This window comes from Carex rostrata, chromosome 7, assembly GCF_964058835.1.
Source record: "Carex rostrata chromosome 7, lpCarRost1.2, whole genome shotgun sequence".
In the NCBI taxonomy this organism is placed as follows: domain Eukaryota; kingdom Viridiplantae; phylum Streptophyta; class Magnoliopsida; order Poales; family Cyperaceae; genus Carex; species Carex rostrata.
In genome coordinates this window covers 5,606,206-5,671,560 of record NC_135924.1, presented here as the reverse complement: position 1 = coordinate 5,671,560, position 65,355 = coordinate 5,606,206, and the positions used below count along the sequence as shown (strand labels likewise).

The following is a 65,355-nucleotide window of genomic DNA, read 5'->3' as shown; positions in this document are numbered from 1 at the left end:
GTGCTGAAGCAGATCACGGTCCGAATCCAAACTTAAAATTTGAGTTACTTTAGATGAGTTGAATTCCGCAAAGTGGATCGGACGGAGGTGGTTTTTACTTTGGGTTGGATCGAGTCCGATCGGGTTTCATGGAAGGGTGTTTGGTAGATGTTGACAGATCTTATTTCTCTTCATGCAGCGCAAGATTAATAGAGATAAGATGTGAAAGTAAATGACTGATACGCTGCTGAAGTAAAAATAACTCTGTCAATATATTCATCAAAGGGTGCTTATGGTTCTCTGTTTAGTAGCTCTTATCACTTCTTGCTATGGGCCATAACCAGAAATGGTGTATTTATCTTAATCTATGTTGCATTGATGCTTATCCGACGGTTTATTTTATGCTAATCATAATTTAGGGTGTACATGGCGAGGAATGAAAGGTAGAGGAGAAAAAAAAATGATGTTTATTTTATTTGGGAATTCTAAATTTAAAAAAGTGAAGAAAAATTAGTCAAGAATAATAACATTTTTTTTAAAGATTTGTTCTCCTTATTGGTTATTTATTTTATTTTTAGAGAAAAGGTTCTTATCCGTGGACCTTTGTCTGCGGCCTGTCCACAACATTATCCACTCCCAGTTCAACTATCTTCAACTACCTCCAGTCCCCACCTATTTAAACATGTCATTGCGCGACGGATGAACCTTTCTTTTTTGAATTTCATTTCCATTTCTGATCAGATTTGCTCTGCATTTGGTGATTTCCTTCCGCTTTCGCCGCGATGGTTCATTTTCAAAACTTTCCTTTCTGATCAGATTTGCTTCGCATCTGAGGCGATTTCCGTTTTCGTCCCGCTGAATGTTAAAAACTTAAAATTTATTTTTTTGTAAGATTTGTTATACAAGTTACAGTATTGAATTAGTAATTTTACAAAATTAATGCAAGTCAAATAACAGTTTTTCTGTGGATAAAAAACTGTGGACAATTAGACGCTTCCTTATTTTTATTTATTTTCTTCACAAATCGGGAGGACTCAAAACATAGCATACTCGGATTGTGATTGCATTGTAGATTCTATTCTATCATGCAATTATAAACTTGATTATTTTTTTATTGTATAAAAATAGTACTACATGTGGGGAAAAATATCTTTTTGAAAGATCTTGCTTTTCTTTTGAAACTAATGGAATCTTTTTAATAAAAAAAACTAACATTTGATATTGTTATTGGACCGAATGAATATTTATTAGAACTTAAAGTGCATGTATATTTATATACAGATACACTAATCTAGTCTAGGATTCTCCACTAGCTGTCATGTAAGTTTGAATAATTGACAATATTGACAGTTATTTTGAAGTTCATGTATTTTTAATAACATATACGATTGTGAATTTCCTATTTTATTAAGCAAATATATGATTGTGAATTTCACACTAAATTCATGTAAACACATAAACTATTTATGAAATCACATGAGTATTTTTTTATCATATTTAAAGTGTGGTGGTCCATTACTATTTGTGTGACCTATAACTTTATCAATAAGTACATATGGCATAATTACCGAGAACTTAAAATCCCGATAAGTATATTGATAAAAAGATCATGACAACCAAGTAATATAAAAATTATACTTAAATTTGAAAAAATAATTAATTAAAGTAATAAGCGATCTTATTAGTTGCTATGCAGAATGGTTATTACTGAGATAGTAGAGAAAATCAATTATAAGAAAGTAATTGTGAATTATAATTCTAAAGTTCTCTAAATATTATGAGTTATGATCATTATTTTATTTTGTATTTCAGTGCAATTCAAGTAATGTACAATTTAGGAAGTGTTGACTTAGATTATTTGAGACTTGAAATAATAAAATTAAAATAAAAAAGTAAAAAAAACCTTAAAATCAGTATAAAGGGAGAAGCTAGCCAAAGAAGGAGATACAGGCACTGCTTTTTTATATTTCACAATTTCTTTTATTTCAAATATGTTATTATCAATTGAATTTTTATTTGAACATTTTTTTTTCTAAAGTTCAAGTTTTGTGTAATTGCCCGGAAACCATATAATAAAAGTTATTAGACAGAAAAGAAATGTTTGGAGGATAGTTTCAAAATTGGTTAAACATTTGTGTATGTAAGTTCGAGGATAGTATTATTAGTCATTTGTGTTCCGATTCGGTAAATTATATATATATTTTTAACTTGATTTTTATAAAATTTATTTCATATTTTATTGATAGTTTTTTCATTGTCTAATATAATTTTGTTATCTTTTTAGTTAAGCTGTCAAATTTTGATTGAATAGTAGAGTCTATGCTTTCTTGCAAAAATTGCTATTATAAATCTTGACCGAATATTAAAAAAAAGGGATCGACTAACTATCTCCTAGTCAATTCCCCCCATTCATCTCCCAGTCAATAACTATTTGTGGAGACCATTAACTAACTGAACTTCATTAATTACTTAGGAGACCACTTAATATTTGATATATTTTATAACTGACGCATGCAAATATGGATACCTATGCGCGCAAGTGTTAATATATAATATATCAAGTATTCATATCTAAAATACCAAGTATTTCGAAAAAAAAACTGGACACATCACACACACATTTTTAGAGTTGAGTTTTTTTTCTCCGTTCAATCTCGTCAATATTTATAACAATCTGTGAGGAAATTTACAAATCTAAAATCATAGATGTTTTTTACGTAATTTTCTCTTTCAAATAAGATCCATAATGACGTACTTTCGGGTTGTCCGTCGTGCAAGTATTCATACCTCGTCGTGCAAATATTCATACATCACCATGAATACCTTGTCGTGTAAGTATTCATATCTTGTTGAGCAACCTCCTCGTTCAAGTATTCATATCCCCTAAATGCATGTGTATATAATTCAAGTCTAAAGTGTTTGTACCTGACATATTTTATCAATTTTTTTTCATATGACACAGGATAATGTCTGAAAATATTAATATTAAGTAGTGCAAGTATTTATACATCATCATGCAAATGTAAATAGTTCATATGTCAAGTGTTAGTAACTAACATAATCTATGAAATTTTTTATTTTTATTTCCATATGGTACGAGATGATGTATGAAAGTATTAATTTCAAATATTGCAAGTATTCATATCTTGTCATGCAAATATTAATAGTTTATGTATCAAGCGTTTTATCTAAAATATTTTATCAACAGTTTTTTCTTTTCTTTTGGCATCAGATGACGTTTGAAAGTACTAATATAAAGTATGCAAGCATTCATATCTCCTCATGTAAGTGTAAATAGTTCTTGTATCAAGTATATGTATCTAACAATTTTTTTTTTTTTTCAAATGGCATTGGATGATATCTGAAAGTATTACTATAAAATATTGCAAGGATTCATACATCACAATGCAAGTGTGAATAGTTCATGTATCAAGTATTTTTATCTAACAAATTTTATCAATTTTTTTCACATGACACGGATGATGTATGAAAGTATTAATATCAAGTATTGCAAATATTCATACATTGTCATGCAAGTGTGAATAGTTCGTGTATCAAGTGTTTGTATCTAACATATTCTCTATTATTTTTCCTTGCGGTATTAGATGACGTTTGAAAGTATTAATATCAAGTATTGTAAGTATTCATACCTCATAATGTAAGTATTCATACTTATAACTGAAGTATGAATTGTTACGTTGAAAAGTATCTTTTTTTTTTTTTTTTTTTTTACAAATTACTCTATTTGGTGCTTGATTGTATTAACACGTAATATGGAAAGTATTCATACCTGTGCATTTATTTACTAATATTTACATTGTAGACTATGTTGCATGGATACAGGTACGGATATCGTATCAGATACGATACAAATTCGACAATATGACAATTTTTAAAAATCTAGAATACAAGTATTTATACAACATCGAGCAAGTATTCATACCTCGTTATGGTACGGCACGACACGACGTGCATGTCAGATATATATCGTGACTCGCGTGTCCCGTGTCGTGACCATCTTTTGAAACTTTGGCACGGCACGACACGTGAAAGATCTAGTCACAACACGGCACGGCACGTAGTCACGTGTAATTAGAACCATTAGATATTAATTAAATGATAAATCTTGAATAAACTAACTTAAATTATGATTAAATGGTCAAGCGAGCCACACGAGACACGTTTGGTCACGGCACGTTTAGACACGACGTGACCATTCGCGTGCCGTGATCACCCTTTGATATTTTAGCCACGTCACGTACAAAATTAACTTGATCACAACACGGTACGGCACGGGATCAAAGTTATGGTGTGTTAGTCACAGCACGGCACGACGCGTTTTTTCCACTCTAAATAGTGGTCGGCCAGCGACTATTGCCTCGAGTTCTAATTATCTGTACAAAATTATGTGATGTTTTCGTGTTTTGAATTAATGTTTTCTGATATATGACTCGTTACATATTTTCAAGAACAAAGCAATTGGGCTTCCTATTCTAACAAGTTGTTAAAATACCACTAAAAAATTATGAAAGAAAATGGGCCCGTAAAAGTCCGCAAAATAGGAACAAAGCAAACGATGAATTTTGGGCTGAAAGCCTGGAATTTACTACCAATGAATGGTGATTTGGGCTTAGAGCCTCAAACAAATGGGGGCGGTCCGATACCCAGTCGGAGCCGTAAGATTAGCATTTATATTCGTGCGAATTTGATTCGCACGAATATTATTGTTTTCCGCGCGAATTTTAGTGAAAATTGGACGGTTAATATCGGACAACGGATCAAGTTGATTCGATTCCCATCGAACCGCCCTCGATTGCCAAATAGGAACTTCTCTCTCCACCACCAGTCGCAAAATCTTCGAAACGGGTAAAAGTGTTAACAGAACAGTGTTTGCTTCATGCAGCGCACGAGTCAATTGAAGCGCGGTTTTGGCTCTATTGTCCGTGTGCTGCAGGAAGCAAAGATTTTTCTGTTAATATCTTTACCCCTTCGAAACCCTCTTGCACAATGCCATGTCGGAAGAAAAAAATCTCAAGCAAACACAACCATCTCCATAAAAGAAGATGCACAATAGAGGAGATAAGAAAGCACGCTCTCTCTAACCTACATATTGCTTCAAAATGCCACTCCGTGCTCAATTCCTTTCCATCTCTCAGTTTTCACTTCCTCAGTCTTCTCATTTCAATTCCTATTTCTTCCCCAATTCATCCTTCAATGCCTCTTATAATCACCCCAAGAAAACGCTGAGTGGTAAGTTCCCTTTTGAGTTCTTTAGCTTTTGTGATTGTTAGTTGAGGCTTAATAAATAGCCCAATTGAGCATTGAATTGGCCAATGGTTGCAAAAAATGAATTTTGGATTATAGGAAAATGTTAAGCTCTTTTTGGTTTGCTGCAGTTACAGGATGGAGAAAATGTAAAAGGAACAGTTTTGTTACAAGCAATGCATCATCAAGCTCCACAAATGGTGTTCCAGAAAATGCGCACATCAAGAAAAGGTAAAAAAAATGTGCCATTTTGATACCGACTGTAGAGTGACAAGTGTGGTACCATCCACAGATTTATACCTTCGAATTGCAATACTAAACCTGTCATGCTGGTATTATACATGGAAAATATTATACACCAAATGCAGTGTAGTTTTGGGGTTTTGGAAAAAGAAAAAAAGAAAAAAAAAAGAACAGTATGAATGATTCATTTTTGGATAAGTACGGACCGTAGTATTGGCATTTTTCCTGAATTGTAGATATCACATATTTACACTTTAATGCTTAGATGAAAATTTTGAACAAAAGGGTGATTAATTTTCTAATACTCTGATAGAAAAATAATGGAGCATGTTTTCCTTCTGAAAGCAAAAGGGAATATAAGTGAGGCCGAAGAAAAAGACATGCTTGATTACCTATACACTTCTCAGTATCACATGAGCGGAATTTTAGCCATCTCATTAGGTGAGTGTATCTCATGCATTATTAATCTGTAAAATTATTAATAGAGTGAGGCTATGGTACTTTGCAAGCGTGGATCGCTCTGTGCTATGGATCCATATCTCCGTTTTGTAATCTAATAGTTGATCTGAACTGCTTAACATATCTCCATATGGAAATGTTCAAAGACCAAATTTTGCATTTTTTAGAATTTTTTTAAATAGGTAGAAAATCATTATTTTCGAATGGTTCAAAATCTTTAGATCGGGTGATTTCTTACCTATCTAAAAAAGAGTAAAAAGATTAATAAAAAATGTAATTTTTTTTCTCCAAGTAGATTTTTATACGGAGATCATTTTGAACAGTTCGGATGGATTGTTTGAACTTTTTAAATGGAGATATTGATCCATAGCACGGACCATTCTGCACTTTGCAAAGTACCACAGTCTCACTGTTATTAATATGTAGTTGGTACCACAAAAGGATTACTGTACTGCATACTGTTAATGTGTTATGTGTTAGCTACAGTGCTGATTACCTTTGTTGTGAATTGGCAAAATTGCAATTTTCTTTCTTTAATGTGCTAATCTAGATGTTCTTTTCTCTTGAACCTGAAGTTCAGAACTAATTAGTATATTATCTACTTATGCAAGACACATTGGTTCTAAATTAAATGTTTTTATCTTGAAGGGCGCATCGAAGGCCCAAATGAAGAGAACTTTACACATGGTGTTTATATGCGTTTCCAGAGAAAGGAAGACATTACAAAATTCTACAATAGTGCTTTCTATTCTAGAGTTCTTGAGGAGCACGTGAACCCAATTTCCTATGTATGGCCCTCGTTTTGCATGTAATCACCTTTACTTTACGTTTCTCTCTCTATGCTAATTTTTATTTCATTCATTTATCTACGAGCAGACCAACATAAGATATATATTGTTTTATTTTTATTTACTTGTAGGGTTCAGTTTGCATAGACTTTGAGTCCGAGGTAGAAGATGACATAATACCAATATTCCGAAGAGGAGAGGTATTTCGACTTTAATTTAATTCTAATTTTTGTACATAAATTATCCTCGTGCTATCTGTTTTTTTGTATTTAATTTTATTTGGTTGAATTAGGACTTCAACTACGGCGTGGAATGCATTATTCTAATATCTGCTTTGGAAATGGCACCAAGAGAAGCCATAGAAGATGCACTCGATTCTCTCCAGCATTTGATTTCGGAATACAAGTCCTTTATTGTTCAAGCCACTATAGGTACTTCAAATAGAAAAGGCGGTCTCAGTTCTTCTCTGGTTTCAGCTAAGTATACATTACATGATTTTTCGGTTTTATTATTTTCAGGTACCAATCTTAACTCCAAATGTAGTGAATACAGCCATGCTGCAGTAATACGTTTTCCATCTCGTAAGTTGGTTATCTTCTTTCTTACTTTGCTGTTTATGCTAATTTTGTATAATTTTTTTTTTCCATAATCTTTTCAACTTATCTTTTGAAGGAGAAGACTTTGTGTTTTTCAAAGAAAGCAAGGATTACAAGGATGTAAGTTTTCTTGTGTAATATATTTTGTTAAATCATTTTTCCATTTCAATTATTAATATGCATTGTGAACACAGATGTGGAGTTTGAAATTTCAACCCGTCACCAAAAAGTCGCTTTTGGTACATTACTCGGTCGATCCCGTCGGTACAGAATTGATGTGATGTTTGATTTATAGAAAAAGAAAGCATTGTAAAAAAGTTTCTATAACAGTATACAGTCTCAACTATTGTATACTGATATTGACAATTATCAAAGAAAAAAAAAGCATGCAGTTTCAACTATTGGATACAGTTGAATAACAATCATTGAAGAAATTTCATCTTTTATATTATTTAGTCTTCTTGTTGGGCATGCTCTTTTCTCTTCCTTTATTAATATTTTTATGGGGGCATTTCATGTATACCCTTCAAAAACTTATAAATTATGTATTTACCCCTCTAAAACACATGATATCATATTTATCCTTCTAAATTTTAAAACTTACAAATTTACGCAATTAGTTGCCTTTTCTATAAAAGCTCATTTTAAATTTATAAAGTATCCCCCAACCCATATTTCAAAAATTTATAAAGCATCATTTTATCATTTATTAAAACATTTAAAAAATATGTAGCATGTTTAAGAGAAATATGTAATTCGAAGTTTTTGAGGGGTATACATGAAATTCCCCCAATTTTACAGAGGCACTTGGTGAATGTGGGGACCTCTATGGGGCTGACTATGGCATGTGAAATGATCATAGTTCTCTCTTTTACATTTGGACTCATGTGAGCAATGTGCTGATTATATTAATTAATCATACCAGTAGGGTTTTAACAACTATATTAGAAAATTCATTGTATTGACATTAGGCAGTACTTTATTTTTTTTTGATGACTGTCTATACAGTACTTTGACTGGAATCTTTGAAAGCATTGGTTTGACTAATCTCTTTGGTAACATTACTATTTACAGTCCAAATCCTTTCTTATTTTATTCTACCCCAAACCAATGAAATCCCATTCTTTCTGTACGAATCTCAAAGCACAATATACTGGTACCTTAAATTCCGAATAGGCACTGAAAAGAATGTAACCTGACTTTAGATAAAATGAAATTTTATTTTCAGATATCTCATGAATACGAACTCCAGAGTCCAGACCAATGGAGCCTGTTACTGGTACAGTGATATGAAGCAGTTTGTTGTTACTATTTTTCAAATTTCAACATTGTTTAAAAAAAATGAAAACTGGAAATTACTTGAAGACATCATCATTAGTACTATTATGCTTTTACAGTTTTACTGATAAGATCTACAGAGAACTGTGGTAAAGATCTGGCATCACCTGACCTGATCAGAGGTCAGGTTTCAGGAAACAAAAATGACAAAATATCATTAGTAGAGAGGTTCAAATAGTCAGTATTTGTTTGTTTGTACAAAAGTTGTGGAGCCAACACATGGCTTCCTCACGTCCCATCCCGGATCAAATGGATCATGTGATTACGTAAACAGAGTCTGTATTCTCTGTGGCAATTATTATGTGGTAAAATACTGGAAGTAGGTTCAATGGACTACAAGATCGTCCGATCTGTTTTATGATCTGTGCATTTTACTTCAATATTCGTACTCGTCCGGTTTAATTTCCATGTGCACGGATTTTAAAGTGAATCAGATGGTCTTGAAACCCATCGAACCGATGCTCCGATCTGTTTTATGACATGTGCATTTTACTTCAATATTCGTACTCGTCCGGTTTAATTTTTATGTGCACGGATTTTAAAGTGAATCGGATGGTTTTGAAACCCATGAACTGATGCTCATTAGACCTACACTGCTCTAGTGGTAAAATGGGTACTGAATACTACTGATGTTTCAAGTAACGAGGGTTGTCAACAAGCAGAGTCAATTTGAGCTAGACAAAACTCAAACTAGGCTCATATCAGAACAATTCGAGTCTGATTCTAGACAAGACGAGTCTTTAGTTGCTCTTTAGTATTGTGAGTTGCGTATAGAGTAAAGATTTTTGTCAATTTGATATTGTGAGCCACATATAACTCACAAGTCGGAAAATAATTTCATTTCATCTTCCCACATAGTTGACACAAAAAGTGATAGTGAGCCACATATAAATCAAGCTTGAACTCATTAATAATAAACTGAGCCAGAATCAAACGAGCTATGAGCTAGCTAGTAGTTTATTTGCCAACCCTACTTCCAACTAAATCTGGATGAAACCCTGTTCCAGACTTGAGAATTGTTACGTCAAAGCATACAGAGAAACTGATTACAAGAACTGAACTCTACTAAAACAAAACAAAGTCTGGTGAGCATTTATTTCCAGATAAAGCTATAGTCAAATCATTGTCCTCTTTGATCTTCTTACGTACCACCGCAATTATTTAATACCAAGCTTTTAGTAACAAATTTGCTCAACGTTTCTTCAAACTAAATTAATGTATACTAATCGGAAGTAAATTAATGCATGTAAGAGTACAAATTCAGTAGAAAAAAAATGATAGAAAGAGTTTTTCGGATCAAAATTGAGATTAAACAGGGAAGAATTCAACCAAGAGGGTCTAAAAATTACTTTAAACTTGGATTATCAACTTTTTAGAAAATAAACTTGAAAGTTAATAAAATGGAATATGCAAAAATTATCCATCATGTATATAATTAAAAGTAACAATGAAGATGTCTTTTAAGAGTTTGATTAATTTGTACGCCAATATGAACTTTTCTCTTTTGGCAATTTATGACAGTACCTTTAATTGATGGAGGACAGCTTAAAGACTTATAGTAGAAACTGTCTCTTTGCCACAAACAAATATACCCCACATATCATTTGGGTTGGTTGGTTTGAGGTGTTTATGTGCAAAATTTAGAAATTTAAAAATGAAATGAAAAATAAGGAAGAATTAGATTTGAGAACACTGAATTAATAACCCAAAAATTCATTTCTGATAGAAAAAGAAAAAAGAAAAAAGAAAAATGATACTTCATCTGGTAACTTATTACTGTATATATATAATGCTCCACCGATCTACCTGACAAACACAAAATCGGCCCTATATATAATTTCCCTATACAACATAAAATTAAGAGAAAAAACAAAAATATTAATTCCTAATTACACTTTTTATAATCTCAATTGTGTAGAGGGTTTGGACCTTGAGGCACCATTCTCTTGGACTCTCCAACTGTGGCACTAAATTCTCCTCCTTTGTGTGTTTTTGATGAAGAAACCTCTTTATCAGTACCAGTATCAAAGCTTTGTTTCATGAGATCTTTTTCAAGTGTTCTCCTGCCATGGCGAAAGCTGGTTACTGCTGACACTAGTAGGAGTGTGGAGAGAAGCACTAGTGGTAAATGGAAACTCTTGAAATTCATGCTAATGAAAGAGAAGATAGAAAGAGGTTATAGAGGAAGAGAGAGAAGAGAGAGAAGAGAGGAGAGAGGAAGACAGCAAAATGAGATATGGTTGAATTTTGTCTGTATACTCAGGAGGCAAGTTATTTAAATTCATTATAAATGTTGGGGTTCCCACCTTTGGCCAAAAAGAAATAGTTGTGATGTTAAAGTCGGTAATACATTTTTTTGAAATTTGTATTATTCATTATGTCATGTCATGACAATCATTTGAGAAATGATAACGGGCGCCGAAAATAAACATCCTTTATTGCCTTCAACTAAAGCTATATCTGGTTGAGTAAAATAGACAGAGTAAGAAGTCAGCTAATATGCAATAAGTTACTTTTTTTTCTATGCAGATTAATTAAGTTATTCTATATTTACTTTATGTGCATGATTTACTGTTATATGCAAATAAAATATTTATTTCGTAACATATTACTCTTCCAAACAGATTAATTTAAGCCATAGTTTAAACCATAAGATGTAAAAAATGAGTAAGATAAAATAAGAAATCTAACTCATTAACTTTACTCCACAATCAAATATTATTATATCTGCTGTCATCTGTAAATCATTTTCTTGAACCGGAAGTATCTTAGTTTAATTTTTAAAATCTTTGACTAAAATTTGATTGTTTGTATACCTTTTAATTTTTTTTAGTAAGCTATACGTTCTAAAATTGATGTTAAAAAAGAAAGAAAGAAAGAAGTTATCAAAAAAACTAAATAATGAATTACACATATAGCATATTTTGTATTCTACACATATCATTCAAATTGTTGGATGTTGTTTGCACAAAAAAAAATATCTCCCATAAATGAATTAATAAACTATCAGGTTCAGGAGGGCAGCCTCCTTTGAATTTTGAGTTCTAGTGTAGATCTATCGGTTCCGATTGATTCTGCCTCTCTTGAATTTTTTTTTGCTCCTCTCTAAATGTTTGATTTGTAATTTGGATTAAAATTTGAGTTAAAATTAAAATAAATTTATTGAATTATGATTGATCATTGGAATATAAGTTAGAGCATCAGAAATTATAAGTCTGGACATTAAAAAGTATAAGTCAAACCATTATTTTTTTTTATCGAATATTCAATTAGTTAATATGTTTAAACTCGATTTGATATGCTATTTTTGCCCCTCTACGAATATTCTAAATACGCCCCTGCAAACTAATATTTCAATGTGTGTCTGACCATAATTTAATTATATATAGATTTCATCCGTGTAGCCTCTAGGGAGGAGGATATCAAAAAGCCTAAATATCATTAACACCTTGGCATCTTTATTTGTTTCTCGTCAAATCTACCAATCAATCTTTCGTCGCCTATATATTAATTTAATTAATTGATCTACAGCATTTTTCTCCCTTAATAATTAATGTGAAAAGACCTACAATAAAAAAGCCTCGTCATGGTTTCGTGGCATTGACTCCTGCAACTTCTTTTTCATTAGCATTAATTATTGAAAACAAATAACAAGCCGACTTATTAGGTTTATATTTAGACAAACAAAACAAAGGACTTATTGTTGGAGCCGAATCTGCTGCAATTCGAAAAAAACGAAAACAGTAATTCTGAAATATCTGTAATCCGAATTCAGTTGTTAAGCTGTTTTGAGATGTGTATACGAAAAAACCAGTTATTTCAAGATGCATTATCAAAAAAAGTTCGATGGCCAGATTTGAATTACATAAATTTAGAGTTATTGTTCACTAATTTCAGATTGCAGCAGATTTATTTCCCTTATTGTTAGATGATGTAAATCAGACAAACAGTACATGTAAATGTCATAATCCTTATAGGAACTTTTAGAAAAAACATCTAACTCGGCTTTCAAATTTCTAGCGTAAAATTTAGAAAATTAGGCGAGATTTGTTGACCAATGATTTTGGGGGCAAATTCCTCTTAATTACCAATAAAATTAGTACATGCTTAAAATTTTAATAAAGGAATCATAAATTAGTTCCCAGTGACCATAATTTTTTCTTCTTCTTCTTCTTCTTTATATATGTATATAGAATAGGGTTAAAATGCACTATTAATTTTGTGCGTCAATTATACTCCACATCTTTATCTTCATTTTTAAAGTTCAAACAATTGATATGAATCGCTGAACATAATATCCATATTAAAATGTATTTAGAGACCAAATTTTATACTTTTTTAAAGAATTTTTTACTACTTTTTAGATATATACAAAAGTCACTGTTTTTTGGATGGTTCACAAGCAATAATTTTGTATATATCTAAAAAATAGTAAAAAGAAGTTCCAAAAAATATAAAATTTTTGTATGAATATTATGTTGAGCAGTGATTAACTGTTTGAACTTCGAGAACGAAAATAAAGATATAGGGTACGATTGGAGCACAAAACCAATGATGTATTTTAACCTCACTCATGTATATATATGTTCCTCATCAATCATTTACATTTGTCATGCATCTTTTGAGTAAACAATTTTAGTTGTCTTGTATGGATATATATTTGAAAAATCTTACATGAAAAAATTGCAGAGCATTTGTATTAACTATTAACCATTAACTTTAGGTAAGCTAAATTATTTGTAATTTGTTGGAGATGAAAATTACATTAGATGGCAAAAAAATGTGATAGAAGTATTTAAGTCTTTACTAAAATAAAATATATTTTATTCATAATTTTTTTTTTTTTACCGAATAAGTGTTTCTTAGCAAAAATTAAATTTATCATTCACTTCCAAGGAGTTGCTGAAGGGACACTATTTTATTCCGAAGAAAGTATATTATTACAAAAATTATTTATTCTAAAGTATCGGAGCTCTAGTTTTGGGCCGAGAATTGAAGTATTAATTTTGGGCCGAGGACTGCTTGCATAGCCCGGGAAGATGCGGGCCGTATCACACCTTGACCTGACCACTGACACGACTTGTATACGATGCTGAAACTTCAGGACCTAAACTTAAAACAATCATAACTTTTAACTTGTAACTCCATTTTAAGTGTATGACTACTTTTCAGAAAACTTACGAGAAATAATTGAGACAGCACTAAAAGGCCTTAATTTTGCCAGATCCTTCATAAAGAAAGAGTCCTCTGGTCCTGTTCGAACCAACTGTGCCACGCTCGTGATGCCTCTCAATGACCGCATCGTTTTAGGCCATAAACCTCCCTGATCACTCTTGATGGCCCATATCCATCTAACCAATAGTGCATCATTTTGACACGACAAATTGATTATGCCCAAGCCCTGATTTGCTTTTAGTGTACAAACTCTTTCTCAGTTCACCAGGCAATTGATGTCTTTACAAGACTCATTCCCTTTTCACAGGAAATTCCGCCTCATTTTGTCAACATGCTTGATGACTCCTACCGCAGCTTAAAAGCCTGCATGTAATGAAGTGGCATTGCCGACAATACCGCCTTTACCAATAGCTTTCCTTGTTGCTGTAAAGGCTTTGTTCTAATATACATATATGCTTATGATACCTCAAGGAGGTGGTTTTATGTACACAGATCAAAACGCCTGTTGTCTTTGATTGAAACTATTGACCTGTAGGAGCATAATTATAATTAACAGCAACCATAATAAATTAATAATAACATAATTATTCTCACATTTCATTTTTTATTAAGATTTATAATTTTTGATAAATTTTGATTTAAAAATAATGATAATAGTGATTAGTTCTGTTACTTGTATATAAAATTTTAAGAAATAACTTGACTAGTAGCTGCAAATTTAGCAGTCTACTAGAGAAGAAATTAAAGTTAATAAACACACTCTTTTGTGGGCTGCACATGTAGGCCTAGAACACACCATTATTACGTCGTATTTTTTGGTGGGCTGATAGCATTATAACTTTGGGCCTCATGGAAACATAAAATTGTTTAACATTATTATTAAAAAAAAATAACGGGTTTAGTTGACGGGCTCTAGGTTTTTTTTCTTTAAAGAGAAATGTAGAAGTTTAGCTTCCAGATTCCATAAAAAAAGTAATGGAAGCAATCATTAAAAAAGATAACATGGATTAAGTTTCAGGCTATTATTCTCAACAAAATAAGCAACCAAATAATTGATTACTTAAATCAGTTTTAGATACTTATATAACTTGGATGTAATGATTTAAACATGATCTATATAAAGAGAATAGAGGAAAGACGGTGCAGCCGAGATCAAACAGAAAGCAAAGGAATGATTTTGCTTAGCAAGTGTTTAACACGCCTCACAAATTATTGCACCTGTTTAGTTTACATGAGGTGAAGGAGAAGAGAGGTGAAACATAAAAGAGAATATAAAAGAGCAAAAAAGAAAATTTATATATTTCTATAATTTTGTTTAATTATTTTCTAACGTCACACATGAAGTAAGCGGGTGACATATAGTTTAAAACATTGTGTAAAGTCCTTTCCACTTAATGAAAAAAAATAAAAAATTCAATTGCCAAACTTACCTAAAAAATATTAAAAAGTAAATAAAAATCGATTGTGAGTCTTATTTTAGGTAAATCATAAAACATGGTTACCCACTAATTAAGTTTGTTTAAAAGTTTTCTAACGAAAGTGCCTTCCAACATATGTAATAAATATTAAAAAGGAGCAATGACATAGGCAAAAAAAAAGTGTACAAATTTCTCAAATCAAAACGCATATTTTGTTAATTATCTCACTTTCTTCCCCTATTGCCTTTGCAATCGATATCATGTTAATTTATATTCTTAATTAGCGCTGTGTTTGATAGTTGCTATATAAATTATCAGGTTAATTTAATGGATGCTTGAGCGTTAATCCAGTGTTATAGTACTGGATTAAATTATGTGCACATGCAGGATGTAGCACATGGATACCAGAATATCAGGTACTGTTTTCTAAGTATTTCTCACCAAATTCAGAGTAGGTTCGATGCCAATCGGATCTATTTTGGTTTAATGGACTCAATCACCGTCCGATCTGCATTAAGATGTGTGCACTCCGCTTTAAAATCCATGTGTCTGCTTCTATTTCTGTGCGCACAGATCTGAATGCAGATCGGATGGTGTTGGAGCTCATTAGATCCAAAAGTAGGTCTGATTCCCATTGGACCTACTCCGTACTCTTTCTCACCAACACTTGAGTGAAGAAACAGAAACCATTGGCAGCATAACTAGGTTCATACAATTTGAAATTTAAGAAATTTCATGGGTAACTGTGGAAAAACAAATAGAGAAAAATATAAAATAGTTATATAATATCAATCACAACAAATATCAGAATTGACATCCATTAGCATATGAACTTACATTGCTCCTATTTTCTTCAAAGCAATCAAGCACCTTATTCAAACCAGCCGCAAGAGAATACATACATAGATTTAAAAAAGAAGAAATGTCAACCCAACTCAGGGGAAATGAGAAAATTGAATGCGTGTATACAATAGATACAAAAACATAAATGACTATGTAGTAGTGTTAATGAGTTATAGTTATTTCATGTTTGCGCCTTCTCCACCTTGGCCTTTATTTTGCGCTCCATGATATCCTTCTCTGTATCGAGACTAAACATCCGATTTAATGCATGCATGTTTTCAAGCGTCTCGTCAAGAGTTCGGCTGTCACTTCCATCACATCTCAAGTGTTGCAACGGGCCATGTAGAAGCTTGTTAACAATACCAGTACTTAACTCCTCGATCGACTTTCTCATTTTCTTTGTCAGAGAGTCTTCTCCGATCTTTTGCAAGCATTTTTCAAGTTCTGACCCGCGAATTCTATCAGCATATGATCTCAATTTCTTGATTGTCGGTACCGTCTCAAGCGAATCTCTCCATGCTTCGAATTTTATCAATTCTTGTGTAATTAACTCTTGTGCTTCCATTGCTTTTCTTAGCCTGTCTTCTTTGTTTGCCTCGACAACCTCCTTCAAATCATCGACATTGTAAACCCTCGCATTTTCGACACCTGACACGCATGACCCGACATTTCTCGGCACTGATATGTCAATGAAAAGCCTCGTTCCTATCTCCTCACTCGCTAAAGGCAGTGCCTCTACATGCTCCTTCAAAAACAAGGGGGTTTCAGAAGCAGTGCTGGTAAATATGACATCAGCCTCGGCCGCTGCTGACATCATCTCATCAAGCGGCCTGTAGATAATCTCGATATCCTTCATCTCCCCACGAATGGCATCGACTTTCTCAACTGAGCGGTTGACAACCACAACCTGTTTGCATCCCTTTGAGGCAAGGTGCTTAATGACCAATTTGCCCATCTTTCCGGCTCCTATAAGGAGCATCCGTGCAGAGAGGCAATGGGTCTTTGGTAATTTCATAAGGGCCAATTCGACAGCAGCCGAGCTGACAGAGACGGCCCCAGAGGAAATATTGGTCTCAGTTCTGACACGCTTTCCGGCAGTGATTGCGTCTTTGAACATGCGATCGATGTTCTTGCCAAGGCCACCGCTACCCTGGCCCACGCGCACCACTTGCTTCACCTGAGACAAGATCTGGCCCTCGCCTAATACGAGAGAGTCGAGACCAGCCGACACTTCAAACAGGTGCCGGGTCGCATCGCTGTCCCGTAGCATGAATAGGTGCTGACGGAGCTCTTCAGCTGGGATACCACTTGTCTGTATTGAGGAAAAATAATATTATATCACTAACAAACTAATAATTCAACCAATTACAGAATCAATTTATTAGTCAACAATCATATTAAAGTTAAGTTGGTATACAAGAATAATACAGTCAATGCCTGTGCTGGCATGAAAGTACTAGTTGATTGTAGGAATTAAAAACTCTTCCAGCTTTTTTTTTTTTTTTTACATCTTTTTTTGTTGTATTTCTCAAGAATTCCCTTGTAGAATTTGTCTATCAATATTTGTTCATCCCTTTTACCCTTGCAATTGGTTCATTTATAACTGGTTCATCAAATAGGTTTAGAATCAAATGGTATAAAAAAAAAAATACCTTGGCCATCCAATCAATGACCTCTTTGATTCCCCGGTTCCAGGACAGCGCAACTACGTATATCTCCATGCGATTGCACGTGCTGAGAACCGCTGCTTCCTCTATATGGTTCAGGCTACAGAGCTCTGAAATTGCATGAGGCCATTGTGCTTCAGGCACAGCAAGCTTCTCACGCATTTCGACCGGTGCAGTGTGTACACTAAGACCAATTACAGCAATGCTGCTCTGCTCCTTCATATATCCTGATAAAAAGTTCACACATTTTATATACCAATTGAAACAAATGTACAAATGTGCAATGAACACTTAATATTTGCTAATAAATGGAAATGAGCAGCGCAGAACTTACTATCAGCAGAGATCTTGAACTGTTCTAACGCTGCAACACTGGCAGCCTTCTTCTCCTCCAAATCTGTTCCTACATCGCACCTTATTTCTCCTCCTCTCTTCGCCAATCTGGGACCCACTTTGAAACCGAGCGGGTTTGTTCGGCCCAAAGTCCCCACCTTTACTCCGCCAAACGCCGTCGCGAATCCATTCACCGCCGCCATCTCGATAGTTATCCTCTATATCTCTCTTTTTGGATTTTTGGTGTTTTTATGGAACAACAATGGTGGTTTATTCCAGGAGATACAAATTGAGAGGCCTAGAGCGATAAATTGGTGGGTGGGGAGAGAAAGAGAGAGAAAGGAGTAGTTGTTAATTGCGAGGGAGGCGGAGAGTGGGCCCCACTAAGTGGGAAGGGAGTCGGGGAATTCAAATTACCTAAAGTAAATCAAAGTTTTAGGTTGTATTTTCACCGTTAGATCTTCTCTGGCACGAATATAAAGGCAAGAATTATGATCGAACGGTTAATATATATACTCAAAAATTTGAGGTACTTCAGAGAATACAGACTCGGGAAGGAGTTGGGGTGAGGTTAGAAGGGAAGAGGAGATTTGGAAAAGCGAGATTTAGAGAGATCTGATTGGTTGGAGCTACAACGCTTTATCCACACTGCTTCCATCTAATGTACTTGCCTCCTTATCTCTATCATATTTTTTTCATTCTTTTATTTCATCTCAACTTTTGGGATTTATTTGAAAAGAATTATGAGTTCATGCCTTGTGCTTGGTGTCCAGTGTCCACACTCCAAAGATTTGTTTCATTCTAGGAAGTTTTATTATTTTGTTGTTCTCTTTAAAAAATTATTATTTTAACCAGCAATTTATTTTGTAATTTTTTTCTCTATTAACATAGTTTTTTATTTTTTAAAACATGACATTTGAAATTTGATATGTAGAATATGTATATCATGATAAAATAAATTAAATACAAATTTTATCGTTTATCAAACAACTTGCGATTCAATTTTTTTTTTTAATGCCATATCAAATAGTTCTTAGTAATGCTGTTGTATATGACAGTGTTGTAAATAATAGTATGCGCTTGTCGGACGGACATGATACCGCAAGCGATTAATCGAGAATAATCGAGCGATTAGTTGAGAAAATTTGTGACGGTTTAATCTGCGCCAACGACTAATCAGTTGATTAATCGACTTAAACGGATGGTTTTTTACAACACTGGTATATAATTTACTGACTTTGCAAGGGCACCTTTGCAAAATAGTTTTCATCAAAAATATGTAAATGGCAAGAATGCAGCGTGGTATATGCAAATGCACAAGTTCATTGGTGTTATCTTGTTTGTGAACAGCATTCATTGTTTTATTTTGACGTAGATCGTGCTTGACACACAAGCGTGTAGGCGTGCCAGCCACACTCTCCAGCTGCTATCTATGCTTTTCTAAAAACAAAAACAAGGAAATCAAACCAACACTTTCAAATCGCCTCTTGTTTTTGTTTTTGTATGTGAGAAACAACAAAAAAAAACATTTAATGAAGAAAGAAAAGCTCCTGGGTGTTTATTGGGCTGGGCCCTTGGGCCGCCTGTTGCAATTTAAAATCAGACCAATTGAGTTGGCCCGGTCAATTAGTCATACATGATAAAAATGTGATCAAATGTGACCAATTACGTAAATCAGGTCACATCTACAGTGACAAATGAATTATTGGGGTTCGATTCGGCAGAATAAGAAATTTGTGATTCGGGAATAATTCATATATAATTCAGGAATTATTCGGTACTACAAGAAAGCCAAAAAAAATTAAAATTAAAAAAACTAAATTTTTTTTCCCGTTTTTTTCGTGAATAATTCATAATTCGTGTTTTATTCGCGAATAATTTGGTGATTTGTTTTATCGCCGTTCGGTTCGGGAACATCAGGAAAATGTTTTATTCGCAAATAAAACATGAGTCATGTTACTATGATTATATCGTGATTAACATGCATGTGAAAAAAAAATTGACTTGATCACGTCACAACATGTCACGGCATGAATTCATCCCTAGTTGGTTGTAAATAAACAATTCAAAGAACTTTATTTCTGTACTAAAAAAATAGTAAAAAATTTACCCGCTGCATAATAGGCAGTGCAGTTGTTGTTGCAGAATATCCTAGAAAGAAATCAGAAGAAAATAGTGAGAAAATTGAAGAAAGAGTATTGGTGGGCGACGGTTGATAAATAATATCTTCATTCTATTATTATGCACGTTGGGTGTCCGATCCGCCAACGGCTACGATTGAGATATGAAACTTCGGATTTGATCTCAGCTCTCCAATTACATAATTTGACTTCTTTTAATTAAATGCATCTCTTTTATGTATAGAAGTCTAAATTTAGTTAAAAACATACCTACCACATGTGCTGCCACACGATACGTTACAATTTAAAATTAACAAATTTTGAAATATAGCTATATATTTATTTGTTTCATTGATATATTTGTTTCTTATAATATGTCCCCGTTGCAACGCACGGTGGACAAAACCCAGTTGACATAAACCTTTTCTCTTTTTAATTTTGTTTAGATCTATTATATCTTTGTGAATAGATGAATAACAGATCTTGTGCTGATGGAAACAATCATATCCTTTTGATTTGGAGAGAGAATAAAGAATATATAGAAATTTCGTGTAGAGAAATGAAATATAGAGAAATTTTCATAGTTAAAATAATTTCTATCAAAAATAAATATGTAGGAAAAATTCTTATTTGAATCATTTAATCATATATTTTCCAAGTTTATTTCTTTACATATCATTTCTCCTCTAAATCGTTTAATGATTGTTTTGCTTGTGCAGAAAAATAGATATTAAATCGCAATAATACTTTAAGAATTTATTTCATGTTATATTTGATCTTTTTTTTTCCATTTGTTGTTGTTTATTTTATTCTTATTTATTATTTGAATTCTGTTTTTTTCATTTATCTCTTCTATTTTCATTTAAATTGTGTGAATGTCAAACAAAAATGGATCTTCATATTCTATTCAATCTTATAATATATTCCCGTTGCATCGCACGGGCACGATACTAGTAATAAAGTTATCAAATAAAAAAAAAGATTTTATTGAAAATAAATGAATAAAAGAAAGAAAGCTCATATTCATTAATTTGTGTATTTCTTTAATACCATCAACTTTCTGGTTTTTTATTTTCACAATAAGAAAACTTTGATATGCAAATTAAATAGTCTAGATGCATATATGTAAAGTAATAGAGTTTATCAAAGTATATGTCTTTCATCATGAAAGTAACCTAGTTTTGTATGAGATAATTTTTGGGTAAATTTTATTCAAATATATCATTATTATCCGAAATATTTATATTTATTATTAAAAAAAAAGAACAAACAAACTACGATTTTTTAAAAATTTCATTTTTAGTACTGACACAATGACAAATTGCGGCTCTCAAAAAGATAGCAACAGTGACAGGTTGCGGCCACCATATTGTGTTGCAGCAACATTAATTAGTGGCCGCAACATGTCGTGGCTGACACTTTTTTAGTGACCATAATTTGTTATTGCGTCCGTAATAATTTTGAAATTCTACAATATTCGTGGTTTATTTTTTATTTTTATTTTTTTAATGGTGTATTTAAATATTTTGGCATTATTATACCGTCATTGTCATAGAATTTCAAGTACTATAAGTCTATAACAATATGACACACATAGGCTAGGTGCCGAAATTTTTATAAATACCCAAAAAATATATAAAATTACGGAATCTACCCACTTTTTGAAGGGAATTCGAAAAATTCCCAATCTGGTTATCCAATAACCAGATTTGGGACAAATTTCCGGTCAACAGTTGCCCGGACTCAAAAACAACAAACCCGGTTAATGGTTAACCGGATTTGTGCATTTTGCTTCTTCTTTTTTATTTTTTTTTAAAACAGAATTTTTTTTAATTTTTTGTATTAAAATATTAGAAATGTTGAATATATTTCTTTGAAAATAGATGGAATGCAATATAATTTGATTTATTAGAAAGACTGCAACAAATAATCCGGATCAATATTTTTCAGACCGGATTTTTCGCGGCTGTAAAAAAAATTAATATATTTCTTTATGTGCTATTGGAAAAAAATAAAAATAATTAGATTCTGAGTTATTGATCCCGGTTCAAAAGTCACTTCTAGGTAATCCAGAAAATATTCTGATCCTTCTAGTACATTTAATTTATAAAAAGTTGTATCTATTTTTGAAAAAAAAATCAAAAACTTTAATTTATTTAATGATTGTTTTTCAAAAAGAATTCTCAAAATAGATACAACTTTTTATAAATTAAATGTACTAGAAAGGTCACAATATTTTCTGGATTACCTAGAAGTGACTTTTGAACCGGGATCAATAACTCAGAATCTAATTATTTTTATTTTTTTCCAATAGCACATAAAGAAATATATTAATTTTTCTTACAACCGCGAAAAATCCAGCCTGAAAAATATTGATCCGGATTATTTGTTGCAGTCTTTCTAATAAATCAAATTATATTGTATTCCATCTATCTTCAAAGAAATATATTCAACATTTCTAATATTTTAATACAAAAAATAAAAAAATTAGAAATTTCTGTTTTTTAAAAAAAAAAATCCACAAATTCGGTTAACCATTAACCTGACATCTATCCTACTTCCGGTACACCATTAACCAAACACCTTATTTCCGGTTAACCATCAACCGGTCCTATTCTCAATTTCTGGGAATTGGAGAACCGGAAAAGAATGGCCTATTCCGGTTAATGGTTAACCGGATAGGCTAGTTTTCGAATTCCATTGCAAAACAGGGTATATTCCGTAATTTGTTATTTGATTTGGATATTTATAAAAATTTCGGGGCTAGGTGTGCTAAAATATTAGTTCCCATTACCTAGTGTGAAGTTAATACCTAATTATACCTTTATTAATGATTGATAATTAGATAAATAATAAATGATACATTTTTTTATTATTACCATCTTAAACATTTTCATTAACTTTATCATATAGTTTACATTGTAAATCTCACCAAGAGTTTGATCGGTCAGCAACTTTTTTATTTTTATAAATAACAGGCGAAAGACCTGATATAATATTAAATTATCAATTAAAAAGGTTTAATTCATTTCAAATGAAATGTACACAAATGAAGAATTCCAAGACCTTTAATTTCGATGTAAAATTGGACTAATTAAATCTAACTCTACCAGATGTAACCTGTAAAACAATTCAAAATTTAAGAATATGGTTCGCAAAGATATTTATCAAATCTCTATACACATATTGCTTATTATTTAAATTATACAATTTAAACAGTGACCTGATCAGGATTTGAAAATTTTATTTTCACAAAACGGAGAAACAATCGTCACAACGAAAAAATAAAAAATAAAAGAGAAAAAGAAAAGAAAGAATCAATACAAAATGAATCAAAACACAGCAACCATGAACAGATCACTGGCAACTTTTAAAAATTGTAGACCTTAATTTTGATCATATTTTCTCTGGATTTTTTTGTTATCCAATTTGCAATTTCCAGCCTAGACGAGGGTCTCCTCGAACTCGACATAATCCGAGCTGATATTGTCGTCGCCATCTACCGTTGCGGGTACCTCCTCCGTCTCAACCGTCGTCTCAACCGCCACCTCCTCCTCCGTCTCAACCGTCGTCTCAACCGCCGCCGCCTCCTCCTTTGTTGGTGCCTCAATTTCCTCTTCTACGGGTGCCTCAACATCATCAACCGGCGCCACTTCCTCCTCCTTCTCCTCTTCCTTTGCTTCCTCAACAATTGGTGTTTCAAGAACAACCGGGATCACGACATCAACATCTCTCTGATTAGACGGGGTATACGGCATGATCTCTTCTTCAATGATTGCATCAAGTAACTTGTCATTCTTTTTTGGTGGTGTCAAAAGACATGACACAGCCGACACGGTCAAAGCTGTGCCGGCTGCTGCTAGTGCAACAACAGCGATGAACGCCGGTGGTGCGAGGCCGGTATGGGTCTTGATCAACTCTTTGAGGTGGCCGCTTTTGCGCATTTGCTCCTTTAACCAAGCGGCGAAATCGCTCATTTTAGTTATCCTTATTAAAATTTTACAAGAATTAATGGAGGTTTTATGGAATGAAGAAATTGATTAGATGAGATAGAGATGAGAGAAGAGAATGAGGAAATATATAGCCAAAAATGAGGTTAGAAGAGAATACCATTTATGCATGTCAGGATCTCAAATAGTATTCTGGTAAATTAATTAATATATATAATTAATTTATAAAAAAGAAAGAAACTCAATTCAAAGGATTCAATCAATAAAAGAGTTGGAAAGCATACATACATCTTATTTTTTGATAATTTTTCAACGCGTCAAATTAAGACGAGGCAAGCATACATGATAACATGCTCATCAAAATTATTAGCTACATTTATTCTAGATGAATATATATTAAATAAACTCTGTTTATTTGCGAGGTGCATAGATGTTTAAAAGTTTTATTAATTGTACTGTACCTATTAATAAATTAGAGAGATGAGATATTATTTATTATGGAAATCTGCATAAGCACTGGTAAATGTAGAAAGATGTAAAAATAGAATATCGTGACATAGACTAATAGCTAGCTGTTTTTCTTCCTTATTATAATTAATTTTTTTTAAATTAATTAATTCCTTTTTTTTAAGAATCTTGTAGAGTTTCATTTAGACTGTCCATTCAACTTAATTTCTCCAACTTGCAAAACAATTTCTCTATTATTGGTTGTTTTTTGAATAAAAAAGAAAACTGATTCATAGGTACTTACGGAAAATAAAAAATAGTTCTTTGTTTATCAGAAAAAAAATGTTATTTGTCATTAAAATATATCTGACATGTATCCCTGCACCTCAAACTTAATCTTATTACAAATATGACCTCATAGATGTCAAATTGAAACATGATTATAAATTTAAAATAAGTTTTAACATAAAAGTCAATAAATTGGATAAATATATGAGTGTTTTTTAAAAGAAGAAAAAATTGTGAATTTTTGAAATTTAGAAGAATAAATATGATATCAAAAACTTTAGAAGGAGAAATAAGTAATTTCAAGAATTTTGAGGGTATACATGAAATTCCCCCTTGTAATAAATCTAGCCTTGTCATGGCATAGCTGTTTTTGTTGAAAATTACGTTCAATCCACGGGCGCAGCAGAAATAATAAATGATCTGAACAATTCAAATCAGAAAAGAAAAGAAAAGAACATAATTTAATAAACAATGCTATTTTCTAATAAATAAATAAATAGCACTTTGCAAGGCATCTCTGAAAAAGCAGTGAAGCTCAATCTTATTTGGTTTTGCTATTTTTTATTTTAGGGATAAGTTCTATTGACCACAATTTTATTTGATTAAGCCACCTCCGTAATTTTGGAATTTTGAAATTTTGATCATATGTATTAGAGTTTAATTAATCTTTCATTTTGGGTTGTACTAGTTTCTTCTATATAATCATCACTAAAAGGACTTGAGAGTATATCCGATACTCATCAAACCTACTTCGGTTCGATGGGCTCAATTACCGTCTGATCTGCGTTAAGATACATGCATTATGTTTTAAAGTTCGTGCATATCTCCTTCAATTTTTGTGTGCACAGATCTTAAAACGGATCGGACGGTCTTGAAGCTCGTTGGACCCAAAAGTAAGTCTAATGGACATCAGACCTACTCCGTTCTCCACTAAAAGAATATGTTATATATGCTAAAAGTGCTTAGTAGTGTCATTATCTTCGCAGATATTCCATCGGTAACAGAGATATTCTCGAAAATAACAATATTATTGTAGTATAAACTAAATTTTTAAATGATGTTTAGTTTCTCATATTCAAATTAATTTTAGTTCCGTTACAGTTGCTGCATACATAGTTTTCTATATGACGCTCTCTGTGGTCACTTTTTTATTGATTTGCCCATAATATTTGGTTAATAAATCAAATTATAGTAAACTTATGAGGGGAAGTTAACCGTTTTAATGTTAGTAATTTTGAAATGTTCAAAAGAGAAGAAGTACTTGCAAGTAGCATAGTTTTATAATATTTAATAAAAAAATTCAAAGAAAAATAATCTCCTTGGATGTAATTATATGAAGGATTTAAAACTTGTGCTGGAAAACAATTAAATGTAACAAAACCAAGGCTGCAACTTAATTTAGCTGGATTTCTTTTTGTTGCTTTACCTTAACAACTTGAAAACCTGAACTAGCTCCTTCTATGCTGATTTAAGCAGATAAATTATATCAGTCAAATAGAGTCAGATTTGTTTAACTTTTTATCTACTGAAAAATTGAGTCAAAGGCTCAAAGAAGAAGCAAGAAATCGGGTTCGTCTCATGGAGAAAAAAGAAGAAGAAAATAACAGGTAAAAACTAAAACAGAATTGCCCGTTTTATTGATACCCTTTTTTTTTAAACCAAAATTTACAATTTTAGTTTGAATTCGAATCCCTGGTTTAAACTATATGAGAACTCATACCGATTTTTTTATTTATATCCAAAAAAATATATAAATTAAAAAACTAACCAAACCCCTTGTTTATTTCGAAAACTACCCAAACAGGAAATTTTTTTTCCGGAAATTGGATCCTAAAATCCGGAATATTTTTTTCCGGATTTAGGATTTTTTTCCTAAATCCGGAATAATTTTTTCTGGATTTAAGATTTTTTTTTTTTAGGAAATTTATTTTTTCCGAAATTTATTTTTCGGATTCGTTTGTTTTCATTTTTCAGTTTTTATAATTTATTTATTTTTTGTATTGAAGTATTACAAATATTTAATATATTTTTTTAAAAATAGATGGAATACTATATAATTTGATTTATTCGAAAGATTGCTACAAATAATCCGGATCAACATTTTTCATGCCGGATTTTTTATTGAAGTATTACAAAAATTCAAATTATATAGTATTCCATCTATTTTTAAAAAAATATATTAAATATTTGTAATACTTCAATAAAAAAAATTCCTAAATCCGGAAAAAATTATTTAGGATTTAGGATCCAATTTCCGGAAATTGGTATTGAAACCAGAAATTATTTTTCCAGTTTGGGTAGTTTTCGAAATAAAAAAGAGGTTTGGTTAATTTTTTAAATTTATATTTTTTTTTTGGATATAAATAAAAAAATCGGGAACTCATAGCTAGGGTTGTGCTTCTTTTTTTCTTTTCTTTTTTCTGTTTGTAACATTCCGAAAGGGTAATTCGCTATATATATAGCTTAAGTCCATATGTATGGTTGGATTTGAGGATTGTCCACTATTTACTATTGTGTTTTTAGTTATCAGATGCGCCGGGTTTTTAGGTTTATATATATGGAATATGGTAATGACGGAATTTATAATTTATTATAATGGAAATGAATTTGATAAAAAAATAATTTTCAGTCAAATATATATATATATATATGTTTGTTGTTCGTACAATAATCTTTTACGTCTATTTGACTAATTTGCAAAAACATACAATTATTGAATTTTACGATTTCTTCTATTTTGAGAATATGTAGGTCCAAGAAGAGTAAGAACTGCAGTATAATGTGCTTGGACTGAAGAAATCACGAAGACTTTTATCAAGAATACAAATTGTAAAATCAGAAACTTGGTAAAGTATGTATGAGGTTGATTAAAATGGGATAAAACGTTGGTGACGTTTTCAAAACGTTGTAACGTTTTACATTGGTTTGAAACAATAAACTGCTTAAAAAAAAACTATGTTACAGCGTTATAACGTTATACAAACGTTGTAACGTTTAACAACTACAGAACTCTGAAGCACAGCTGTTCAGTACCAACTAGAAACGTTGTAACGTTTTAAAGCTTCAAATAACTTCTATTTTGATCAAGTTTTTACAAGTTAAAACGTTGTAACGTTTGATAAAACGTTGGTAACATTTTACTAAGCTGTCAGAGAATTAAAATCCTAAAATCGCATTTGAATAAAACGTTGTAACGTTTCATAAAACGTTGGTAACGTTTCATAAAACGTTGGTAACGTTTTATGTCAAACAGCTCATTTTTGAGCTGACACTATAAATAGAGTGATGGGATCTCTTCCCAAACTATCTCAGCCGACCCTAATTAATTCAAAAGCGATTTTCTGAGAGCTTAGCCTACTCCATTGTTGTGAGAGCTTAAAACTTCAAAATCCCTCAAGCAACCTCAAGCCTACTTCACTAATCTTGATATAGATTAGGTTAGAGTGATCTATTGAGTGTTTCTCTTGTGTTTCTAGACAATCGAGACCTTGTTCTCATCTCTTTGAGTTGGCCGTTTGACTTCCCGCTTGGTGTGTAAGGGCTCAACGGTTCACAAGTTGTAATCCTTTCGTATTGGGTAATAGAAAGGCGCACCTCACAAGGTTGCGAAGCCCCGGAGACGTAGGCCTTTGTTTTGCCGAACTCCGTTATCACCCCGCGTGTCAAATTTCTCTAAACTCATCTCTTTACTTTCAATTGCAATTTAATTTCATTTTTTGAGCAATTAGAGGTGCCCCTAAGTGTAACAATGTTTACATAACTAGATATTTGTTGTTTTAATTAAACAAATGCTTCATTTATTGAGCATAAAACGAATAATATTTTTTTTCTCTACAAATAATATTGTCATTGTATAAATAAAACGAGTTTGCGGTTAAGTACGGGAAAACTATTTTTTTTATTACTCATTTTGCAAGAAAATGTATGTGATGTTGGGAAATTCTTTTAGAGTATATAATTATACATTATATTTTCCTTTAGTACCAGAACATTTTAATATAGATATTTTGATCACGAAAAGCTCTACAGTTTTTATGTTTTGATTTTAAAATCTGGATGTATCATGGTTAGATAATTTTCTGGGCATTATGCATTTCGGTTATACAAAAACTCAAAATATTAAAATTTGTAGTTTTTTCTTGAGCTTTTCAGAAACTTTTAGTTAATCTCGTTGGCATAAAAAATTATTGTCAAAATACTAATATATAGATGTCAAAATGCCTCTTTACATAAATTATCTAACCATGATACATTCAGATTCTGAACAAAATTAAAATATGAAAGTTGTAGAGCTTGTGCAAAAGCTTGTAAAAAATATTTATTGATGTCAACTGGAATGACATGACAAAGCTATATATGATTTTTTTTTATATCCTACACAAAAAAATAGTAATTGAGACTGAGTTTTAGGGTGATGAACAATTTACAATTTCCCTTCATCAGCGGAATATTAAATTAAGTATTATATATGTTGGTAAACGGATTTTGCTAGAAAATTTTCCTTGAATTATTAAATTAAACATAGATTTACTTTATAATGTTTCATTATTCAAACCGATTAATTGGTCCATTAGTCTTTGGCGGCAATCAAACTATCACGGATTTTTTCGATTAATCGGTTGATTATTTCGGATTATGACCGATTATTCTTGATTATTTTCGATTAATCACTTAGATCATATCCGTACGACAAGTTGTTATTTACAACACTGAGACAAACACCTCATGCAATAAAACACATATCAGCAATAAGAAATAAATAAAAAATTGAATAAGAGCAATTTTTCCATTAACAAATTAAAGAAGTTCAACAAGATATATATGATATATTACAGATATACATGAAACAATGCAATCCTAATTCCAAAGAAATGCTATCAACACAATATATATAAACCCCATTAATTACTAACACAAACAAATTAAAAAGATTATAATTAAGGACATGCAAGTACCATATTTCCAAAATAAGAACATAGTTAAACCATAATCTTTCAATTTTGTGCTTCACTTTCTACTGGTAAAACACCATTTGTACCTATGCAACAATCCTTTTCCTTTTTCGTTTCTTCTTCATCGGTCGCAACCTCTTTATCGACATCACCGTTTTGCGGTGGAGGCATAATTACAGAGGAGATTGCTGCTACGGTGGCAACACTAACCGCAGTTGCTACGGCAACAGCGGCGAAGAGTACGGGTGGCGATAAACCCGTGTGCGTTACAATCGCTTTCTTTAATTTCTCTCCATTAGGGATGTATTCTTTCAAGTAGTCGAAAACCTCGCCTTTCGGAGCATTTTCTTTCAAGAACGCAAAGAGATCACCTTTCAGAGCATTTTCCTTCAAGAACACAAAGAAATCCATCACAAAAATTAGTTGTTGCAGATGAAGAATTATTAAAATTACCAGAGATGCCAGGATCTGGCATGATATGACTTATGAGGGGTTCATATAGTTTGTATTTGCAAAGAAAATTTCAAGAGGAGACTTCTGTGAAGAAGAAATAGTCTTTGACAACTGCTGCATGTTAGAAAACATGGCACAGGATACATATTACTTAGCCTGATTTAACAAATTTATTTAGGCCGCTGATTGGTCTCTATTCCTTGTTTCTGTTAATAACTTCGACAAGGCTTTTTTATTTCTATATTACAATTTTATATTTTCAAGTTTGAACTTCAGATTTGCACTAAATGCAAAGTTAGATATGTGTATCTAGCAAGCAGTCTTGTAAATAACGATATGCGCTCGTTGGACGCACAGGATATCGTCAAGCGATTAATCGGAAATAATAAAAAATAATTGGTCATAATCAGAAATAGTCAGACGATTAATTGAAAACATCTGTCATAGTTTAGTTGCCGCCAACAACTAATCGACCGATTAATCAGCCTAAATAACCTTTTTTATAACACTGATATCTAGCATTTAACTTTGTTTTAACTTTTTGGGTAAATCCTGCTTCAAATATCTTTCATGACTAAAACTTAAATTTGACAGTTATGTTGATAATAATTTTCTTTTGAGAACGGTTCAAATGTCTTCATTTTTTGTGCTTTCATCATGCTTTTACATTTTACATTCTAATAACAAAAATTCAAAAAATTATATGTCAAAATAAAGTTGTTAGATGTGATCCATATTTTTTTGTACACAAAAAAATAATTGTTTTATTTTGTTTTTATATGAATTGATTAGTTGAAAAATCAATGTCCGTAAATTATTCACAACAACGTATTTTTTGCATAAAGAAAATGATAAAGATCATATCTAACAATTTTATTTTGACATTTAATTTTTAAATTTTAAGTTATTAAATTACTTAGAAATAAAAGCAGTCACAAAAACAAAGGCATTAGAACCCTCTTTTATTTCTACGTAAGAAAAATGTAATTTTATCATTTTTTTTTTTGAAGTAGCAGGCTTCATCTATTTTATTTCATTAGATTTTACAGTTAGAGAAAGAAAAAGAAAATGAGAGAAACACAAACAATGCCATAAAAAAAAAAAAAAAAAGTGTACATTAGAAGATATGTTTAGACTAATTAATTCAAATTGTACTATAGATAGTCTTATATAAAAGATACTCTTTGTTAGTATATTGAAAATGACTGTTCTACCCTTCAAGCATCAATGGTCAATTGGTCATTATAGAGTAGGTGTACATTAAAATTTAGATGTAACATAGAATTAAATTAATTTATCCACCTAATATAGAAAAGGCAATTTCACCACATCACGCACCTTTGCTGTTTCAATCAGGTGCTTGAATTTTTTTTTTAATTATATTTACTTTCCGCCATCTCTGAATGATCTTTGCGTTTCACATCACAAGACACAGTTTGTCAAATAATTAATTACAGAGTTGATTACCACTTTTATAGTTTTATTTGATTACCTGATCTGATCTGATCGATCGAATTCGACTCAGATGCTAAACCGGAACCTATCCGGATCTGATGAAATTAGATAGAGTATGGTTTAAAAACAAAATCTCATTTAATTGTGGCTATCATTAGAACTAAAATTTCTCTCTGATCTGGTTTTAAACAATATCTGATTTAATTGTGAGTATGATTATAGAACTAACAATATCTGATTTAAAATAAATTCTCTTAAATTAAAATTGCTCTATGATTATAGAACTAATTAAAGTACTAAACATAGTTCAACTCTTACGAAAAACATGTAAAAGATGCTGGAATGTACGAGAGCCCTTAATATTAAAAAAAAATGATGAATCTAAAGAAAACATTATCTTCCATTAAAAGAATAAGAACAGACATATACATTGAAAAAAAAATCACAAAAATGAAAAATAGAACATTTACTATCACAATGGTGCAGTATTAACATTGAATTATACAATGAAATTAAACCAAATCATGAATTTACTAGTTCTGATTTCTCAGAATTTCTGCAAAAACAGTATGACTGATCCCGATCGTGCAGCTTTCAATCCTTCAAAATTCTTTCGGAGTTTCTACCGGGGTAGCCATTTCATCGGCATCGACTTGCATGTAATCTGATGCCATTATGTCAGCAATAAGTTCCTGTGCCTGAACCTCCTCATCAAGTGAAAGGATGCTCACCTCTCCGTTCGCTTCTCTGTTTACTGTCTCCTTAGCTGCGCTACATTCGCAATTGCAACATGATGTTTGGTTTTCCTTAGAGCTGTCATAAAAATAAAAAAATAATATGAAAACATAATTGAGAGAAATCAGAGATAAACCCAGTATACTTAACTCTGAATTATGATTAACATCCTTTGTAAATATCAAGGAACAGTATTGTAATACTCAAATACTATCTAGAGATCATGGAAATGGTACTCAGCTTTTGTAACATAAACTACAAATTTTGCAAAATACAGAATTCTAAAATCCTGCCTCCACTCTTGAGGGGGGCAAAAAACATAATTTCACCTACCTTGTATCCTTGGTGTCATTTGCTTCAGTTAAAATGCCACATTCCATGGCAACACAAGACGGACAGTTGAAGAAACATGTGATAGCAGCAATAGTGGCAGCACCAGCAGCAACAGCTCCAACGAATACTGGTGGGGACAGCCCTGTGTGCGCAACAATCAACTGCTTCAGTTTATCTTTCTTCGGAACATTTTCTTTCAAGAATTCAAAGAGATCCATCTGAATTACTGATTTCTCGACTTCTTTTACGCAAAAGGGAATTCAAAGAAATATCTTTTGTGATGCTGTGTTTGATTTAAGGTATATATACATTAGAGGGGATCATGAGTTGGTTGCACATTGATCTTGTCAGCGCTCTGTCAGACGACAAGCAAATCTGTTTTAAAAATTGTAATGATTTCTTTTATAATAAGTCATCCTCTTATTTGTTTCTTCTTTTGATAAATATTGTTTTATTTTATCTACATGCAACTGCAGAGGCTGGTAAAATGAAATAAATAAAGCTAGAAGATACCTGCATTTAAATTAATTGTAAGAAAAATGAATGGATGAAAGTGATTTAATTATTATTTTCTTTTTTGCAAGAGTATCTTCTAAGTTATAAATTCAAAGTATTATACAGGGTTCCATTCATGTATCTGAATCCTGAAGCTAAGAAATTTGCATAAAATGATTATTTGTCAACTTAGAATTATGGAAAGTTATTTTTTAGAATAAGAACCAATATGCTTTTGATTGAAATAATCTGACCAATTAGAATTTTAATTGTTTTATTGGACATTGCTGGCAAAAGCTATGACAACACAAAGAAAAACTTAAACATCCTTCTTTTATTTTCTTTTGTTTTTATTTTATTCCTACAATGAGGTGGATATCTTTATTTTTTATAATTTATGATAGTTGAAAATTAGAAGACATATTTTCCAGGCTTGCAAGGTCTGTTTGCTAGTTTGCTGTATTGATAAAGTGGATTCACATCTCTTATCTTTCTTATATACACCTTAAAAACTTTATATTTGCATGCATGTCTTCATATGAGAAACTTGACCTGGCAATAGGAGACTCAACAAAGGTCAGGAGCTTTTATTGTCCAGAAATTACAGTGTTTTCTTTTAAATTATACAAAGCAAGTAATTTCAAAGTAGTAGGTTTAAATTTCTCTATTTTTGTGCTTTTATAGGGCCTCTATTTTTTTAATTTTTTAATAACAAAAATTCTAAAATTTATATGCCAACACAGAATAAAATTGTTAAATGTGATTTATATATTTTTTTTTACACTCACATAAAAGTTTATTACTTTTTATTTTATTTTTATATGATTTAATAAGTTAAAAATTCAGCGTTCAGAAATCATCCACATCAGTGTGGAACTGAAAATTTTGAACTGAACTTTTAAAGCTTATTAACGGTGAATTGCAAACGGTTATTATTGTAAGCTCTTAATACCAATCAAAATAAAATTGAACTGTCATAATCTTTTGCGTGTACATAGAGAAAATGACGTTTTATTTTGACATGTGAGTTTAAAAATGAAGGCATAATAGAGATACCAAAAGTGGAGATATTAATTTGACCTCTCTAAATACCAATTAACAGTGGATTGTATGCAAAAACATGACTTGCAATCCACAAAACATGCCAAGGTTTTAATACTGTTGAATGTTATACCCTGAATACCATAACTAACATGTAATATTTTCTGAATGTTATGTTGATTAATTTTTATATGTATTGAAAAGGTAATTGAGTCCCTTGAAAATAGTTGGAAGCCTTTAATTGCTAAGAATTTAACTACCATGCTCACATATCAACATTATTTCACCTATTATTTGTGAAATACATGTTGATGTGTTGTCTTAATTTGCAGCATATATAATAAATTTTTATTTGATTTTTTCCTTTTTTTTCAAGAATGTTTATTTGATCGAACAGCCTTGACCTTATCAAGATCTAATGACAGTATTTGAATTGTGACCTCCAGTTCCAGCTTTGTATTTTTTTTTTCCATTTATTACTTAATTTATAGGTATGAACCTTTTGTCAACACCATCCCTACAATGTCAACGCCTATGAAATTTGAAACACAGTTTTTGTAATAATTCTAGAGTGTTACGTTTACATCTTCAGCAAAAAAAAAAAATAATAATAATAATAATTGCATAGTTTTTTTTGAAGGTTAGTGGCTTAATAATTGCATAGTTAGCTCTCCAAGTCAGAACTATGGGGATTTTTTTTAAAAATAAAATAAAATATTATTTTTTAGCAGATTACTCTACCTGTATATATACATCAATGAACTTCCATTATATAATTCTATATATAAGCTTAAAAACTTGTTCTCTTTTCTGTTGTGGTTATCAAAATTGCATTTCGTCTTCCTCGCTATGTTACCACTTACCAGAATGCAATAACTAGCAACAATGTGTACACTGCACACCAAGTTTATCAGTATTACAGCTAAAGCACTAGTGGAAAAACAGGAATCAGGATCGGTTATATACACATATCAGTATCGGAATCCAACCGATCCTGATGAAGGCGATACTGATACTATCAGGATCGGTTTTATATTTTTCAAGAACCGATCCAAATAGAAACTATTAGGATCGGTTTTTTAATAAAACCGATCTTAATAGTTGTTATCTAGATCGGTTTTTGACTAAGAACCGATCCCGATACGTACTATCAAGATCGGTTTTTATATAAGAACCGATCTTGATAGTATTTTCGAATTATTTTTTTTAAATTACATAACAACCGATCCTGATACGTACTATCAAGATCGGTTTTATATTAAAACCGATCTTGATTGTATTTCAGATCATAATTCCAAAAAAATCATAATTCCAAAAAAAAAAAAAAAAAAATTTTAGGATCGGTTTTTATTTAAAAACCGATCCTAAAAGTTTTTTTTTTTTTTTTTTTAATTATGATCTGATAAAAAAAAAACTTTTAGGATCGGTTTTTATTTAAAAACCGATCCTAAAAGTTTTTTTTTTTTTTTTTAGAATTAGGATCGGTTATTTTAAACAACCGATCCTAATAGTAGTAATCTGGATCGGTTGTTTAAAATAACCGATCATGATGTTTTATTGAAGCTAAAAAAAATATTTTTATTTATTTGACCAGCTTCCATATATATTTTGCTGGCCAGCATCCTAAATTTTTTTTTGTTGCACAGTAAGAAGCAATAATCAATTAAATATCATATACACATTCTAAATTAATTATCATACACATCTTAAACTATTACAAAAAATTCATGTACTTCATAAAAAGTTTTGTGAAGCATTACATGTTATAACAAGAAATTTAAATCCAAAAAAAAATTAATTAACAAACATACAATTGACTAATTGGGTTATTTCTTCAATTAACACACATTTATACAATATACACATTTATGCAATTAATGTAAAGCACAACAATAAAAAAATCAATAATTACCTCTTTTGCAATCACATCACTTGAGATTAAAAAAGACCCTAAAAATAAAAACAAAGGTAACAATTAGATGGAAAAACATTTTCCAATAAAAAATACAAAAAAATGTGTTTTAAAAGTATAATAATGAGAAAATTAGATAAAGCTAATACCATGATAGTTGATCGGCCGGATGATTAAGTAACTTGAGAGAGATGTCCTCAAAACTGTAAAATAATATACAAACACCATTAATTAATTTTTGAAACAATAAAAAAAATTAAAAACTGGCACAATTGAGCCGGAGGTGCGAGAGGCTCGGATTTGAGAGGAAGAGACGGAGAGAAAGAGAGAGAGAGACACGGAGGAGAGGGAGAGACGGAGACAGAGAGAGAGAGAGACAGAGTACTGAGGATTTGAGAGGGAGATACGGAGACAGAGACGCTAAATTGAAAATGAGAGGCGCGAAATGAAAATAAGAAGAACCCTAGCTAAGCTGGTTATATAGGAAGTTATCATTAGGATCGGTTGTTTATAAAGAACCGATCCTAATAGTATCAGGATCGGTTTTTATAAAAAAACCGATCCTGATACTAATTTTTTTGAAAAAAAATAGTATCAGGATCGGTTTTATTGCTAAAAACCGATCCTGATAGTATCTGGATCGGTTTTTAGCAATAAAACCGATCCAGATAGTTTTTTTCTTTTATTTGGAAAATCTTTTCATATGGTTATGTTTAAATAAATATAAAAAATTACATATTAGAAATATAAGTTAATTATTTAATAGAAATTTTATTTAATTTTCAAATTCTACTTAAATAATATTAAACAGCAGATAGGTACTATTTGACATTGAAATTTTTACTGTTCATGCAATAAATTACTGAGATTTTTTATATTTCTGAATTTCCTACTTTTCATTTAAGAAATTATGATATTGTGCTATCTTTTTGGTATAACAGGTTTATAGTTTATACACAAGTCGATTCTGGTACCAAGACAGTAGCAGACATATTTCATAAATTCAAGTCAAAGCAATTAATCTTAGGCAAGATTCTATGTATTGTATACTCAGTTATGTAATCTTTTTGTATACGGATCATGTAACTTACAGATTTATTTTTAAGGTCAACCAAGGTTTTCAACATAATTATATGGTTTATGTTCCTAAGTTTTTTACTCTCTTTTCAAAATAATTATTCTCAGAAATACTAACTGAACTATTTTATCTTTACGAAAGCACAGTTTCTGATGAGGCCTTTGGGAGCAACTGACAGTATATATTATGCTCTGTGTGTATATATTATGCTGTGTGTGTACATATTTTTAATCAATTGGATTCCCATTTGTGATTCTAAAATTATGAAAAATTGCTAAATAACTTTTAATATTTATGCTTTAAATATGTAATAAATTTATATTGCAAAACTCTAACAAATACATGAAATATTATATTTTTTTTTTTCTAACATGAATTAAGAGCGCATTGAGTGTGTCTGTTGATATTATAATTAATTTGAATAATATTGGAAGAAATCAAACAATTATGATGATAATTTGAAACATAAAACAACTCTTTTATTCATCAGAAAACAAGACCGGTGCAACATACACTTTATTTTAGAGCTAAATAGCTCTGAACCGAAAAGCAAGCACCAAACCCGAGAAAAACAAAACGCAAAATAAACAAAACAAGATAAGGAAAACGACCATACAACTGCGCATGCAATTCACAGACACATAAACACCGTGTTGAAAGAGCAGCACCATATTTGTATTTTGTGTGGTTGCCTGACTTCCATTCTAGACCATTTCTGGTTTCCCTATTGCACGATAGAATACGTGGATAAAAAGCTCCAGTATACGTCTAGTACCATCTACGCTTAGATCTGTGCCAGATAGAATGCCTTGTGCACGATAGAATGCCTTTTTAGCAATAAAACCGATCCAGATAGTTTTTTTCTTTTATTTGGAAAATCTTTTCATATGGTTATGTTTAAATAAATATAAAAAATTACATATTAGAAATATAAGTTAATTATTTAATAGAAATTTTATTTAATTTTCAAATTCTACTTAAATAATATTAAACAGCAGATAGGTACTATTTGACATTGATATTTCATTAATGTAATTTTGATGAAAATTAATGTAATTTATATTATTAAAATTTATGTGATAATATAATTAATTATTTGACATTGATATTTCATTTTGAAGTCATTTTGACTATTGAATTTTTTTATACAATCATGCATGATGCATCAATGACTTGTGCCATATAATAATATACATAGGACTTGAACCCTTGTTGTGTGGGGTTGTAAAGGAACGAATACGAACATTAGCATTTGGTCGATCGGAACCGTTAAAATGAAAGAATGTCATATTAATTTCACCATTATAAAATTTGATACAATTCGGGATTCATTTACTAGTTCATCAAAGTAAAACAATATAGAAACATCGCACGGCCGTAAATAGTTTACGTTGGATCTTAATATTATTTAAGTAGAATTTGAAAATTAAATAAAATTTCTATTAAATAATTAACTTATATTTCTAATATGTATTTTTTTATATTTATTTAAACATAATCATATGAAAAGATTTTCCAAATAAAAGAAAAAAACTATCTGGATCGGTTTTATTGCTACAAACTGATCCAGATACTATCAGGATCGGTTTTATTGCTAAAAACCGATCCTGATACATTTTTTTTTTTCAAAATTGGTTCTGCAAAAAAAAAAAAAAAAAAAAAAAAAATCAGGGTCGGTTTTTTATAAAAAACCGACCCTGATTTTTTTTTTTTTTTTTTTTTTTGCAGAACCGATTTTGAAAAAAAAATTGTATCAGGATCGGTTTTTTTATAAAACCGATCCTGATAGTATCAGGATCAGTTGTTATAAAAAACCGATGCTAATAGTTTAACTATTAGGATCGGTTGTTTAGAACAACTGATCCTGATACTATCAGGATCGGTTTTTCTAAACAACCGATCCTAATAGTTAAACTATTAGGATCGGTTTTTTTATAACAACTGATTCTGATAGTTCACAAATTAGGATCGGTTGACTAAAAAACCCGATCTAACTAGTTTTTAGGATCGGTTTTGTTCAGAAAACCGATCCAGATAGGTATTAGTATCGGTTGTTTCATATAACCGATCCAGATAGGCCGATCCTGATTCATGTTTTTCCACTAGTGAGACTTCTTAAATTTTCATCAGAACTTATTAGCATTATAGGTGAAACAGATTCTAACTGATAGTATTTTCCCATTCTTTTGCTATTTTATTAACTGTTCAATGCCGGCTTGACAGTACGATTTCAGTACTAACCAACATAGCCCTTTTAAAGCTCATTCATACCATATCATGTATTGTGTGTAAAATTTTCTTTTTATTGGGCTTGATTGGTGTTTATCATTGAATTGGCATAGTTTCATTTTTTTTATCAGAATTTGGTTTTCAATTTTTATATGAATTTGAACCGCGGGCTTAGTGCAATGGGCGCAGGTTCAACTCATGTAAAAGGCATCTGATAAATACCAGGATTACCGGACACCCTTCGATTAAAAAAAAAAAAAATTGTACCAGAATTTAGTTTTCAATATTGAAGATTACTTAATATAATGTGAAATCCATATTGAAAATCGGGCAACATGTCACTCTTAGCTATGAATGATATTTCACATTTTATGAATCATATTGTATTAAAAGAATTCTTAATTATCTTCTTTGTTTTCAAATATTGAACCTCATTCACTCAAACAAACGTTAACGTAATAGAAAATGCCTTCAATGTCTGGAGACAACAAAAAAAGTTCCTTAATTCTCACCAAACAACCGGCATCCCGTAACCGCACTTGTCACAAACAAAAATCGAACAGTTGAATTCCATCATTGTGTTATTTTTCAACACAATTTACAATTATTACGGGTCGTGTAGATGCTGAGACCCAATAATTCCCATGTCTTCCTTGTCATGTAGCCCTTGCCATCCTTCGCTATCTGACTCAGAAGACGTGGATGAGATATCATCATGGTGACAGATCGAGCCTTCTGAACTCTTGACACTTTCCGTTACGGGTTTTTTGACAATGGTGCCGACCTTGGTGTACTTGCTCATGAACCTCACCTCCCAGTCGTCTAGGGATTCGAGTTCGTAGGGTTCAAGACCCGAAAGATCTCCTGTCACGTCGACAGGTTCAAACGACATCTTGGCCAGCGCTCTGCTGTGATCTTTACCGGCAAATAACTCATACGGTCCGCCGGGGCCATAAAACATGCTTAAACAAAAGAATCTTCAGTTAATAAGAAAGTATAACAGATAAAAAGAAATGATTGATGCATGTAATTGAGTCTCTGTATAATCATTACTGGCTAAGGTACACAAAATTGAAAAAATTAGATGAATCTTGAACAAAAATAAGGAGATATGTAGTTTAGAAACATAGAGAACAGAGAGGCCATGTATTGTTCAGGGGTAAAAAATAGCTTGAAAGATGAACAGAGTAAGCTCATAAAATGGTGATTTTCACTTAGAAGTGCGAGACAACTACTATCTAAGCACAGGTTTAGAATAAGGATGATTCAATTCCAATGAATCGACGTTTCGGTTAAATAGAATTCTCTAGAAGAAGTAATTATTGTAATTACAATTTTAATAAGAAAATTATAAAATATTTCAATAATGAAGATACATACATTAAAGCATTTTTTACAGAAGCCAAATTATGATTATCTACAATAGTGTATAAAGCAAACTGTAAAATTTGTTCTGTGCTTGCACATAAAAAATTGTCACAATATAATTCCTTATTTTAAAAAGGATCAAGATGTACAAATTGCCAATAAAGAAGAATTCATGTTGTTGATTTGTTTTAACTTAATAAGCATTTAAGGTTGTTAGGCTTTGTAACTCCAAACAGAGTATCAGGGAAGACTAATGTTAACTTAATATTTACTGATCCAAAACAACAAAATTTTATTCACCTAATTAACCAATCATAAAGGAACTAAACCTGTACAGTACAAATATATGACACTGTTACGATCTAATAGTTGGTTCTTCTTTGGTTTCTAATTGTATAGAACAATCAACTATTAATGCATCAAGAAATGGATTCTAACTTGGATTGTGTTCAAAATAAATAGGATCTCAATTCTCAGAGGATAGTCTCATCATTGATCAAGGATCAAGGGCCAAGATTAAATCAACCATAGCATCTGATATTGAAAGAAAACCAACGGTACATTGGTACACAGGTGCTACGATGAACTTTGACAAAACAAATAAGATACCGGGGATCAAGGTGCACAAACCTGCTTTTGCTAACATCATAAATCTGTCCCTTGATCGCTGTAAGGATTGGTTTCTGCGGGTCGGATCCATCATACATCCTCAACTCATCTTCACAGATTTCACCGACATGCACCACCTCAGGGAAAATCTCTGTGTCATCTGAGTCCCTATCACCGGGTTTCTTGTCAGGATCAACGTGTGTTGGTGGTGATATGAACGACGAAATAATGGCTATGGAGGCAGCGGCTGTGGTAGTCACAATTGTAACCACCGCAAAAAACATAGCTGGAGAGAGACCCGTTCGGGTTCTGATCATATGCTTCAACTTTTCATTTCCTTTGCAGATGTTATCCTTTACTAAATCATGCCATGCCATTGTTGTTTGATTTAGGTTAATTAAGGTTTTGAAATTGATGGAATAAAGGATGTGTGGAGAGAAAGGGGATGTAAAATTGTTGTTTGATTTAAAGCTTCCAAGAAATAAGAGAAGGTTGAGAGGAATGAAACACAATGTGATTTTTTGTGGCTGATCGATGATGCACATGTTTTGATATTTGATTAAACTATGGATACAAAAGATCAAGAGTTGAGAAACTCTTGCTTGTAATTGTTTTAAAAATAAGATTAAAAATTAGAAGAAATCAAATGCTAATAAAATAACATGGTTGTCTATATCATGGTTTGCATTTTGTCAGTGATTGACTTTAGTCTTTGGCACGTCCAGAAAATTGAGCCATACAACAATTTTTTTTTGCAATTAGCTCCTTACAAATTTAGAAAAAATGGCACATGATTGAAGAATTGAAGGATTCAAGTGACAATATGGTTAGTTTTGGATACAAATTAGTATTTTTATTAGGAATATTTTATGATTACAACATAGCAAAATTATTTGTTTCCAGTTGTATATGTCTGTAAAATATATTCTATTCAATAAGTAAGATATATATATTTTTTTTTTCTGAGATACGTCGTTGGTTCCTGAATGGGATATGATGTGCTTCATACAGTACTGGCATAAATTTATTTGTTTTGAAAAATCTAGGCATTGACAGAAAAGTACGCCTTCTCTAGGCTTGAAAACAAATGAAAAGAACCATTAATTTATATTTTATTTGAATCATCAAGAAAAAATTATTTTTATTTGTATAAATTGTGGAACATTTCTGCAGTTTTGGATGGTATGAAAATAAAGAACTTTCGCAATGAATCAAGGGAATTTTGAGGCAATAAATAAGAAACTTCTAAATACTCACAAAACAAAGAATTATGGGTAATTATAATTTCCCCCCAAGTCAAATCCCCCGAAAATCCCCGGACCGTTTTGGATAAGATTTCAACTGTTTTTTAACGGTTCAACTTCAAATTACTTTATTTAAAAATCCAATTTCTCTGATCTATTTTCCCGTTTTCTTTGCTCTCTCTTCAAAAATTTTGATCACATAGATCCGACCCGACCTCCCCTCCGACAGCCACCCCTCCGACGACCTCCGACAGCCTCTATCCCGATCTGACAGCCTCCTCTCCGACAACCTCCCCTCCGACGACCACTGCTTCGACAAGTCTCTGAACCTCCGACGGCCTCGATCCTGATCTGACGGCCTCCTCTCCGACGACCTCCCATCCGACGGCCACCGCTCCGACAAGTCTCTGAACCTGCAACGACCTCCGATGGCCTCCTTGCCGACAACCTCCCCTCCGACGGCCACTGCTCCGACAAGTCTCTGAACCTCCAACGGCCTCGATCCCGATCTGACGGCCTCCTCTCCGACAATTTCCCCTCCGACGGCCTCGATCTGTCTATGTCCATGATTCTCTCCGAGCTCACCACTTCAAGGTATCTGATGATGGATTTCTTTTGGATCGATTTAAATTGCTCGTGCTTTCTTTTTCACCCTCGATTTTCTCTGATAAGATCGTGGAACAGTTCAAATGCGAGAATTGTGGTGAAGGACGAGGAGACGCCAAGGCGATTGCCATGGTGACGGAGGCGACTGAGTATACCATTAAGCTTTCTTTTTGATTCCGTACTTCCATTTTTTAGTTCATTTACTGTGGAGCTTAGTTGCTAGGTAGGGCTTGTTTGAATTTGTGTGTTCATTTGAACTTTTCTTTCGTAAGCTGCTTTGAAGTAATTTGATTTGATTAGAAGTACAGTGAGAGGTGTTTGTGATGATTTTTTGGTATAGAAGAAATCTTTTCAGTCACATTCTAGAGAAGCTGAAAGCAAAGGATCATGATTGGAGAAAAGGAGATGCTCACATTACTGGTACCAAATCTTTGGAATAATATTAGTAACAACAATATTGTCAACGATAGCCATACCACATTATCTGTAATAGCAGTATATGTAATTTTAACAAAATTGACTAATTATCCTACACATTGGTGCCAAGCAGTATCTTGCAGATCATCCTTCTCCAGTTGACTGGCATTTGCAAAGCGCAAAGCCCGGTTTGACCCGCTCCACATTCTTGGACCAGGTCAAGTTACTATCATCTGTGCTGTTATTGTGCCAGGGTCACAGGCTGAAATGAGACTCGCCTGAGTGCTGAACTCATGAGTGAGTAGTGTTAGATTGATTCTAATTTGAGTTTACTGAAACTTTGGGTACCGGTTGATTTTAATGATTAGATAGTGAACTTTGAACTGTGTTTAATTTGCATTTTTTTTTACTTCATTTCCTTGTCAGACCTTTGCAGGTGTTTATTTTTTCAGTTTTGTGCTATGCGTACCAGCACACAATGACACAATTGGATCCAGATGTTTACAGCAGGCAAGGCTTTCAATGATACACCTTAATATGGATTTAATAGATTATACTTTGTTTTATTTCAATTGGCTTTTAGTAGTTATTTTAACTATATAGTGTATGAACTGTGTATGACTGTACTGGTATTAAGTACTAAGAAATTACAGGAAAAACAAATTTAAAAAAAAATAGAGGTGTGTGAACGAATATTTCAACGTGTATGAATGAATAGTTGATGTCTTAGGTATTAATAGTGAGTATGGCTAATATAACATCAATGTCGTTTCAGTCTATATAACACCAACTTCAAAACCTATCAAATCGGGTTCAAATGGTGAATCCAAACTGTTCAAACCAATTTACTTTATGAGTGATGCGTTTACATGCAAACTTTTTATATTTTCGAGTTATTTTAGTATCAAATCAAGCGGCAAAAAAATTAAAAAATGAATGTATTAAAATTAACTTAAAGTAGCAAGTTATTTCCAAAGAACAAAGCTTCATTAATGGTGAATTAGACTTCACTAAGAAATGACAAAAAAAATTTTTTAAAAAAAAATAGAGATATGAATACTTGATATCTTGGATATGAATTTTTCAACGTATATGTATGAATACTTGATATTTTATGAATGAATACTTCAATGTAAATAGATGAATACTCCATATTACACATTAATATCATCAATTTCCAAAAAAAAATTGTAACAAAATATATTTATCTAACAATATGTTGAAATAAAGTACTCTACAATGTAAATATTCACACATCAATGCACAAGTGTGAATACTTTCTATTAAATTTGTTTTTTTTCTTAATAATATTGTTATCATTACTTTAATAATTTTGTTTTGAAAAAAAAATAGAGGTATACGAATGAATACTTTAACGTGTATGAATGAATACTTGTACAACGGACAACTCGAAAATATATCATTATGGATCTCATTTAAAAGATAAAATTGTGTAGAAAACACTCGTAGTTTTAGATTTGTAAAATTCCTCACATATCGTCAGAAATATTGTTTAAATTGAATGGAGAAGAAAAAATCATCTCTAAAAACGTGTAAAAGATGGATGAGTGATGTGTCCAGTTTACATATTTATACTTGCACGACGAGGATGAATACTTTCTTGATGAGGTATGAATACTTCCATGACGAGAGATGAATACTTGTGCAACAGACAACTCGAAAGTATGTCATCATGGATCTTATTTGAAAGATAAAAATTGTGTAGAAAATATTCGTGGTTTTAGTTTTGCAAAATTCCTCACAGATCGTCAGAAATATTGGTTAGATTGAACGGAGAAACAAAACCACCTCTAAAAACGTGTAAAAGATGGATGAGTGATTTGTCCAGTTTTTAATTTGCACTTGCACGACGAGGATGAATACTTTCTCGATGAGAGATGAATACTTGTGCAACGGACAACTCAAAAGTATGTCATTATGGATCTCATTTGAAATATAAGATTATGTAGAAAATATTCGTGGTTTTAGATTTGCTAAATTTCTCACCGATCGTCAGAAATATTGATTAGATTGAACGGAGAAAAAAAACCCACCTCTAAAAACGTGTAAAAGATGGATGAGTGATGTGTCCAGTTTTTATATTTTCACTTACACGACAAGAATGAATATTTTCTTGATGATGATGAATACTTGTGCAACGAACAACTCGAAAGTATGTCATCATGGATCTCATTTGAAAGATAAAATTATGTAGAAAACATTCGTGGTTTTAGATTTACAAAATTCCTCACCGATCGTCAGAAATATTGATTAGATTGAACGGGAAAAAAAAACCACCTCTAAAAATGTGTCCATTTTTTTTTTTAAATACTTAATATATTAGTTATGAATACTTGATGTGTTATAGATGAATACTTGATACATTATACATAAATACTTGCGCGCGCCAGTTTTAAAATCTTTCAAATATTAGATGGTCCCCAAATAGTAAGTGGTCCCCCTAGGTAGTTAGTAGTTATCCAGGTAGTTAATAACTGGGGGATAAATGGGGAATTGTTACAGGGGATAGCTAGGTTCTCCCAAGAATTATATCCTTAATTCATTGTTGATTTAGAGAAGATTGGTTGACTAAAAGAGCGATATATCAGAAGTGGTTACAGTGCCCATAGCTTATATGATAATTAGCTGGCTGGTGTTTAGTTAATTTTCTCATTAATTAATTGATTATTTTCTTTTATAGACATAAAGAAAGACATGCTTTTTTCAGTTTTTTATGCTTTAGAAACTATTTAAAATTATTTGGCTTGTTTTTATATCAGCGTCGTCTCAATTCAACTGCACCTGTGCCGGAATTTTTATAAATATCCAAATCAAATAACAAATTACGGAATCTACCCTGTTTTGCAATGAAATTCGAAAAATACCCAATCCGGTTATCCAATAACCGGATTTAATACAAATGTCCGGTTACCCACTCCCCGGACTCAACAAAACAAATCCGGTTAATGGTTAACCGGATTTGTGCCTTTTGTGTTTTTTTTTTTTTTTGAAAACAGAAATTTTTTATTATTTTTTATTTTTTGTATTAAAATATTAGAAATGTTGAATATCTTTCTTTGAAAATAGATGGAATACAATATAATTTGATTTATTAGAAAAACTGCAACAAATAACTCGGATCAATATTTTTCAGATCGGATTTTTCGCGGCTGTAAGAAAAATTAATATATTTATTTATGTGTTATTGGAAAAAAATAAAAATAATTAGATTCTGAGTTATTGATCCCGGTTCAAAAGTCACTTCTAGGGAGTGTAGTAATATTAGGTTTCTATGCGGTATGCGGAAGGGCACCGCATACCGCATATACGGTATGCGGCCGCATATGCGGATTTCTATGCGGATTTATATATGCGGATTTTAAAATAAGAATTCATATATATTTGAAAATTGAAATACATAGTAATACAAATAGGAATAAGAATTTATGAGTACAAATAGAAATACATAGTAATGACAACATGCCAATATCATCAGTAATAGTAAATTAGTAATACAGAGTAATACATTTCCTTGAGAATTACAGTAACATGTTACTGTTATTCCGATTCCAACATCAATGAAGTCCAATGGTTGGGATCTAAATAACAGGTTCAAGGAATAACAGCTGATTTATTATCAGTTTGGTCAGGTAAAAACCAACAAGTTCTGTAACAGTACAAATACATAATAATACATAGTAATACAAATACAAATACAAATAATTAGAACAAAAAAACAGGTTCAAGGATTATATGCGGCCTGTTAAAACATATGCGGCCTAATATGCGGCCGCATATGCGGAACCGCATATTAAACCGCATATTGATTTTCTATGCGGTTCGGAACCGCATACGCATATTACCTAATATTACTACACTGCTTCTAGGTAATCCAGAAAATATTGTGATCCTTCTAGTACATTTAATTTATAAAAAGTTGTATCTATTTTTGAAAAAAATCAAAAACTTTAATTTATTTAATGATTGTTTTTCAAAAAGAATTCTCAAAATAGATACAACTTTTTATAAATTAAATGTACTAGAAAAGTCACAATATTTTCTGGATTACCTAGAAATGACTTTTGAACCGGGATCAATAACTCAGAATCTAATTATTTTTATTTTTTTCCAATAACACATAAATAAATATATTAATTTTTCTTACAGCCGCGAAAAATCCGATCTGAAAAATATTGATCCGGATTATTTGTTGCAGTCTTTCTAATAAATCAAATTATATTGTATTACATCTATTTTCAAAGAAATATATTCAACATTTCTAATATTTTAATACAAAAAAAAATTTCTGTTTTCAAAAAAAAAAAAAAAACACAAAAGGCACAAATCCAGTTAACCATTAACCGGATTTGTTTTGTTGAGTCCGGGGAGTGGGTAACCGGACATTTGTATTAAATCCGGTTATTGGATAACCGGATTGGGTATTTTTCGAATTTCATTGCAAAACATGGTAGATTCTGTAATTTGTTATTTGATTTGGATATTATAAAAATTTCGGGCACCTGTGTATGTTCAGTCTTTTATTATTTGTTAAATTTTAATACTTATCATGACCAAATCATGGCATAAAAGTCTCTATAAAATCCATTCCGTACTATGGATCAATATCTCCATTTTGAATAAATTCCAAAAAGTTAAACATTAACCTCTGTAACTACAATAATGTTGAATTTTGAGAAAAAAAATTACTTCTATTGATTTCTTTTCTATAGGCTATAGAATTTAAAGAGCCATTAAAATATTTTCTAATTACATAATTTTCTATATCTGCTAATAAATACTAACTGACCTCTAATTGATTCTTTATCTTCAACAAATAATGTTTGACAGGTTTCTCCACAAAGCAGCTACAATAACAGAAGCTGAAAATAATGTAACAGTGACACAGTCGAAGAGATAAAAATACTGGTACGAATGTTCCCTATCTGGGCCACAACTATAGTATTCTCCGCTGTGCATGCGCAGATGTAAACAATGTTTGTTGAGCAAGGCGCAGTTCTCGACACAACCGTCAGATCATTTAAAATACCTCCTGCTTCTCTCTCCACCTTTGATGCGGTGACTGTGATTGTATGGGTCCCGATTTATGACAGCATTCTAGTACCATTTGTGAGGAGGTTTACAGGGAAGGAGAGGGGGTTTTCAGAGCTCCAGAGAATGGGGATTGGGTTGTTTATTTCGATCTTGGCCATGGCAGCCGCAGCTTGCCTCGAGATTCGGAGGCTAGCAATTGCTAAACAGGATGGGTTGATTGATAAGCTGGTAGGCGCGGTGCCACTCAGTATTTTGTGGCAGTAAGTAATTACTACACCTTTATTTCTTATGATAGATAATTTGGAACCAGTAATTACTACACCTTGTTTTGACTATTTACTGTTAAATACAGTAACAAATATAAATCATCACGGCTACCATCAATTTCTGGAATTTATTGGGACAAATTTATTCCTAAAAACTAAGACTGGTAACTGGTAAGTGATAAAACAACAATTTTTAGAGGTTACTGTACAAATTGTAATTGCACATTTTCCAGACAATTTTTATATATTTAGAAAGTTAAAATTACAGTTTTTTCATAATACCAACAAAAACAGTAATGTTAAAAATAACGATTGCACATCTTGTCAAGTAATTTAATACCAGTGAGGCTATGGTACTATGCCTAACATGGATTGGTTCCTAATATAGATCAATATTTTCGTTTTTAAAATTTAAACAGTCAATTTGAACTATTCAACATGATCACCTTACGAAAATATACTTATAAATTAAATTTTACATTTTTTTTCAAATTTCTTTACTTTTTTTAGATAGGTAAAAAATTACTTGAGCTAAAGATTTTATGCTATTAATTGATTTTTTTTACATAGTTAAAAAAATAGTAAATTATTTGAAAAATAAATAAAAATTTAGTCTGCACAAGTATTTTTCATATGGAGACATGTTGAATGGTTCATATCGACTCTTTGACTTTAAAAACAAAAATATTGATCCATAATTCGGACCAAACCACGTTATGCATATTACCAACTTTTTACTGTTTTAGTGTAATTTTTTGTTTCAATATAATTTTTTTAATATATAACTTTGTACCAACTTTTTACTATTGTTTAGCACAAAAAACCTTATGCAATAAAAATACGAGTTTTCGATCCAATTCGGTCCATTCCGATCAAATCATCCGATTCCGATTTCATAATTAAGTGACTGATTCCGATTTTGCAAATCATGAATGTAACATTGCTCTTGCCAGCAATATTTATTTTGGTAACATTATCCTCAAAGGTTTAAATAGCGTTTATCGCGTCATAGTGGACTAGTTAAAAAAACAGCGCTATGCTCAAATAGTGCCGCTATAATAGCGCGCTATAGCACTGATAACGCCATAGCTTTTATGGTCCGAAAACATAGCACTGCTATAGCGCGCTATTTAGAACCTTAATTTATTCTTAAAAGCTGTTGAGGCCTTGAGGGCCATACAAAAGAAACAGAGAGTGGATTAGGTTAAATATATCTATTTTTTTAATTTGGAGTCCTAGCGAAATGTTACCTAATACAATGTTCTTTAGTCATTACTATTAAATTAAAGTATTGTTGTGCTACATATCAAAAAATCATTTTAAGAATAAAAATAGAGATCAACTTGCAAGCCTCATAAAAGACGCTTATTGGGTTACACATGGAGCTCCTTTTCTTTACAGTTGGTTCCTCATTAAAGCGGGCCCATGCTGCTTTTAGGAGAGACATATTTCTTCTACACCACGTTCATCCAAAAATTAATTAAGCTCTTTGTTGATGACACGTCTCTTGCCCATTTAAATATTAACCGATCAGATTTTAATCTTTCGCGCGAATCTTAATGGGCTTGTATCTTTTCGTATTGGATTTCCGCTAAAGTAACCCAAATTTTAATTTTAGATTAAAACCGTTCGATATGGCTCGGATTCTGATCAGACGGTCACAATCCAATTTTAAAATTAGAGATACTTTAGGGATCCTGACCATCTCGTTCACATTCCCAGTTTTTTCTTCCCTTCGCGCCCCCCCTCTCTCTCTCTCTCTGTACCTCGCCTGCTTGATCGTTCTATCTTGTTCGGGTGTCATACTGTGCTTCGTTTGAATTTATGGAAGACCTGGAGCAGCACCTGCTACTAGAGGTTACTGTTTTTCTAATTTCGATCTAATATTTAGCTTTTCAGAGATACTTTTGATAAGGTTATTAGCTTCTCTGATCTGTGACAATCTTTGTTCAACTAATTTCCAAGTAATTTAGTTAGTGTATTTTAGTCTAATTTAATTAATTTTGCTATTATTCATAGGATGTGAACAATGGAGAGTTTACTGGGGATGGATCTGTTGATATCAAAGGAAACCCTATCAAGAAACAAGGCACTGGCAACTGGAGAGCTTGCCCTTTTATTTTAGGTACTTGATAAAAACTGTGGTATAAATAATACTCCTATGCTATGGTACTATGCATAGCACATATTGGTTCGTACTATGGATCAATATGTTCATAATTAAAGTTCAAATAGTCGATCCGAACCGTTCAAAATGATCTTCATATGAAAATGTACATGTAGATCAAATTTTACCTTTTTTAGAATTTTTTTACTATTTTTTTAGATAGGTAGAAAATCACTTGATCTAAAGATTCTAGACTATTCAAAAGTAGTGATTTTCTACCTATCTAAAAAAATAGTAAAAAAATCCTAAAAAAGGTAAAATTTGATCTACATGTACACTTTCATATGAAGTCATTTTGAATGGATCATAGTACGGACCAATGTACGCTATGCATAGTACCATAGCCTCACTCCAAACTCTTTTTCTTGGTTTAATAGAAGTTTTAAGTAAGCAATGACCTACTTTCAAATAAAAAAACAGCAAAAATGCTAATAGTATAATTAACCATGAAAAAATAAAACAGGAAATGAGTGCTGTGAGCGTCTGGCATACTACGGCATATCAACAAATCTGGTAACTTATCTTACAAGAAAACTGCATCAAGGAAATGCATCGGCCGCAAGTAGTGTTACCACTTGGGCCGGGACTTGCTATCTGACCCCACTTATAGGCGCAATATTTGCCGATGCCTACTGGGGTAGGTACTGGACAATTGCTGTTTTCTCTATTATATACTTTGTTGTAAGTCATTCGCTTTCTTAATATGAATATTATTGTGAATCAGAGGATCTTAAATGTAAATTTACCTGACAATTAACTGTTATTGCATCTATGGTACAGGGAATGGGTACACTAACACTCTCTGCATCGGTACCGATATTAAAACCGCCACCATGTGATGGAGATATCTGCCCCGAGGCAAGCTTAACTCAATATGGTGTGTTCTTCCTCGGTTTGTACCTGATTGCACTTGGTACCGGTGGCATCAAACCGTGCGTCTCTTCCTTTGGTGCTGATCAATTTGATGATACTGACCCTGCCGAGCGGGTCCAGAAAGGATCCTTCTTCAACTGGTTTTATTTCTCGATTAATATCGGTGCTCTTATTTCTAGTACCTTGTTGGTTTGGATACAGGATAATAGGGGTTGGGGTTTAGGGTTTAGTATACCAACTGTTTTCATGGGTCTGGCAATTATAAGTTTTTTTGCTGGTACGCCATTGTACCGTTTTCAGAAACCAGGCGGGAGTCCAGTTATGAGAGTTTGCCAGGTGGCAGTGGCGTCAGTACGAAAATGGAGTGTTGAAGTACCAAGTGATAGTTCACAATTGTATGAGATGAAGAAGGGATCAGCAATTGAAGGGAGCCGGAAATTGGAGCACAGTGATGAGCTTAGGTATTACTTATAATCCCTATTATGGTTTCGTCTTTTGCAAACTGGTACAAGATTTTTTTGTCATATTTGCAGTAATCTAACCTTTTCGAAAATGGCAATACCTAACATTTTGAAAACCTTGCAAATATCATTGGATAATTGAAATTGCTGTCAAGGCCGAACTAAATTATCCAATATTTTTAAATGTTAGCATGACCAATTTGATTTGATAAATTAGCACAAAGTTGATTTCTGAATTTTCATATCTCAGAGGTTGAGGCAAAATTATGAACATTCAGTGCAATACATCTTTCCTTACTATTACTAAAACAAATTTGGTGATATTTGTAAATATGAAAAGATTTGGTCATTATATGCAAAGAGCCTTCCTTATTTTTTTTTTTTTAAAGTTAGTAGCTTTTAAGTGCCAACTAACAATTTCATTGATAAAAAAACGGACTTACAACGAGTCAAATGGCTCCAATACTAAATCTATTTTTTTATTCTCAAAAAATTCTCCAAACTACTCTAAATAACTCTAATCTTCTAATCTCACTTATATACACTCATAATTACTCTATTACCTTAATCACTATCGCTCTTTACGATCGGATCCGCTATTTCGACTGCCGTCGCGCTCTGACGCCCAGATCTACTCACCGGCACTTCAATCGAGATGGCATAGAGACTCAACGCTCCAAGCTCCGACAATACCGCACTCTCGGCTCCGATCGGCTCCAGTCCCTCCCCTCTCCCTCATTCTCCTCTCCGTTCGAGGAGGTAGAGCCGAGAGAGAGGGAAGGAGCTATGTCGGAGGTGAGATCTAGATGAGTGAGAGGAATGGACTAAGAGGGAAAGAAAGGGGGAGTGGGGAGGAGGAACCACTGTTGTGGCTAGAACTCGAACCTTCCTTATTGGATCATTTTTGTTTAAATCCCAAAAAGTTAAATTAACCTCTGAAACTACAATAATGATGTATTTCAAGAAGAAAAAAAAAATTATTGATTTATGATATTATTTCAATCTCTTATACTGTCCCTATTTAATTAAAGAGCCATTAAAATATTTTCTAATTCATATATTATTTGCTATATCTGCTAATTAATATAAAAAAATTGATTCTTTATCTTCAACAAATAATCTTTGACAGGTTTCTTGACAAAGCAGCTACAATAACCGAAGCTGAAAAGAAAGGCACAAACTCATACAACCCATGGAGACTTGTAACAGTGACACAAGTCGAAGAACTAAAGATACTGGTACGAATGTTCCCTATCTGGGCCACAACTATAGTATTCTCCGCTGTGCATGCACAGATGTCAACAATGTTTGTTGAGCAAGGCACAGTTCTCGACACAACCGTCGGATCATTTAAAATACCTCCTGCTTCTCTCTCCACCTTTGACGTTGTCACTGTGATTGTATGGGTCCCACTTTATGACAGCATACTAGTACCATTTGTGAGGAGGTTTACAGGGAAGGAGAGGGGGTTTTCAGAGCTCCAGAGAATGGGGATTGGGTTGTTTATTTCGATCTTGGCCATGGCAGCTGCAGCTTGCCTCGAGATTCGGAGGCTAGCGATTGCTAAACAGGATGGGTTGATTGATAAACCGGTAGCAGTACCGCTCAGTATTTTGTGGCAGGTAAGTAATTACTACATCTTGATTTCTTATGATAGATAATCTGGAACCAGCAAATGATCAATTTGCTTAGAAATGGAGTTAAAATTTGAGGTTTGGATCTCTTAATTTGTTTAGCAATTTTTTTTTATTTTTTCAATTTGCTTAGACTGTTAACAATTAAATACAGTAATAAATATAAATCATCATGGCCATCATCTATTTCTGGAACTTATTGAGAATCAATTTATTTGTACTGAAAAACTAAGACTGGTAAGTGATAAAACAACAATTTTTAGAGGTTACTGTACAAATTGTAATTGCACATTTTTCAGAAAATATTTATATATGTAGACAGTTAATATTGCAGTTTCTTCATAATACCAACAAAAACAGTAATGTTAAAAATAACAACTGCACTTCTTGTCAAGTAATTTAATACCAATGAGGCTATGGTACTATGCATAGCGTGGATTGGTTCGTACTTTAGATCAATGTCTTTATTTTCAAAGTTTAAACAATTGATCTTGAACCATTCAACATGATCACCTTATGAAAATATTTTTTTTTTTAAGTTTTGACTATTTTTTTAGATTGATAGAAAATCACTTGATCTAAAAAATTAAACCATTCAAAAGTAGTGATTTTCTACCTATCTAAAAAATAGTAAAAAAATTCTAAAAAATTAAGTGATCGTATCTTCTCACACAGATTCCTCAATACTTCCTGATTGGTGCAGCAGAGGTATTCACCTTCATTGGTAAGCTCGAATTTTTCTACGACCAATCACCCGATGCCATGCGGAGTCTCTGCAGTGCATTGTCTCTCCTAACCAATGCACTCGGAAACTATTTGAGTTCGTTTATTCTAACCCTAGTTACATATTATACTACCAAAGGTGGCAATCCTGGTTGGATCCCTGATAATCTGAATCAGGGACATCTTGATTATTTCTTTTGGTTACTGTCAGGATTAAGTTTTGTTAATCTTTTGGTTTATGTTGTTTGCGCATCAAGGTATATCAGTAAGAAGGCTCATTGATCAATGGAGGCGACCTTGGAACCTCAAATGAATAGTTTTATTGTCAATGTAGAAAAAGTGAAATAATTGTGTCCTACCAATTTTTATTCGTCTTCCTCTCTAATAAATTGTAATGATTCATTTCGGCTCATGAAAACTGAATTAAATTGGGTGATAAGCAATTTGTACATCTAAACAAAATTAAATTCATATCATAATCTTTAACTAAATATCTAGTAAACAAAATATAATAATCAATTGGATGCAAATCAGTTCAGAAATAATGGTACAAGATGATGTGATGTTAGGATTCTTGGCATTTAATATTCAACAGATGCTATGACTCATTAATCACGTTTCATTTTTGGGTGCAACAAATATTGAAATAAAAAGACTGACATGTCGTGACCGCCTCTCCAAATTTAATTGTGACACGTAAAAAGACACGTTTTTTTCTCATTAATTAATTGATTATTTTCTTTTATAGACATACAAGAAGACAGGTTTTTTTTTTCATTTTTTTATGCTTTATATACAACTTAAAATACCTTAGCTGTTTTTAAAATCAGCATCGTCTCAATTCAACTGCACCTCAGTATGTTCATTTTTTTATTATTTGTTAAATTTTAATACATAAATCATGACCAAATCATGGCATAAACGTCTCTATAAAATCCATTACTCTTTGCAAAGTGATTTTGGTATGGCTTCTCTTAGGCTTAGAAAATTAATACTCTCAAAGTGAGGCTATGATACTATGCATAGCGCATATTGGCCTGCGCTATGGATTCAAATTTTTGATTTATAAGTCTTAACAATTGATCCAAATCATTCAACATAGTATCCATATGAATATTCACTTGTAAACTAAATTTTACATTCTTTTAGATGCCAAAATTTTTATTCATATCCTCAAAAAAAAATTACAAACATACTCTCAAATTCCTGAAATTTTGAACTTTGTCCCTACCATTAACTTCTTTTTAAAAAAAAAAAACATGGCTCTACCACTAACTTTGCTAGCGGTAGAACATGATAATTACTGCTAGCAAAACTAGCGGTAACTGTTCTCCAAATATTTGACGTGGCTGCATATAAAATGTCTGTTAATTTTCTAAAATAGATGAAATATTTATTTTTCAGGCAGAACTTTTCGCAGCTGAAATTTTTTTTTTTTTTTTTTAGTTTGTTGCTGGAAAAAAAATAAAAATGTTTGGACTTGAATTATTGATTCCGGTTCTTTAGATCTAGGTACATTCAAATTAAGCTTGATTCCTCTTGCATCTAGTATCATTTCATCATGCTAAAGATGTTTGCAAGCTTAATTTGAGTTCTTGGTACAACAGAATCATAATTTTTCTATTTTCTTTTATTTTACTGTTTTTTACACCTTATTTACCAGTTTTGGTTTTTTCACTCACACATTGGGCCTGGTATAGGGTTAGGGGACTGGTACAGAGCTCTTGTACAAGCTAACAATAATTTCAGATGGTTGTGTACCCAACCGCTCAATATGATTTCTTAGTAAACAAATTGATGTGTGTATCATCACCACCATCTATTTGAGAGGGGATGTCAAGATGTGAATCAAAATTTGTGTTATCTTTGAGATTCTCATATGCATCTTAGTTTAAAATGTTTCTCTCTAGCATATCTTTGTTCAAAATGTAGGAATTGTATTATGGTAGTCAATATTCTTCTAAAAGAATAGGATGTAATTCATGTATATAAACCGAGGATATTGTCTTTGTGAGATAAACAAATATTCATTCAGAAAAAAAAATTTGTCAATCAAATCTATCATATATATGTTTAATTTCTTTCACATCTTCGTCTTTTGAACCCGAACTAGTATCCTTTGTATCACCCTCTGTCGTCGGGATTGTTTATGCCACATCACCATGGCTCTCCAGGGCACTCTCAGCATTACTAGGGCTGACATCAGCAGTCACTTCTGACATCACCTCAGGTTTCTTAAGGGCTCCCACCATAACATAATTGTTCATGAACTTGTTTTCCCAATCTTGTAGCGCATCAAGCTCAAATGGGTCGAGGCCAGAGATGTCACTTGTCAGATCAGATCCTCGGGTTCAAAAGACACCTTAGCCAGTGCTCGGCTCGAATCTCGACCCGCAAACAATGCATACGGCCCACCTGGTCCATAATACATCCTGCATTTACGACCCAAACCATTAAAACTTCAAAATATAACCTAACTTTGTAGTCAAAACATTAAAACTGCGGCAGAGCTAAATTCAAGCATCAGCTCTTAAATAAAACTTAATTAGTAAACATATTTAAAATTAAAAAAACAAAAGTTTGAAAACCAAACAGATGAAATGTGTCTGGTACGTACATGGAAGTCACTAAAATCCATTACAAATAAGTTAATACAAACAATATTATTAGGTTCTGATGATACAACAAACTTTTTCTCTCTATCGACTCGAACGGAGAGAAAATTGAGAGAGAGGAGTGAACAGAGTCGACCAAAGCTGATGTGAGCACGGTATCATCAGAACTCAAAGCATTGAGTCCCCCATCTCAATCAGAGCACGACAGTAAGTAGATCTGGTCATCAGAGTGCAGCGATTCAGGCGAGAACAGATCCGATCATGGAGAGAGATGGAGAATAAGATAATAGAGTGATTAAGAATGTAGATAAATAGGATTAGAGTAATAGAGTAGTATAGAGGGATTGATGAGAATAAATTAATAGATTTAGGAATTATAGTCATTTGATTCGTTGTAAATACATTTTTATCAATGAAATCGTTAGTAGACATTTAAAATCACTAAATTTTCAAAAAGAAAATATAAGTTATGATGGTGATAACTGATGAATAAATAATTGTACGAAAATTGAAGGGAAAACTAGTTATTTGCTACTCCAAAACCTTCAAATTAAAAAAATGTCATCCCGAACTTTGAAATTGTAAAAATGTCACTCTAAATTTGTTTAATTGTAATTTTGCCACCAATACTCAATTATTCTCCTCTTTCTCTCTCTCTCTCCTCTCTTCCTCTCTGAAAGGCAAGACCTTTCGTTTGGAGCCTTCTACAGAGGGGAATTAACGAAATTGGTGAAAGAGAGAAAATACTGTATACAGGTTAGCTTTCTCAGTATTTTCTTTTCTTTTTTGTTTTGTAAGGAATGGTTTATTGTTTCTTCTTTAAGGTATTTTAGTCATTATTTTTATTTTTATTTTTTTAACAAAACTAATACAGAATAAATGGTAAAATTAGGAATTAATGAAGTTTAGAGTGGCATTTTTACAATTTCAAAATTCGAGATGGCATTTTTCCAATTTGAAAGTTTTGGAGTGGCAAATAACCAATTTTCCCAAAATTAAAACATGACATATGAGGCAAAGGACCGATTTTTTTATTTATATCCAAAAAAAAATTGAATTTTAAAAACTAACTGAACCGGTTGTGAAATTTTAAATCTACCCAAACCGGTTCACGGTTAACCGGACCAAATTTCTGGTTAACGGTTAACCGGACCCTTTGAAATAGTCCGGTTAACCGGAAATTTGGTTTGGGTCCGGTTAACGGTTAACCGGATTTGTGCATTTTCCTCTTTTTTTTTTCTTTTTTTTTTCTTTTTTTTTTTGTGAAAACAGAAATTTTTTTTTGTTTTTATTTTTTGTATTAAAATATTAGAAATGTTGAATATATTTCTTTGAAAATAGATGGAATACAATATAATTTGTTTTATTAGAAAGACTGCAACAAATAACCCGGATCAATATTTTTCAGATCGGATTTTTCGCGACTGTAAGAAAAATTAATATATTTCTTTATGTGTTATTGGAAAAAAATAAAAATGGTTAGATTCCGAGTTATTGATCCCGGTTCAAAAGTCACTTCTAGGTAATCTAGAAAATATTATGATCTTTCTAGTACATTTAATTTATTAAAAGTTGTATCTATTTTGAGAATTATTTTTGAATAACAATCATTAAATAAATTAAAGTTTTTATTTTTTTTTTCAAAATAGATACAACTTTTAATAAATTAAATTTATTAGAAAGATCATAATATTTTCTAGATTACTTAGAAGTGACTTTTGAACCGGGATCAATAACTCGGAATCTAAGCATTTTTATTTTTTTCCAATAATACATAAAGAAATATATTAATTTTTCTTACAGCCGCGAAAAATCCGATCTGAAAAATATTGATCCGGGTTATTTGTTGCAGTCTTTCTAATAAAACAAATTATATTGTATTCCATCTATTTTCAAAGAAATATATTCAACATTTCTAATATTTTAATACAAAAAATAAAAAGGAAAATGCACAAATCCGGTTAACCGTTAACTGGACCCAAACCAAATTTCCGGTTAACGGTTAACCGGACTATTTCAAAGGGTCCGGTTAACCGTTAACCGGAAATTTGGTCCGGTTAACCGTTAACCGGAAATTTGGTCCGGTTAACCGTTAACCGGAAATTTGGTCCGGTTAACCGTGAACCGGTTTGGGTAGATTTAAAATTTCACAACCGGTTCAGTTAGTTTTTAAAATTCAATTTTTTTTTTGGATATAAATAAAAAAATCGGGGCAAAGGATGGCATAAAGAAAAATTATTTTGAAGAAAGTTGGTGGTAAAACCTTCATCTCTGAGAATGAGATGGAGATTAATTTGTGCTTTGCCGTATAATTAAATTTTAAGATTAATATCTTTGTGTTTTGCGGTGTCCTAATTAGCCGTGCATGCCAGCAGTGCATCTAACACGTCGTACTTTTGCAATACAATACATATGACTCCAGCAAGCACCAATGTATCCATATTCCATGCAGAAGCACACAAACAGACGGCGATAAGCCAGCCTTTTGCTTCTTCTTCATGTAGGTAATTAAATAACTACTACTCAGACAACATCAAAGCATTAAGAAATCATCAACAGAAGAATTGACCTGCTCTAGGTGACGTCAAAGATCTGGCCTTTGATTGCCATAAGAAGAGGCTTCGTCGGATCAGATCCATCATACGCTTTCAGCTCCTCCTCACTGATTTCACTGACCTGCACCGCCTTGTCAGGATCAACATGTGTTATTGGTGATATGAACGACGAAATAATGGCTATGGAGGCAGTGGCTGTGGTAGTCACGATTGTAACCACCGCAAAAAACATAGCTGGAGAGAGACCTGCTCGGGTTCTGATCATATGCTTTAACTTTCCATTTCCTTTGCAGATGTTGTCCTTTACTAAATCATGCCATGCCATTGTTGTTTAATTTAGGGTAATTAATGTTTTCAAATTGATGGAATTAAGGATGTGTGGAGAGAAAGGGGATGTACAATTGTTGTTTGATTTAAAGGTTGCATAAAATAGAGAAGGTTGAGAGGAATGACTCAAAACTGTGATTTTTTGTGGCTGTTGATGCACATGTTTTGATATGCGATTAAACTATGGATACAAAAGATCAAGAGTTGAGAAACTCTTTGGCACGTCCTGTATGCTCATATTTTTTAATTAAATTTGATTAATTATCACGACCAAATCATGGTATAAAAGTCTATAAAATCCATTACTATGTGTGTAGTGCTTTTACAAACCTGACTGGTATGATACTATGATGTATAGATTTGTTGATTTATGTAATATCTATGCCAAAACTGAGTTTGCATATAAAATTAATATTCTGGCCAGACTGAGTTTGCATATCATGGGTTAGAAAATTAATACTCTTTAGTTACATAAACTTATTTCACATTGGCCATAAATTTTGAGAATTTAAGTTGGCTGTTTCTAAGGGATTAGCAAATAGCAATACCTGGTTAGAGAGAATTTGTCGAAAAGAACATTTCATTGTCATTTTTCAATCATTTGTATATGTTCTTTTTAGGGCTATTGGAAGTACGTGCATACATGACAAGGGAGGGCCTACCAAATCTGAGATCTTTACACAAATGTCTTTTAGCAATTTAAGCAAAAATACTTTGTTGAGACAATCATTTACTGTGAAAGAGATACAAGAAAAAAAAAATAAGCTAGTGCAGATAGCATTAGCTAACAAACATTTTTTATGAAGATGACACACAAACAATCAAACAATGAAGAAATAATAAAACAGTAATGTTTCAGTTAGTATAGACAGCTAAAAGCTAGTTATTGCAAATGCCAAAGTACATGTAACCATAATAACCTTTCTTCATAAACCTCCTAATGTTATATTTTTAAAAAGAACCTTACCAGTAAATATGTATGTTTCATGAATCCTAGACTCGGTTTAATTTCCTGCTTCAAATTTAGTTGGTTACCTAACTAATACAAATAAGGGAAGGTAGAAGGCACTTTGAAACAATCATTTACTGTAAAAGGATACAAGAACAAAAAATAAGCTAGTGCAGAGAGCATTAGCTAACTAATTATCCTTTTTTCTTGTGGTCTTCAGTAAATATCATCCATAAAAGAAATATTTCGAAATTTAATTTCTGCCCAGACTGAGTTTGCATCTCATGGCTTAGAAAGTTAATACTCTTCAGTTACCTACACTTATTTCACACTGGCCATAAATTTTGAGAATTAAAATCCTTACCAGTAAATATGTACGTTTCATGAAACTATTCTAGACTCAAGTTTAATAAGTTCAAATTTATTAGTTGGTTACCTAACTGATACAAATAAGGGAAGGTAGAAGGCACTTTGAAACATACATTTACCGATGGAGAAATTTATTAGATATCTAAATGATAAATGACCAAGTTTTGATGGGTATATAAATAAAATTCTCTTTACCTATGTATAGGGGTGTACAACAGACGGATCGATGATATTTTATTAAAATTTGAATCCAACCCGATTACTCCGGATTAAAAAAATTGTTTACTTGACCCCTATAACCCAATCCAACTCATTTATTTTTTTTTATATACGGATTATTACGGATTATGAGGGTTAGACGGGTTAAACGAGTTATAATTTTGATCAAAAATCTATTATATATCTTTTTACTATTTTTATTAAAATTAGGTACAAATAAAAGTTACAAACATAAATAAAATAGAAATAATTTAGCATATAACATTCATAACAAAAAAAAATATTCAAAATATAACATCTCAAAAAAAAAGGCAGCGACATATAACAATCGCATATAAAATCCACGAAATAAAAAAACATAACAATTCAAATTAAACTTAAAACTCTTAAATATCTTCATAATAGGGACTGGATTGACAGAGCGGAGAGGATTCTACAAGCGCAACAGTATTTATAGTGAAGGATTTGCAATCGATTTGTAGTGGTCAATCTCGGGTTTGAGGCAGATTGAAGACAGATTCGAACCATTTTACCAAGCGTCGTGGGAGAGAGAGCATGCGCCACGCGGAAAGGAGACCAAGGCGTCATGAGCAAAGGAGATCGAGGCGCCAAGGAAACAACCTCATATTGGTAGAAATAAAGAGTGCTTTAAACGTGAGGGAAGGAGTAAATAGAAAGAAAAGTTTTGTAAAAATGTAAAAACGTAGATTTGAGGCCGGATCCGGATATAAACAGGTTATGAGTAACGAGTTTGTCAAAATCCAATGCATACCCAACCCATTAACATCTCAACCCGATAAAATACGGATCGGATCGGACGGGTCGGATGGATCGACAGTATTTTTGTACACCCCTGCCTATGTATCTCAAGACACCAATCTCGTATCAACATATAATTTTCCCTTGAATAATTCCCCAACAAATTAGATATTGCAACATGGAGCACACTTTTATTACAAGAAAATTAATTATTTTACCACCCCTAATATACCAAGAGAAGTCGCCTCATACAAAACAATTACCAAAATAAACAGCTACAATAGCAAGCTCCATGCATGGCTCAATCTATTCCTCTTTTTCTCATCAATTATTCCTCTTTCGCCACAACATCATCAGATCTCTTTTCCTTCACATCTTCATCTTTTGCCCCTGAATCAGTCTCCTTTGCATCACCCTCTGTCTTAGGTACTGTCTCTGCTACATCAGCCTCTGTCTTAGGTACTGTCTCTGCTACATTAGCATGGTTCTCCGGGGCATTCTCGGTATTGCTAGAGCTGACATCAGCAGCCTCTTCTGACACCACCTCAGATTTCTTGATGGTACCCACCTTAACATACTTGCTCATGAACTTGTATTCCCAATCTTGTAGCGCATCAAGCTCAAATGGGCCGAGGCCCGAGATGTCACTTGTCAGATCCTGAGGTTCAAAAGACATCTTAGCCAATGCTCGGCTCGCATCTCGTCCCGCAAACAATGCATACGGTCCACCTGGTCCATAAAACACCCTGCATTTATGGCCGAATAAACGGTAAAATAATTGTAACACAAGTCCCAAACTTCAAAATTATTACCTAACTTAGCAGTCAAAACATTAAACAGCTGCAGAGCTAAAATTTCAAGCATCTTCTCTGATGTTTGGGACAGATACGTCACTAAAAAGAACCAAACAGATGAAATGTGTCTGGCACAGATACGTCACTAAAACCATTACGAGTTAATACAAACAATTTAAGTTCCGGTGATGATGACTGTACGATAATTAAACCAAGGCATATGAGGCAAGGGCAAAGAAAAATTCATTAATTTCTCTTTTTTCCATGTAGCTATCTGAACTATCTTTCTCCCTTATTCTGGCAAGCATCTGAGATATCCCTTTAACTTTAAGACTGCCAACTGGTGGCAATATGGATAGCCTATATAGACAAACATATGACTAGAACATGTACTAACGCATCCATATTCCACGCAGAGGCACACAAAAGCAGTATTTTTTTGTTTATAGAAATAATATTAAAATAAATATAGGGTTCTAGACAGATTACATGGATATTTTGATTTGGTAGAATGAACTGGAAAAAAAAAGTTCAGTCCCTTTAGGGATCCATGCATAGTGGGGCAATTTTTTTTCGTTTTTTACAAAAACAATTCTAAAGGTACCGAAAAAAGTTGCTTCCTTTAGAAGAGACCGAAAAAAAATTCGGCTCTTACTACCGAATCAAAATACCCATGTAATCCGTATAGAACGCTATATTATTTTAATATTATTTATATTAATAAGAAATACTGCACAAACAGACAGGGAATCAAGGATAAGCCAGCCTTTTGCTTCTTCTTCATGTAGGTAACAACAAACTTTACTTGCATTAATTTGCCTACAGACAAAATAACAGATCATAGGTAACTGGAACAAAGGTTATAAACTGATTACTACTCACTCCAACGTGATTGATTGATCATCTCTTGCTAATAAATCTGTCGAATTACTAAATTAGCCAAATTTAACTTGAAACTAAAATCACTGATCACAACTACTAATAAGGCAACAACAAAACATTAAATAATCATCACACGGAAGGATTGACCTGCTCTGGGTGACGTCATAGATCTGGTTTTTGATTGCCATAAGAAGAGGTTTCTTCGGATCAGATCCATCATAAGCTTTCAGCTCCTCCTCGGTGATCTCCCCAAGTTGAACAGGCGGTGGAAGCGGCTCCGATTCCTCAGGAACCGAGTCACGATACCGAGGAGGAGGTGGAGGCGGAGCAAGGAAGGAGGCGACGAGGTGGTAGATGGCGGCGGCGACAGCGACGGCCGTAAAGAAGGCTGCCGGAGAGAGGCCTGTGTAGGCGTGTATCGCATGGCTTAGGGTTTCCCATAACTCCGCCACAGCCACCATAGTTGTTTGGGTTTTCGTTTTTCTTTCTTCTTCTGTGTTGCTCTTTTTTTCCGATTTTTGGAGGGTTTGGTTGAGAGTGTGATATGAAGTATGAACAGCTTAGAAAGTGTGAATATAAGATATTCTTCGATTTCTCAGATTCTGGGTCTGATCCCTAAAGTATCTCAAATTTTGCATTTGGATCGGACTGTTAGATCAGAATCCTTTCCAATCCGGTCCGTGCAAGATAATATTGGACAGTCCAGATCTAATGACAAAAATTGAGGTACTTTAGGAACCGAATTCCTTTTGAGGTGTAGCTGCGCAAGAGATTTTTCCGAGATTTAGGTAAAGATATTGACAGAGCACTGTTTAATTCATGCAGCTCAAGAGCCTGTTTTGACTCTATTGTTCGTGCGCTGCATTAAGTAATA

The 65,355-nt window shown here is 32.4% G+C and overlaps 5 protein-coding genes, 1 long non-coding RNA gene and 3 pseudogenes across 11 annotated transcripts; 4 read left to right on the top strand and 5 right to left on the bottom strand.

The window, feature by feature from the left end:
- Positions 1-4,956: 4,956 nt before the first annotated feature.
- Positions 4,957-7,733, top strand: LOC144557228 (Stress responsive alpha-beta barrel domain protein). 2 transcript variants are annotated; one of them, XM_078305771.1, is made up of 9 exons: positions 4,957-5,229; positions 5,382-5,475; positions 5,801-5,928; positions 6,595-6,734; positions 6,866-6,934; positions 7,027-7,165; positions 7,253-7,315; positions 7,407-7,450; positions 7,525-7,733. In XM_078305771.1, exons 1-9 carry the CDS (start codon positions 5,100-5,102, stop codon positions 7,609-7,611), a joined length of 894 nt encoding a protein of 297 aa, XP_078161897.1. In that variant the 5' UTR covers positions 4,957-5,099; the 3' UTR covers positions 7,612-7,733. The 2 variants fall into 2 exon arrangements, with proteins under 2 accessions (XP_078161897.1, XP_078161896.1); XM_078305770.1 differs by having other exon boundaries at positions 4,958-5,229; positions 5,376-5,475.
- Positions 7,734-16,063: 8,330 nt separating this feature from the next.
- LOC144557579 (glutamyl-tRNA reductase 2-like) lies at positions 16,064-18,453 on the bottom strand. Its single transcript, XM_078306171.1, has 3 exons — positions 18,106-18,453; positions 17,757-17,998; positions 16,064-17,416 (listed from the first exon to the last, which is right to left on the bottom strand). Exons 1-3 carry the CDS (start codon positions 18,305-18,307, stop codon positions 16,286-16,288), a joined length of 1,575 nt encoding a protein of 524 aa, XP_078162297.1. The 5' UTR covers positions 18,308-18,453; the 3' UTR covers positions 16,064-16,285.
- A 13,774-nt stretch (positions 18,454-32,227) lies between these two features.
- Positions 32,228-33,066, bottom strand: LOC144556501 (uncharacterized). The gene is made up of 2 exons (XM_078304875.1): positions 32,838-33,066; positions 32,228-32,582 (listed from the first exon to the last, which is right to left on the bottom strand). The coding sequence occupies exons 1-2, from the start codon at positions 33,053-33,055 to the stop codon at positions 32,372-32,374; spliced, it is 429 nt and encodes a 142-aa protein (XP_078161001.1). The 5' UTR covers positions 33,056-33,066; the 3' UTR covers positions 32,228-32,371.
- Positions 33,067-40,199: 7,133 nt separating this feature from the next.
- On the bottom strand, positions 40,200-42,270 carry LOC144557099 (membrane steroid-binding protein 1 pseudogene; annotated as a pseudogene).
- Positions 42,271-42,930: 660 nt separating this feature from the next.
- LOC144557279 (uncharacterized) lies at positions 42,931-44,525 on the top strand. 3 transcript variants are annotated; one of them, XR_013512590.1, is made up of 3 exons: positions 42,931-43,407; positions 43,498-44,133; positions 44,263-44,525. It is a non-coding gene; the product is annotated as an uncharacterized LOC144557279 (long non-coding RNA). The 3 variants fall into 3 exon arrangements; XR_013512589.1 differs by having other exon boundaries at positions 43,486-44,133; XR_013512588.1 differs by having other exon boundaries at positions 42,931-43,839; positions 43,970-44,133; positions 44,263-44,524.
- Positions 44,526-48,828: 4,303 nt separating this feature from the next.
- Positions 48,829-49,152, top strand: LOC144557098 (protein NRT1/ PTR FAMILY 8.3 pseudogene; annotated as a pseudogene).
- A 1,723-nt stretch (positions 49,153-50,875) lies between these two features.
- On the top strand, positions 50,876-55,315 carry LOC144556881 (protein NRT1/ PTR FAMILY 8.3-like). Of its 2 annotated transcripts, none has more exons than XM_078305368.1 (6): positions 50,876-51,011; positions 51,174-51,279; positions 51,785-52,002; positions 52,102-52,655; positions 53,785-54,277; positions 54,965-55,315. In XM_078305368.1, exons 1-6 carry the CDS (start codon positions 50,979-50,981, stop codon positions 55,292-55,294), a joined length of 1,734 nt encoding a protein of 577 aa, XP_078161494.1. In that variant the 5' UTR covers positions 50,876-50,978; the 3' UTR covers positions 55,295-55,315. The 2 variants fall into 2 exon arrangements, with proteins under 2 accessions (XP_078161494.1, XP_078161495.1); XM_078305369.1 differs by having other exon boundaries at positions 50,943-51,069; positions 51,785-51,958.
- A 1,780-nt stretch (positions 55,316-57,095) lies between these two features.
- On the bottom strand, positions 57,096-60,507 carry LOC144557097 (membrane steroid-binding protein 1 pseudogene; annotated as a pseudogene).
- A 2,419-nt stretch (positions 60,508-62,926) lies between these two features.
- LOC144556798 (membrane steroid-binding protein 1-like) lies at positions 62,927-65,037 on the bottom strand. 2 transcript variants are annotated; one of them, XM_078305245.1, is made up of 3 exons: positions 64,629-65,026; positions 63,265-63,551; positions 62,927-63,231 (listed from the first exon to the last, which is right to left on the bottom strand). In XM_078305245.1, the coding sequence occupies exons 1-3, from the start codon at positions 64,940-64,942 to the stop codon at positions 63,134-63,136; spliced, it is 699 nt and encodes a 232-aa protein (XP_078161371.1). In that variant the 5' UTR covers positions 64,943-65,026; the 3' UTR covers positions 62,927-63,133. The 2 variants fall into 2 exon arrangements, with proteins under 2 accessions (XP_078161371.1, XP_078161370.1); XM_078305244.1 differs by having other exon boundaries at positions 62,927-63,551; positions 64,629-65,037.
- Between the last annotated feature and the right edge of the window lie 318 nt (positions 65,038-65,355).

Excerpts from the sequence above, each read along its gene's own strand:
- LOC144557228 (XM_078305770.1), top strand. The coding sequence starts at position 5,100 with ATGCCACTCCGTGCTCAATTCCTTTCCATCTCTCAGTTTTCACTTCCT. Across the intron at positions 5,476-5,800 it reads AATGCGCACATCAAGAAAAG|AAAAATAATGGAGCATGTTT; the intron begins GTAAAAAAAATG and ends ATACTCTGATAG. Across the intron at positions 7,166-7,252 it reads TATTGTTCAAGCCACTATAG|GTACCAATCTTAACTCCAAA; the intron begins GTACTTCAAATA and ends TATTATTTTCAG.
- LOC144557579 (XM_078306171.1), bottom strand. The coding sequence starts at position 18,307 with ATGGCGGCGGTGAATGGATTCGCGACGGCGTTTGGCGGAGTAAAGGTG. Across the intron at positions 17,999-18,105 it reads GTTCAAGATCTCTGCTGATA|GATATATGAAGGAGCAGAGC; the intron begins GTAAGTTCTGCG and ends ACTTTTTATCAG. Across the intron at positions 17,417-17,756 it reads TCATTGATTGGATGGCCAAG|ACAAGTGGTATCCCAGCTGA; the intron begins GTATTTTTTTTT and ends TCCTCAATACAG.
- LOC144556501 (XM_078304875.1), bottom strand. The coding sequence starts at position 33,055 with ATGGATCTCTTTGAATTCTTGAAAGAAAATGTTCCGAAGAAAGATAAA. Across the intron at positions 32,583-32,837 it reads AATGACACCAAGGATACAAG|CTCTAAGGAAAACCAAACAT; the intron begins GTAGGTGAAATT and ends TTTTTATGACAG.
- LOC144556881 (XM_078305368.1), top strand. The coding sequence starts at position 50,979 with ATGGAAGACCTGGAGCAGCACCTGCTACTAGAG. Across the intron at positions 51,012-51,173 it reads AGCAGCACCTGCTACTAGAG|GATGTGAACAATGGAGAGTT; the intron begins GTTACTGTTTTT and ends TATTATTCATAG. Across the intron at positions 54,278-54,964 it reads CGCTCAGTATTTTGTGGCAG|ATTCCTCAATACTTCCTGAT; the intron begins GTAAGTAATTAC and ends CTTCTCACACAG.
- LOC144556798 (XM_078305244.1), bottom strand. The coding sequence starts at position 64,942 with ATGGTGGCTGTGGCGGAGTTATGGGAAACCCTAAGCCATGCGATACAC. Across the intron at positions 63,552-64,628 it reads TATGACGTCACCCAGAGCAG|GGTGTTTTATGGACCAGGTG; the intron begins GTCAATCCTTCC and ends CCATAAATGCAG.